At 45.2% G+C, this 72,089-nt stretch overlaps 1 long non-coding RNA gene across 1 annotated transcript; it reads right to left on the bottom strand.

The window, feature by feature from the left end:
* Window positions 1–22,091: 22,091 nt before the first annotated feature.
* Window positions 22,092–64,049, bottom strand: LOC146866157 (uncharacterized). The gene is made up of 3 exons (XR_014970594.1): window positions 63,981–64,049; window positions 22,329–22,355; window positions 22,092–22,221 (listed from the first exon to the last, which is right to left on the bottom strand). It is a non-coding gene; the product is annotated as an uncharacterized LOC146866157 (long non-coding RNA).
* Between the last annotated feature and the right edge of the window lie 8,040 nt (window positions 64,050–72,089).

Below are 72,089 nucleotides of genomic sequence, written 5' to 3'. Positions count from 1 at the left end.
ACCTGGACTAATCTGAAGTGTCGCATTTACATGCGGGAGAGATGGTTAGTAGCTGTTTTGGCAGCGATGACCAGGGCGATGGGTGGTGCAAGCTGCTGTGGGTTCCTGGTCATAGCCCTGGTACTTAAGAGTTTACAAATTAAGCACTGTGGAGGCCTGGGCATGTTCTCCACCTAGGCTGTAATGCAGTTTGGGTGGGGAACATGCAAAGTGCGCATGACTATTTGGCCAGCCCTAGACGGCCAGCCAAACATTCATGCACACTTAGGGAGTGCAACCCGCTCCTACCCTGCTCTGTCAGCAGAGCATCCCCGCTCCACTCGCAAAGCTGCCACAACAAGGAAAAACTAAAATGATAATAACTTAGAATTATTATAATTTTATTTTTCTATTATTTATATGGCTTAAAAGCAGTGGAGCGATGCTCCTCCACTTTAGCGGAGGAGCCGCCACTGGTCCTAAGCGACAAGGGTATGTCTAGACATAGGTCCCTTGCTCACTGTGCCACTGTAATCAAGCTATACCTGGCTGATGAGCCCTTAACAGGGTGAAACCGGTCCTAGATTGCTTGTTTCCCGGTCGGTAAAGACCTGGCAAAGCAGATCGGGTTGGACTGTTCCCATAAGAAGCAGGGTCAAGGCTGATTTGCATATGGCAGGGTCCAAACTGAAGTAGCATGGTGAGCAAAAGGACGATGGATTGGGATGCTAGCCCAAGCAGTTGCCAGTGGACAGACAAATTGCAATCATTCCTCCCATCACCTTTTGTGTGTTTGATGTATTTTTCTATTTTTCATTAGAAATGTCATAGATGTTTGTATGTTTATCTGTCATGTTTACATTTTTACAATGTTATTTGTGTGTGTGTGTGTCTGCAATGTACAGTGTATTTTGACTATTTTTTAAATAATCTTGAGATGTTTGTCATTATTGATATCAATGCCTATACGTGGCCTTGTATGGGATTAGTTCAAGGAAAACCTAGAGTAGATTTGAGCCTGCTTTGACTGTAGTACTACTTGAGTAGCTGTGGGTATAGGTTTTGTGAATTTTGTAGCTATGTTTTTGTATCTAAATGGTTTTTCCTGCGCCTTCCTTGATTTACCTTTATTCCTCCCAGTGCAATAGATATTCCACATTTTCAAGACACTCTAACTTGCCTTATCCACACCTAAGTAATTCACACTTAAGTAGTAGGATATACTCTCAGCAGAGAGGTAGGCCAACTCTAGGCTTGCTATCTTCTCAGAGAAAACTACAGGCCATGTTTTTATGTTTTCAGATTCCAAGAGGGCCACGAACTACTGTTTACTGTACTGTAAAAATGCTGTGTAAAATCCTCTGTAGTTTCTTTTAACACGGAATTCCTACTTCTGCTTTCTTTACTAATCACTTACACATTCTTTAAGCAACTCTAAAAAACTTTTACTTGTTTTCTTTGTGTATTTCAAAAGGGGGGAAATCTAGATTTTGCTTATTTGTTCTATTTTTTAAAAGATCTTGACATAAAAAATACCACCCAGGTTGAAGTACTACCAACATACCTTGGCCAATTGCCTTTATGAGTATGCTAAACAACACTACAAGAGTAGTGATTCTCATACTCGTAAATGCCTTTAAGAATTGGCCTTTTAGTTTTCAGCAAGAAATATAAAAAAATAGCAAATACTTTGTTTTCTGCATATAACGAACGCCAATAGCACTATAATTTAGTTTTTTAATCAGATCGGTTTTATTGAAAATGATATTTAACAAATCATTCATCGTATCAAGTATCAAAGCCTCATATGACACTCAATTTTAAAATGTGCCAGCATATTCATATTGCTTACCATCGATCTTATAATCCTTTTCCCCCTTTACCCCAACATAAATAGCAACCATATGTTCAACATAGAAAAGCTAGTCTCTGTGAGCTGGGATAGATTATTAGTTTATATCCAGACTTTTGATATAGGTCGGGTGGTGTGGTAGGAATGTATTTCAAGGGAAACAAGTTCAGCACGTGCAGACGCATTGGACAAGAGTTCATTGGTAAACCCTGCCATAAATATTCAAGGAGGGTATCCCACACTGATGAAGTTTTTGTGCTAAGTGGTAAAAGTGTTTGAAAGAAGTTCCATTTCTTGTACATTCCTCGGTCTGAAGAAGCAGTGTTGCAGTAAGGGAGGTGCCTTATTTTAGAACTAGACGCCATGGTCCTATTGACAGTTCTTTGCAGTTTCATATCAATATCTTATCTGCTTTACTCTGGTATCATTGGGGCGGGAAGCCCGAGTAGATTCATGTCCATATGCATTGGAAGGGGATATCCTACGGTCTTGTTTAAAGCTGCTAGAATTTTGACCCAAAATGGTTGAATGTGTGAGCAAGCCCACCATATGTGCTTTAAGTCACCAAGTTAGCTGCATCCCCTCCAACATAGACCAGTTGTTTCAGGGTAAAATGACTCACTTTCGGAAAGGTAGAGATACCAGTCATAGATGATCTTATAATTAGCTTCTCCCCCAAGTGTGCATTGTGTGTTTTTAGTGATATCCCTTCAAGGGCGGCTATCGCTTTCCCCATCATAGTGGGCCAATTGGCTTGTAATGGGTGTGGAGATGAGTTGTTGGCATGCAAAAGAATAATGTGTTGTTATTCGACCTTTTGTATCTCCTGCGTTTTTACCGAAGGTTTCAAGAGTGGCTGCCAATTGAATCTCTTGATGCATCCCATCACCCAGTGTCGGAGCTGCATATAGTGATAACATTCTGCTTCGTCTAAATTTAATTTCTGTTTGTAAGATAGGAAAAGTAGTATCTCCTGACTAGAGAAGAGATGTGATATGGGTAGGCAATGCCCCATCTTCCACCTATCAAAAGAGCCTTGGCGTAGTGCTGAAGGTAAAGCTGGATTATGGTGGATAGTTGTGTGTGGTGATGGGAATAAAACTTCTGTAGAGTGTCCTATGCGTTGATCCCCGACCTCGAGCGTCGTGTTTCTAGGCGTGCTCAAGTAAACATTTGGAGACCTATCAGTTTTGGGGTTCCTAGCCAAAACCCAATATTGTCGTGGCTGCAATCGCTCTGTTCATATGGACCCAATGTTTATCAGAGACTCAGAGCCTTGCAGGCCAGGTCCTTGGCAGTTCCCATGAGGAGCAGGGTCAATACTGATTTTTTTATGGCTGGGTTCAAACTGGGGTGGTGTAATGAGCAAAAGAACGATGGGTTTAACCCAGATCTCTTGACTGGGGGTGAATGTTTGATTTAGTCAGCATTCTATCCATCATTTTTTGCTGTAGCACTTTTCGCCCTAAGTGGGATGGGTATGCCCAGACATGGGTCACTTGCTTGCTTTGCTAGTGGATTCAACCTAGTCTGGCTGATGAGTGGTGAAACACCGAAACCGGTCCTAGGATGCTTGTTTCCGGTCCAGTGTAACCCAGTAGTCCTTCTATCATTTGTTGCTGTAGCACATTCTGTGGGAAGCGTTAAATTGATATCTCCATTTTATCAATATTCATTTTGAAAGCAGAAACTTTTTCATACTGTGTGAGATGATTTTGTAAATGAGATAGGGAGGATGTTGGTATAGATAATGAGAGAACATCATCTGAAAATAAGATGATTTTGTAGTCTTGACTTTCAACCTGAATACCGCTTATTGTAATTGCATTTATATAGCGCTTGCTACCCCTGATGAGGGGTTGAAGCGCTTTTTGGCGGGTAGTACGCTACTCCAGAACTCAAATAGGATCAGTGGGGAATTAGTATAGGGAAATATGAAATTAATTTGAGTAGTGTATATGTTAGTCTGTTAGTTGGATTGGAAAGGATAATGGAGGGATAGAGAAAGGAAGGGGGACGGGTCTAGAAAGTTTATTTTTTTGAAGCTCATAGCAGTAGGAGGAGGGTTGGGATCAGTAAAGGGGTGGTGGTGGGGGAAAAGTCAGAGGGAAGGGTTTAGAAAGGCTTGTTTGTCATTTCTGAATATTGAAAGAGGTATAAGATGATGCAAGGAGGGGTAGAGGAGGGAAGAGTCTAGAAAGGGTTTTTTTGTGGATCATAGTAGTAGAATGGACTGTGGGATGAATCAGAGAGTGGAGGTAGAGTATAGACTGAGAGGGGTATAGGGTGAGAAATATGGTAGTGCATTGGAGATAGTACTAGAATGAGGTTTGAGATGAGTCAGAGAGTAGAGGTAGAGGCTATGTTGAGAGAGGTATAGGGTGAGATATAGGGTAGTACTTCGGAAATACTGAATTAGAAGTAAAGTAATAAATATAAAGATACATATGTACATGGAAGGTATATATGTATAAGGAAGGTCATATATGTAGATTTAAATTGTATTTAATAAACTCGGATTTTCAAGTGTTGCTGTACTTTAGGTTATTTTTTTGTTTTTATATACATATTTTTTGTAATTCAATAGTAAAGCAATTGTAGATAAATAGTTATAAAACGATTTACTAATTTATGCAGTCACCTATATACATGTTAGACATAGAATAATATAACCATAAGTAATATGTATATTTTTAAGCAGAACTAACAAATACCTACATAATTATTAACATAATTATTATACACATGTATACAAAGCAATACACATATCTAGATACACATATATAGTCCAAATAAATGCTTATATACACAGGAATATGCTGTATATTTATGTTTGAGTATGGTGTTTATGTGAGGAAGCGCCAACTCTTGAGTAGTCTTCTAAAGGTAAGGCAGTTATCTGTGGAATTTTTTGGTTTGGGGATAAAGAGTTCCATAATTTGGCTGCTTGAACAGAGAAGGATGTGCCTCCTATGGTTTTTTTCTTGTATGGTGGACTTTTGAGTTGAGGTGCCAATCTAGAGCGGAGGTTCCTTTGTTGAATGTATTTGGTGATTTTATTCCTGATGAAGAGCAGTCCTGTTCCATGTATTGCTTTGTGGGTGATACAAAGCAGCTTGAATGTGGATATTCTGGCAACTGGTAACCAATGTAGGGCCTTCAAGGCAGGGAAGATGTGGGCTTGTGGCTTTATATGTAAAAGTAGTCTGACAGAAGATTTCTGAATCCATTGTAGTCTATTCATAGTTGTTTATGATGATCCATGGTAGAGGCTATTGGAGTAATCGAGTTTAGACGGAACAAGAGAGATAGTAGCCTGGACCTTGTGTGGAAATCCCAGGTGGGGGAAGATGTGTTGCAGAGTTTTTCTAGTAACGTAGCTTGATCTTGCTAGTTTGTCTACATGGGCATTAACTGATAGCTTAGAGTCCATGGTAATTCCAAGCTTTCTTCCTTCCTTTGATACTTCTCAGATCGTCATGCCATGCGGCGAGTGGGTCATACTTTTTCCAATCAGCACATGTGAGTATTTCGGTTTGGAAGCATTCAATTTGAGATGGCCACATGTCCTCCACTGATCCACGGCTCTAAGGCAACTGAAAACGTTTGAGTTTCCAATGTCTTTGTGGCTTTCTAGTTTAAGAAGTATTTGTGTGTCACCTGCATAGTTATAACATGTGAGGTGAAATTGATGTTGAAAAGTATGGGTGAGATGATAGAGCCTTGAGGGATCCCTGCTTTTGTGAAGTATGGTTTGGACAAGAAAGGGGGGCTATGGATGACATTAGTTCTGTTTTGAAGGTAGGATGTTATCCAGTCGAGAGCAGTCCCATGAATGCCGGCTTCGTAGAGTCTTTTTTATATTAGAGTGTCATGGTCAGCCATGTCAAAAGCAGCTAAGAGGTCCAAGAGAAGTAGTGCAGCAACCCAGTTCCGGTCAACTGTGTTCTTAAGGTCATCCCAGATGGCAATGAGTGCATATTCTGTGCCTCTTCCTGGACAGAATCCTGTTTGGAAGTCCGAAAGTATGGAATTATCTTCAATGAATTGTGACATCTGGGCGAATGCTGCTCTTTCTATCAGTTTGCCCAGGAAAGATCCATTTGTAATCAGTCTGTAGTTGTCGGGGTTAAGCAGGTCTCGGTTTGTTTTCTTTAGTAATGGGCACATGTAAGACTGTTTTACGTCTTTTGGAAATATTCCCGTAGTTAAGGAATTGTTGATGATTCTTCTTATTGGTGTGGCAGCAGAGGTAGTTAGAAGAATTTTCTTGAAGGTATGTGGTGTAAATGGATCAGAAGAGCTGCCGGCAGGCCTGCTTGCTTTGACCAGGTCCATAAATTCATTGTGTGATATGTTTTAGAAAGGAATGCAGAGACTCGGTTAGCCTACTCTTAGAGGGTTTTTATGGAAAATGATTGGTGCTAGTGGTTTTTCTTTGTTGTAAATAGGAGTCCGACGTGTCTGCTTTGGTCATGTATTGATTAGCTAGATTGCCAGTGAAATCTTGAGTAAGGGGATGAGCTCCTTCTAGACAATTTGGCTTACGAAATTGTGTGAGCATTTTATAGAATTCTTTATTTGCACATTTAGCATTTTGAATTCTGTGTGAATAGTAGTTCTTCTTAGCTTCTTTGATTGATGACTTGTATAATCTGCTAAATTTCTGTAGATAAAGTTTGTCTTGATTGGTGTTTGTTTTGAGCCAGGTACATTGCAGCTTTCTAAGTTCCTGTTTTATCTCCTTCAGCTCTATATTTCTCCAAGGTGCCTGTTTTCTTCTGTTCTGTTGTGTTATTCTTAGCGGTATTTGGATGTCAAATGCTTCCTGTAGCCACTCATATAGTTTTGGAGCTGAATTTATTGTGTCTAGATCTGTACTGGATGTTAGTTGTGTTTCTAAGTGTTGAAAATTGAGTTTGTTCCACAGCCTTGTGTAAAACATGTGTGCTGTGACAATCAGGAGACAGAAGCATACGAAAGAGATTGCTAGTACCAATATCGTAAATAGTAGATACATTTCTACCATAGTGCTAATAAGATGAACGTAAGCAATTCAGATAAAAACAGTAGCACTTGCATATTTCTAAAATGCACGCCCTAAATAATTTGCCTAGCATGTATATGTATATATGTCTGTAGCCAAGAAACCCCCAGGGCAGAACCTGCCCCCTCACCTGATGGTTTAGAGCGAAGGACCCCATCTCTGCATCGAGGATGACAACCCGCAAGGGATGTCAGACCCTGCGTGTCAAAGATTCAGCATGCAGGACCCCGTGTTAGCTTGGAAGGAATTCTCCTCTAATCTCCTCTAATCTAAACTCTGGTCACTCCAGGGTTTTTTCTAGAATCGATATGTTTTTAAAACAATCATGGATGTTTTGAAAACAATCATAAATGTTTTGAAAACAAACACCAATGCTTTTCTAAACAAATGTGATTATGCACAGCAGGCTGTTGGCCAAGGATAAAAAAAAAGTGGTGACCCATATACAGAATAATTCTGCCGTGCCTATGATAGAAAACTAAGAGCCTGGTGTCGAAGAGACAGGATCAATTTACTAGGTAGAAGGTCACGTTATTGTCGTGTGGATGGGACAATGTATGTAAAAATGGGGTATACATGATGGCACTATTCTAAAAGACATGACAGCATTACTAGGTAGAGGTCTCTAAAGATCAGAAAGTTATAGGAGGAAGATGGTGTAGGGTTACATCTGGTGAAGAGGGCCTCACACCCTTGTATGGAGACATTGTCGGCTTTAGTGATATTTAATATTTGTTTGAATACAACAGCTAGGCCACCTCCTCTTTTGCCAAGATGATTTTATGTGATAGATTGATAGCTTATAGGAACAGTTTCATGCAACACTGGAGCTATGTCATCTTCCAACCATGATTCAGTTATGAAGAGTAAGACAGGGTGCTTGTCAGTGAGAAGGTCGTAGATGTGATGCCTGTTTTTTTAGAGTGATCGAGCATTTATTAGTAGGCAATTTAGATAATATGCTATGGTGATGGTGTGATTATGTTTTGTACAAGAGTGAGCAGTGTTTTAGTGGGCTTGTAGTGTCCTTAGTGCTGGCATTAGCTGTTTGAGGAAAGCAGTAGAGTAGTTGTTCTATATTGTATTCCTCGTCCAGCAGGCTAAGAAGGTATTTTGATGGGTCTGCATGTGGTGGTGGAGATGGTGGGTAAGAGTGAGTTGGTGAGCTGTGTTGTTTTTGTAGAGTAGCCATGTTGTGCAGTAGACATGAAGATGCGAAGTTGTGAAGAGTGGCATGTTGCTTATTTTGTTTGCATCTGTTTAGGGTGGAAGGTGTATGAGAGTCATATTATAAGCTTCTAAATTGTCCAATGGATGAGAGGCGGTTAGAAGAGAGTTGATGTGTTGCTGTATGTGTGTTAGGTGTGGGGGAAGAGAGAAAGCTTTGCAGTGAAGTTGGTTTAGGGTGTGTAATATTTGTGTAGTCAGGAAAGTGGGAGTGGGTACATGTTTCTAGTTTGTGATGGAAAGAGTGTATGTGGTGTGTGAAAGGGGATGAACAAAAGTTAGGAGTGTTTGTGTTACATTTGATTGCTAAAAGAGGTAATATGTGTGGTGGAGTGGGGTGTAAGGGCTGTGTGATTGTGATTTTTTGGTACAAAGAGGAGGGGGTGTTGGTGGATGAAAAGATGGAAGGTTTGTTGGTGCCTGATGTTCGCAGCAAATTACTATAGGCTGTGAGCACAGAGCAGGAGGGGAAGAGGGCATCCCTACCTAGTTCCTCTTGGAAGCCGGAAGCATTGCAAAACAATCTTCAGTAAAGGAAATTAGTAAAACGATTTTATAATTGAATAGACTTCAGGGAACACCTAAAAACAAATAAAAGGTGATTTAATAAGGGAAACCTGCAAAATCAGAGTGTCTCAGACAGAAAAACACTGAGCACTTGTTCACACATTAAGATTCTGAAAAGGCATGGACATTTTACTCAAATAGAATTTTATATAAAATTGTCTGTATTCATTACTCCAAACCTGTTCCCCCGTCCCAGTTCACACTATTTGAAGAGGGCCTCCTCGCAGACGCTGTCAGTGCAGTCCTTTTTTTATTTCTAATAAAATAATCCCACCCTCAACCTTCAAAAGGCCGTCCTCTCCAAAAATAAATATTTTTGATAGGTGTCTCATGTAGGACACGGTTGGCAATGCAGGTATATTTATTTAGCTTTCAACTACTCTGGATTTACCTTGATATATGTGCGACAGTGCTTATCTCCATGCTGAGATCTTCTGCAACAACCGCTCCGACGTGCTATAGCCAAATTTCTTTAAAAAGTCCTCATGTCTTTGGCTATAGTGCTTACAAGTCGTATCAGCGCTCATTAATGTATTTAATTATGCCAACGACCTACACCAATGAGTACTGTGTTGTAGATGCTTATTCATAAGACTAGCATATCTTATTCAGCAGAATGGCAATTAGAATGTGTTAGTGAAACTACACCTATTTCACACTCGACAGCCCATCTGGGAACCCTATGATGAAGCATGCCACCAACCAGGTTGGTGAGTGAGGGTTCTTTTAACAACCTTAATGGTCTTTTGCGCTCTAGTATATCATACTAAGTCGGAAGTTTTCTAAGGGTCCGTTCACGTTGTATTCATTTCCAGTGAGGGGAAGAGGACGTACTCCTTTGTCTTCCTTGCTCTCTCTTTTGTTCATAGCATATCAGGCAGCGCACAGCAGTGAAAGCTTTCTTACTCTCTTTTTTCTCTTGTCCCCACAGTGTTACATATTTATAAACATGGAGGATTAACCTTCACTGAAGAAGACGTAAATACCATCTTGTCTGCCCCTCCTCTGATGGCAGATCTAAAAGTTGCACAAATTATAGCGCAAAGCGCTGACTGGGAGAATTTGACCGAAAAGAAAAGAAACCGTATTAGAACTATCTTACACGGGGTGATCCTGACAGAATATCTAAGGAATAACACTGCGCCCAAAGGACTTATTGTCACCAATGCCCCTTGTATTTTTCTAGACGACGCGGCATTCCAAAAGATTGGGCACAAATAGCCTGGCACTGTACCAGGGACTGGATTATTTTAATAATTCAGACAGCCAAACGATTATCGGATGCAAACCTCATTGACATCCAGGCCACTGAAGATCATTTCAAAACCACGCCGCTGTCTTTCAAAAAACGATTAGACTAAGTAAATAAAGAAATGGCCGAATATAAAGAAGACCTAACCCATTCTAAGATCCAAAAATTACAGAAGGATCCTAAAAAATTCACGTACAGAAAGACCTATCCTTATGCAGATGCAGATTAGAAGCCCATGACACGCTGAGGTCAGGCAGGCTCTTCTGACGATGATTCATCAGTAACCAGCGGCTCTAGTGAAGGTAGTTATCACAACAAACAGAGAGCAAGAGGCCACAATACTAACTGGCAACAACGATGGCCCTAGATCCCACAAGGGGGCCCGATGCACTACCCGAACCCTATCCTCCAATGAATCCCCACGTGCTATATGGATGAAATCCGCTGTTCTCTCATCCACAGATCCCATACATGACCCCAAATACCAGGCTTCCTTTTTTAGGAAATGACCGCAGAGGTTGTGGTAGAAGTCGCAGACAGAGCCAGGTCCACTGGGAAGATGATCAGACTCTGGGAGTTCATACCCGCAGCAAGTCCACAGAACAACAAGCGGGCCCCACCACCCACAGAACCTAATCACTAACCTTTTCTTACATACCTTGACCGAGACGGAAGAGAAGGTTTTGAGCAAAGGACTAGGGTTCGTGCCTACCGCAAAACTGGACAAATTCAAGTTACATTGGCTGAATTCTTTCGAAAACTAAAAGCGTACTTTGAAACTATGCCCACAACCGATCCAACAGAAGAACAAGGGGACACCAAATTGAAACTCAAATCCTCTTTCATGCCTCCTCCTCATACCATACCTGTTGAACTTGTGACTTTTGAACAAGCCATCTCCAAGGAAATTGAAGAAACGAACGAGTTTGCAACATACAAAAACACAATCAGTGCAGAATTTGAAGCAATACAGGCACTAAGATGCAACAATACAATCATAATCAAACCGGCAGACAAATGAGGAGGCATAGTTTTACAAAATAAGGAGGACTATCAAACAGAGTGCAAAAAACTTCTTGGTGACACTAAAAACTACCGGAAATTGGACTACGACCCAAGTGAGGAGTTGAGAAACATAATTCAGGCCCTAGTAGAAGATGCCGAATCTAAAGGCAACATCAGTAAACATGAAGCTGCAACAACAAGATCTCTTGAGATGATATCTTGCCACTATAGAAACACCTCACAAACAGAAAGTGCTGTTTGGAAAATGGAAAACACCACAGTTTGTGTTCCAGCTATGGAGAGCCAGAAGGCAACTTCAAAATGCCACCATGTGGAGGTGGATGAACAGGCGGACATGGCTACTCTGTCTAGATCTGATTTGCAGAGTATTATTCAGGAGTCTATTTCATCTGCATGAGCTGAACCTTCAACTAAAAGGCAAGCTTCAGACTTCATTGAAGATGACCAGGAATCTGGTCCAAAAGGGAAATATGTGTTCAGGGCACAAATTTCCAACATATGGTTGCCCATATTAAGAAGTTCTGGATTCTGACTCCTAGCCTCACCCGGAGGAAGGGTTTTTCTCTCAATATGAGGAGCGCAATCCAGACCAAATGCCTTTTCATGATGTATTACGCCAGATGGTTCTCAAGAAATGGAAGGATGTGGACAAGTCAACTGTCCCTCGTTTCCTTAATAAAAGATACTCTCTCGAGAATTTTGCATCAGAATTTCTGAAAATCACAAAGGTCAATTCTTTTTTTGCCAGTATGGCATCATCATCCTCCTTTGCTTCAGAGGAAGCTTTATTGGCCAATCCAGAAGATAAGACAATGGAGAGTACCTTACAAATGGTGTATGCAGTGGCAAACTTTGCAACTAACAGAAGTGCTTATGCAGCATAGGCCTCTAAATCCATGGTTACGGATTTTCAAGCAGTTTTTGACTGTTTAGAGGCTAAGGAAGACCCTACAGACATTTTGGGTAACATTAAACTCTTGGTTAAATTTTTGTCCAATACAACATTTGATAACATATGGGCTGCACCGATGGTGGCTGGTGCATCAATGGCAGCAAGAAGGTTTTGATGACTTTAACTTTAGAAGTCGGAGCTAGTTCAAAGTTAATTCATGAGGAAACACCACTTTTCGTGTCAGAAATTATTTGGGGAACAACTTAATCTTTTTAAAAAGATCAGCAGAAGAAAAGAAAATGGTACAACCATTTGAACCTTTTTCTGCTAGAAAATCGGTTTTTCAGAAGAAGCTAGCACAGGCTGCACAGAACACACAGCCTTTCGAGGCTGGGCCCGAAGTCTGTAGCTGACCCTGGTGAAAAAAACAGGTCACAGGGACAAAAATTTGGACTAAATGAAAGACCTAGTGGGTGACGGCTTTCACAGTTTTACGAAGTTTGGAAAACTCGCATGACCAACAGATGGGTTCTTTCCATCATAAAAGATGGCTATTCTATATAGCTGGAAGATCAGCCACCAAACAAAGGTGTACAAGATCTTGTATTGAAGGGAGCAATAATGGAGGTTCCAGAAAAGGAAAAAAGGTTGAGGTTTCTATTCCATTATGTTCTTGGTCCCAAAACCAGACAGGACATTCAGACCAGTGATAGATCTGAAAAGTTTAAATCGTTTTGTAGTCAAAACAACATTATGGATGTTAACACTGCTGGAAGCAATATTAATGGGAACGCTATATTCGAGTGCTATGGGCCAGGAGGTCTACATGGGACTCGGAGTTCCAGGCTCTATTACAGTCCACCAGCTTAAGTGGAGGGGCTTACCACGGCATTCCTCTGCCAATGAAGCTCTTATAGCGCTATGTCTCTGTAAGAGGGAGGACGGCTCGGCTCAGCGGAAGTCGGAAAACACGGACGGAGCCATGGGGAAAACACCGGATATCGACCGCATTCTAGTCACCCTTGGAACGCGTGACGTCAGGACGCAGCCGCCAATGGAGCACAAGAGGGGCGGAATCAGGAAGGAGGAGGAGAGGAGCAGGACGGAGAGCGAGTGGACCGAAGGTGAACGGACAACGGAACAATGAGTATCCTGAGCGGAGGACAGCGAAGTTGAAGAGAGGAGGACCGGAGGCGCTGCCGGAGAGCAACAGAGGACGGGACGACAGGAGAAGGTCGGAGACCCCAGCGCAGGTGTCCCAGAGCCCGCAGCGACCACAGAAAAGGAGTTTACTGCCTTCAAGCCCGGCGGCTCACGAGCAGGAGAGGACGCCCCGGGTCCGGCTGCCGCGGCCCGGTACACGGGTCGTGGCCTCAGGCAAGTGCCGCTTAGAGGGTCTTTTTGGTGGGGTAGCTGGAATACCTATTAGAAGGCACACACTACCGGAGCCCACTATTCCCTCACAAACCTTTTGAAAGGTTCCCTCCCTGTCATCCGCATTCCCTCCCTCACGTTGTTATGGTGAAGGTGGCACAACTAAAAGAATAGGAAAGGGTAAAGCCTAACCCGAGTGTTTTCTGTTCTTTGTTTTTCTTTCTACCCTGGTGAGGAGAACCCTGGAGACAACCAGACCCCGAGGAGGGAAGACCAGGACAACCAAGAGTAAAGAGTGGTAGCGGGACACATACCCTTTGCAACAAGGAGAGGACACAATCCTAACTTCTTGGAAGCAATTCTTATTTTCCCTTTGAGACCTGTTTTGTAACACCGACTGTTTTCCTCTTACTGTGGCGAATAAACAGTATCCCTCGCATACAAGTATAATCTGACTGCTTTTCCTTCTATATCACTACTCTGCCCTCGAGCATCCTTACAAAGTGGTGTCAGAAGTGGGATCTCTAAATCCCGGTGTGTCGATGACATGTCACAACCCGTGCCTATTAAGGATGTACTTACGCAATTGGCCGAAGGACAAAGACACCTGCAGTTGGTGTTTGAACAACAACTACAGGCTGCTAGACTAGAGAGAGAGGCGTTACAGGGAGCTCTTAAGGATCAGGCAACGGTGGTTGCCTCGAATCAGCAAGTACAGGACACTGCAATCCTACGACTCACGGACGCCTTAGTACATACCCGGGTCCATCCCACTGTACCAACCACGGTCCTGCAGAAGTATAAGGAAGGCGAAGACCCAGACTATTTCTTCCTGAATTTCGAGCGAGTGGCATCCACAGCAGCCTGGCCACCAGAGAGGTGGGGCCAATACATCGCGCCACTTCTCTCCGGAGAGTTACAAGCCGCATACCAAGCCGCAAATCCCGATGGGAATACTACCTATGTAGACGTCAAGAAGGCGATCTTAGAAAGATTAGGATTCGATCAAGAACATTATCGGACTAAGTTTAGGAAAGAGAAATGGAATACTGGGGATAATCCTCGGGCTTTGTATGACCGAATACGGGACTTAGGTAACAGATGGTTGACCCCCCACATATCCACCATGGATGAAGTAGTCGAAAAGGTGTTCCTGGAACAGTTTCTGGATGCCCTACCCCCCACCACGAAGTCGTGGGTGAAACAACACCCACACCTCACTGCAGCCTCAGCAGTGGAAATAGCGTGTGCCTTCCATAGTGCCCCAGATTTCAGAGCTGGCACTACACGCCCACAGTCTCAGTTTCCCATCTCACGACCCCAGTTACATACCTCCATTAGACCTCCCCTAAGACCCGAGCTAAGGTCCTTACCACCCCTGCGCGTTAGTCCAAAACCTCTCCCTAATGCTACAGGTGCCAGCGGACAAGGTCCCCAATGTTTCAGCTGTGGTGAATGGGGCCATATAGCCAGACAATGCTCCCACCGAGTATCACCCGCTGAACCCATGGAAGTAGGGTACACCAGGGGCAGAATTCTATTAACACAGGGAGGCTCTCAACGCTACAGAACGGAAGTTTATTTAAATGGCAAGAAACGAAGGGCCCTGTTAGACACAGGGTGCCACGTCAGTGGTTGACGGATCCCTGATAGGGGAACACGAATTACAAACCACTGAACAAGTGAAGGTGACTTGTGTCCATGGGGATACCAAGTCGTACCCCACGGCGGAAGTCATCCTGGACGTAGATAACGACCCACATCTAAAACGGGTAGGGGTCATCCCCTCTTTGCCAGAACCCGTTATCATAGGGACCGACCACCCAAACTTCGATAACTACATAGAGGGCACTAAGAAAAATACCCACACATGGCTAGATGAAGCCCCTTTTCGCACCGCAGAGATAGAAGCTCTAGAAACTCGAGAAAAGAAAAGCAGAAGGGAAAGGCGTAATGAGAAAAAAGAGTTTTACTGTTCGCAATTATCAAGGAATGCCTTTCCCCTTTCCATTGCAGATACCGATGGGACACCTCCTTATAGTTACCGGGCAGCCCAACGGGATGACCAAACACTCGTGCATGCCTGGGAACAGGTCCAGGAAGAGCCTCCAGATCAGGTAGGACCATATTTTCTTGTAAAGAGGGGTTTGTTATATAGGGCTGAAAAAAGAGACTCAGTAGAGAAGACTCAACTGCTCGTTCCCCTATCCTTCCGGGAACATGTGCTCCAGTTAGCCCATAATAAGATGGGGGGTGGGCATTACGGCAAGGAGAATACACTGAAGTATCTGTTAGAAAAATTCTACTTGCCTGGGGTTTACAGGGACGTTGCCAAACACTGCGCTGCATGTGTGCGATGCCAATACACGAGCTCAGGACCCATCACTAAGGCACCCCTACAACCACTCCCCATCATAGACATTCCCTTTAAGAGAGTGGGAATGGATTTAGTCGGGCCTTTAACACCCTCGTCACGTGGTCACCGGTACATACTAGTTATCATCGATTATGCCAGTCGATACCCCGAGGCCTTCCCTTTGTCGCGTATGACTACTCCCGCTGTGGCACAAGCCATGATAACACTATTTTCCCGAGTCGGTTTTCCCTCTGAGATCTTGACCGACCAGAGCACCCCGTTTGTGTCGCACATGATGAGCCAGATTTGTGATCTCCTCGGGATCAAGAAAATACGCACTTCAGTTTATCATCCACAAACAGACGGCCTTGTGGAGCGGTACAACAAAACCATCAAAAACCTGCTCCGCAAGGTCGTCTCTGATACTGGGAGAGACTGGGACCGTCAGCATCCGCTGGTTCTCTTTGCCTTACGGACACACGAGCAACGATCCACGGGGTTTTCCCCGTTTGAACTACTGTTCGGGAGAAAACCCCGAACCTTATTGGACATGGCCAGTGAACAGTGGGAGGGGGAAGAGGAAGAAGGGAAGCCCCTACTGAAATATGTTACTGACTTAAAGACGTCGTTAAACCACCTATGGGGTCTTGTACATGAAAATCTGCAGGAAGCACAGGGAACACAAAAGAGATATTATGACCGTAACAGTCGACTTAGGGAGTTACAACCAGGGGACAAGGTTCTTCTACTACTCCCGACCACAGAAGACAAGTTATTAATGAAGTGGCAAGGGCCGTATGTGGTAGACAAACGAATCACCCCTGTCACCTATAGTATACTACTGCCACATAGAACAGGGGGTAAACAAATATACCATATAAACCTCCTAAGGAAATGGGAGGAACCCCAGCCCCCTGGAGCACCCAACCCCGCCTTGATGGCCTGCAGCTCCCCGCAGTTAGACATACCACTCCTGTCACTTCAGGACCCCTTGAGTCCCTCTGTTCCCTTCGGAGACATATTAACCACTGAACAAAAAGCGGAGCTAGGCGCTGTGATAAACATCTTCCCAGACTTGATTTCCACAAAACCCGGTTTAACATCCCTAGTCCAACATAAAATAGTACCTCTGAACCCAACAATCATAAAACAAAAGCCGTACCGCATTCCAGAAGCCCGTAGGGAGGCAGTGGAAAAGGAAGTGGAGGACATGCTCCAGGCAGGGATCATAGAACCATCCCGGAGCAATTGGTGCTCTCCAATTGTACTCGTACCAAAGCCAGACGGCAGTCTGCGCTTTTGTATTGATTTCAGACAAGTGAATGCGATCACAAAGTTCGACACATACCCAATGCCCAGAATAAACGAGATGATAGAACGCCTGGGACAAGCTAGATACATGTCAACCCTTGACCTCACGAAAGGGTACTGGCAAATCCCGTTAGAGCATACCTCCAAAGAAATAACTGCGTTTTCCACACCATCAGGACTGTACCACTTCAAGGTACTTCCGTTCGGGTTACATGGGGCCCCCGCCACATTTCAGAGGCTAATGGCAGGGTATTAAAACCACACCAAAAGTATGCAGCCGCATATCTTGATGATATTGTAGTTTTCAGCCACACCTGGGAGGAACACTTAATACACCTCAAAGTCATATTTCTAGCCTTACAGGAAGCCGGCCTTACAATCAATCCAAAGAAATCTCTTTTAAGGACCAATAAAATACAGTATTTGGGATATGCCATACAAGAAGGACACATCAGGCCCCAAGTTGATAAGATCGAAGCCATCCGCACCCTTTCCAGACCTGTAACCAAGAAGGACATTCGTTCCTTCTTGGGGTTTATAGGATATTACAGGCGATTTATTCCACATTTCTCATCTATAGCCAGTCCGCTCACCGAACTACTGTCCAAAACACATCCCACACGCATTCAGACATGGCACGCAGCACAGGAAGCCAGCTTTGAGGCCCTCAAACAAGCTATTTGTACCAACCCCATTTTACGATGCCCCAACTTTACTCGTACCTTTGTCCTTCAAACGGACGCCTCGGACTGTGGGTTGGGGGCGGTCTTATCTCAACCAGACTCAGGTGAAGAACTGCGACCCCTGTTGTGTATCAGCAGAAAACTCTTTCCCCAAGAGAAGAACTGCTCCACACTAGAAAAGGAGTGTTTAGCTATTAAGTGGGCTATTGAATCCTTACAATATTATCTGTTAGGCAGACACTTCCTGGTCCTCACCGATCACGCTCCCTTGACATGGCTCGCACGAAATAAGGACACTAATTCCCGCATACTACGATGGTTTCTCGCTTTGCAACCCTTCTCATTTCAGACCCTCCACATGCCGGGATGAAGCAACTGAGTGCTGACTTTTTATCCAGGCATCCGTGTTGTGAATGGCCCCATCGTCCATTCCTAAGGGGGGACGACTGTAAGAGGGAGGACGGCTCGGCTCAGCGGAAGTCAGAAAACACGGACGGAGCCATGGGGAAAACACCGGATATCGACCGCGTTCTAGTCACCCTTGGAACGCGTGACGTCAGGACGCAGCCGCCAATGGAGCACAAGAGGGGCGGAATCAGGAAGGAGGAGAAGAGGAGCAGGACGGAGAGCGAGTGGACCGAAGGTGAACGGACAATGGAACAACGAGTATCCAGAGCGGAGGACAGCGAAGTTGAAGAGAGGAGGACCGGAGGCGCTGCCGGAGAGCAACAGAGGACGGGACGACAGGAGAAGGTCGGAGACCCCAGCGCAGGTGTCCCAGAGCCCACAGAAAAGGAGTTTACTGCCTTCAAGCCCGGCGGCTCACGAGCAGGAGAGGACGCCCTGGGTCCGGCTGCCGCGGCCCGGTACACGGGTCGTGGCCTCAGGCAAGTGCCACTTAGAGGGTCTTTTTGGTGGGGTAGCTGGAATACCTATTAGAAGGCACACACTACCGGAGCCCACTATTCCCTCACGAACCTTTTGAAAGGTTCCCTCCCTGACATCCCCATTCCCTCCCTCACGTCGTTATGGTGAAGGTGGCACAACTAAAAGAATAGGAAAGGGTAAAGCCTAACCAGAGTGTTTTCTGTTCTTTGTTTTTCTTTCTACCCTGGTGAGGAGAACCCTGGAGACAACCAGACCCCGAGGAGGGAGGACCAGGACAACCAAGAGTAAAGAGTGGTAGCGGGACACATACCCTTTGCAACAAGGAGAGGACACAATCCTAACTTCTTGGAAGCGATTCTTATTTTCCCTTTGAGACCTGTTTTGTAACACCAACTGTTTTCCTCTTACTGTGGCGAATAAACAGTATCCCTCGCATACAAGTATAATCTGACTGCTTTTCCTTCTATATCACTACTCTGCCCTCGAGCATCCTTACAGTCTCATCCCGCGGCGTGGGATACATGCAGGCTGCACCTGCGGAAAGCCCAGGCCAAAGCCGGGCCTGACTTGCACCCGCCATCGCCCGGAGGAAGCTTGGCTGGGCCACCCCTTTTCATTGGATGTAAGGTACTTTTAAACTTTATACACCTTCTTTGTGACATTTTGCTGATATGGGTAAGCGTAAAATCACAGTCGTACCCGCAGGTGTCCAGGGTCTACCCTTGATGGTTTCTCAAAGAGCGTGGTTGGGGCTATTGACAAGGAAATCCAGTGTGCTGAGTGCCACCTATCACTTTCTTCCCCTCCACTGCCTCTCTTAAGTCTTTACTCTCAGTGGAAGAAGTAAATCCAAGCCTCAATGCTCAAACTACACCTCCCGCTGCTGAGAAGGGTCTCAGCCCTCTTGTACCTCCAGACTCACCAACCACTGTACTACCAGTAGAATTGACTACACCTCAACACAATGGCCCCAAAACTAGAGGATATGTGGGGGTAAAAGGAATAAGGCTATCCCTGGGTCTAAGCCTAATAGGCCATGCATTCAAAATCTTGCTACACAGTCTGCCCCACAGCCTGGCAAGGACATAACTGCTGGGGATTCTCTCTCGACCCAACAAAAAATACATCTGCAGCAATTTCAAGATTTTTTTTTAGAACAAGTTTAATTCTATTTTTACCTGCTTAAAGGCAATAGAAGCCAAGTTAAACTGCTTGGATACGCCCCCCACCCATGGTCCAATCATATTTGCACACATTGTTTCTTGTACAGGATCTCCAACTAATACTATTCTTTCCAATATTTCAAACAATACCTCAAGCAGAGGAACTACTGCTATGGGGGGAGGGTCTCTCCCTCATGTTCCTGAGCAAGTCATCCAATCAAATGTCTCTGGGTGAATTACCATTATTGTGGAGCCTGACTAAGCCATAAAGGAAGTTGGAATGTCTAACGGCAAAGGAAAGGACAAATATTCTCCTTTTCCACAACTTGTATTGAAGAACGTCTTGCCACTTGCTACAAGTGCGGAAGATGACTTAAAGAAAACATCAATGCCCTGGCTAAGATCCCAAGTGGGGGGCTCCTGGGTTTACAGTCTGGAGAAAGAGGAAATCTGTGACTGCGTGATTATACATTTAAAAAACTCCTGCACTAGTGAAATCCCTCCTTAGTTCACTTGATTTGCTCTATGAAGGTCACCTCATGAGTCGTATTCAGGCAGATTCGCTTGGTTATTTTTATAGACTCTCCGTGTTATCAGGTGCAAACTTGACAACAAGCAAAGCTCATCGTAATTGAATTTAACGTCTGCTTTTCCAACACACTACTCCTTTGAACCTTTAGCCACCTTGGAAGATTTGGATTGAAGCCATCGTAACATGCTTTTTGTTAAACAGTAAGGGGTCAAAGAGCCAGCGAAGCAATGGAAACAACACTTTGGAACTTTGATAGGAGTAGATGAACAGCTCGGTACCTCAGAAGTAATAGTTTCTCACACTAATAAGGGTTGTGTGGTGGGGAGAAAATCTTTATGTAATAAAACTAGGAGTGAACTCAGAGAATTTATACAGTCCCCTCCTGCCTGCGGACACTGGGAAGCTAAAGTTTCTCTCCCGGATCTTGGCCGGCATAAAGACCAAGCTCAATTGTGAGGACTGAGGGAACTTTATAGACCAATCGATGTATGCTTCTTTCAAGAGACTTGGGCCACAAATGTGGTTCATAGGGTGGGGTTCACTAATTTCAGTATATAAGCATTCCCATCACCAATTGGAGGACCAGTATGTGGGTGTTAACATTTGGATCAAAATCATCTTACATTGTACCCTTAAAAAACATGGCTGTTAATTCCAGGGACTTATTGGTTGTTAAATGTGTAAGCACGAAGAGGAAACAATCTGCCCTTGTAGTTAATATCTACAATACATTTGCCACACAGCAGTAGGACTCCCCAACTCATAACTTTCTAGAAAGGGTAGAGGGTTATGATTTCTTACATCTTGCAGTGGATTTAAACACAACATATGAACCCTCTGAACTGTTGGCAACGTTACAGAGGAGGAGGATGAGGAGTGGGGAATTCCTGGTTTGTGCCATGGTAGCCCATCTAGAAATATGGAAGGTGCTTCTCAGATTGCCTCATTCATATTTAAATACAGTCTACCGGCCTGCAATGGGCGCTTAAACTCAGATAAGAATCTAAAACACACATTTAAAAGGGCAAATTTTCGTTTGAGAATGACAGTTTTGCGATTGAAATGAATAGAGAATTAAGATTTCATTAAAGACACGGAGGCTAACATTATGCATTAACATCTTTTAATGCTACTTCACAGCACCTTTAAAGAACTTCTAACAACAAATACTCTAGAAAACTAAAGTCCATAAATAATCCCAACATAGAACACTCTTCCTCTTTAAATGCAGCAAATAACCTTCTTAAGAATCTTCCTCCATTTCGTTATCCGCTGTTGAACCAATCACCACTGTCCGCTTAATCAAACACAAACCTTTAACAAACCATTAAACTATTAATTATTTAATGCTCAAACCACTTAATACAAAATGTACTTACTGACATCCATATTTTTCTGAATAAAAGTAAATTTTTAACTTTAGTACACCCCGCCCCTTTAAAAAAAATATATATACTTCAAACATCAGGGACGCGGACGGAGGGATAATGTTAGCCTTCGTGTCTTTAATGAAATCTTGATTATTCATTTCAATTGGAGACTTGCCATTTCATTTCAAGACGGGAGGCTAACATTATGCATGTTGAAAGCCCTTTGTCAGGGCTCCTAGGGGCGCTTTGACAATAGCGGGCACAGTGTTGGGCAGAAGTTATGGGTCAGGAGGAAGAATGCGGGCCAGAGGCAATGGCTGGACCAGGCTGAATCAGAAATGGAACCGAAGAAAGGCCGCCGCTTTCTAATCATCGCGGTGGTCTAGTTTATTTATTCCCCACAGGTGTTCAGAGGCAGCCTGAGGCGCGCGCGCTGGAACCAACGCGCACTTCACTGAGGAAGTTACAGAGCACGCAGGTTAATTCTTAGGCTCCTCAGAATTAGTCAGAGTGTTACCTCGTCGGGTTTCGCCCGGTTTCTCGTCCGCTACCTCCGTCGGAAGTAGTCAGTAGCAGTCTAGGTTCGCAGCAAGTTTGAGAAGGAGAAGTTTGCTGAAGTAACAGTTGGTGGCACCTCTTCCCTATTTTTCGGCTTCAGCTGGTGAAAGCAACTCGTCGATGGATACCTAGCGCTGCCAGAACCTGAAGGAAGAAAGAAGACATAAGCTAAGTGACAAAAGAAATGATAGTATTAGTCTGAATAAAATGTAAATAATGTTGTACATAGTTAGAGACTAGACAGTACTTACCAGAAACATAAGATTTACAGCAATACCCTGCAAGGAAGGAAAAGGTCGTTAAAAACTCTCAAAGAGGAATTGCTGGACAGTTAAGAAAAGACATTAAACTACATGTTAGAAAATAGATACTATTAAGAAGAGTCCCTACAGAAATAAAGGCATACACACTCAAGTAAGTGAATTAGATTACCTAAAGAGCAAGAGAGTTCAAGGGGTAAATAGGAAATAAATACATTAAGTGATATCTTGTTGACAGGAATTCCAGAGGTGCCTTTTCAAGAAAATAAAGAAAAGAAAGAGAGATAGTAACAGGAATAATAGAAGAGAGGCACAGTGCTTGGAGCTAAGGGTAGGTAGAGAACAAGGGAGCGGAATAGAATATAGAATTCAGTTAAGTGTAAGAGATTATAACTTAATGCTTGATTTTTAGATTCTCTCAGTTGACACGCAGTCTGCAGATTGAACGAAGAAGTAGACTAAAGAGAGAAGACAAGTTTCAGGACCAGTCTCTTCTTGTTTATTATTTTATCCACTCCCCTTTCCCCCTTGGGGGTAGATTTGTGGGTCTAGAAATTAAACTGGACCGCAGAAATATCCTTGAAGCGGAGTTGGGAATCAGCGTCTCTGTTCCTGTGCAAGATTACCGAAAGAATACTCTTGAACCCTTGACACCCTTCAACACTACATTTAACACATATCTAATAGGTCTGTAATAATGTTTTGTAAAGGTGCCTGCATTCGACCAGTCAGCTGCTTTCAGAATCTCCTCCAAACATTCCCCTGACATATACATCTTGCTTACCATTGCACCTCTTAAAGAATGCAGTTTAAACGTATCTACATCGATACCAGCTTGCCTCATTTCAACTCCTAACCACTTGATAATAGTTGCTGTACTAACTGCTTTGTGTGGTTACATATAAAATCAATAATTGTTCTTCAACATGCATTCTATGCCCTGACATTCTGCTATCATACTTCTTCCAACAATCTACCACCCATAATTTCTGCTGCGCAGGAAAATTTGGATAAAAAATAGTCTCTGATATAGTCTTAATCCTTCTCCATATCTCAAAAAGCACCCCATCTGGTCCATAAATTTTGCTACTTACCTCTAACACTTTCCCATCAAAAACCTTTTGGCAAGAGACCAAACACAAATGTGTGGACGATTTCCCTGACAATTTTGTTTTAATTCAATTACCTATTCATGGGCCGTTCCATAAATAAATATAATACCAAAGTCACATCCCACAAAACATCGTATCATGCTCTGGGAGGTCTCTTCAGTCTCCTACTTTTTAAAATCCTGCAAGCTAAAATGTTCCTTCCAACCGATCTACCTTCAACATGAGCATAACCTGACGAAATTGCTGATCTGTAACAATTAAATGTACTGTATCCCAATCCTTTCTCATACGGTTCTACCAAAAAATGTATTACTTCCACGACAGGAGCCTCCACGTGATCCAAACTCCTCCAGGCACCAACCTGCCCAAAATCTCCATATTCCTCCATAATGTTTCCTCGTTTCTGGTGCGTAAGACTCCTCCAATAATTCTGAAGCCCTGCTCGAAAGTCCGTTGTAACAGCCAGATCCCCTGACACCTTCTAAAACAAGAAGGTTCAACACCCTGTCTTGTACCAAAGGATGTTCCAGACCTTCTCCATTTCTCAGAAGACCTTCTCCTACCGGAATCCAGAAAGGTATCACACACGTCATCTCCATCCAGTCGGAAATTAGACCTGTGAAACCCAAAAAGGGTCATCAAACCTATCTGTCACCTCACTCACCCTGTGTATCATCGTAAAGGGAGGAAACACATAAGCTCTCCACCCCATGCTGAAAGGCATCTACCGCTAACACCTGTGGGTCTGAAAACCAGCTGTAATACGTCTGTAACTGGTAAGTTAACCTGCTCGCAAAAAGATACACCTTCAAAGGACCCAACATTTTGTTTATCCTGCAAAAACTATTTCAGTCTTCTTTCCAGTCTCCGAAACTTCTCAAATGACGTGAATTGCAATGTGCTGCCACATTTAATTCCCCTGGCGAATACTCCGCTCAAACTGAAATGTTGTGCTCCAGGCAAAAATACCAAAACTTTTTTGCCAATTCAAAACATCCACGGGATCTTGTCCCTCCTAACTTGTTGATATAGGCTACAGCTGAAACATTGTCGCAACCTCTCAAGCTCGCATCCGTCTCCAGTACGTAATCCGTACCACACCCAAAAATGGCACGGGCATGCCATGCCTGCATACTGTCCAACCACCGACCTAACTCTTCCTTGCCTCTGCATCTAGGATAATCCTGTCCCCATACCAAAGACCTTCCTTCAAGGCATCGCCCTTTAACCTCTGTAAAGTTCGATAATGTAATGGTCCTGGGAATATTGCCTGTATCAAAGATGACAACAAACCTATCATTCTTGCCAAATCCCTTAAAGAAAGATGCTCCTTTTATAACACATGAATAATCTCTTTCCTTATCATCTTCACCTTTTTCCTCTGGATATTGCAAAACAACCTCCTTTGTATCCACTTGGAAACCTAAAATTTCCAACTTCTGTGTTCATACCAAAACAGACTTCTCGCTGTTCACAATAAATCCCAGTCCTTCCAACATATCCTTCATCTGTAACAGACCCTCCTTCAAACTCTCCATATCTTAAAGTTATTTTGAAGATGTCATCCAAATACACAATCATCTGAATACCCCTTTCTCGTAAACATGCTATCCCTACCCTCATAACTTTCGTGAAACACCAAGGGGCTGTTAAAGGTCCAAACGGCAAACATCGAAATCGGTACAAACATCCTCTCCAAAGCAGTTGTAGAAACCTCTAAATTTCCTTCTGAATTGGAATTGTGAAATACGCATCCCTTAGGTTTAATTTAGCCAGCCAATTGTTCTTCTGCAACATACCCCTCAGACAATGGATTACCTCCATTTTGAAATGCCTGTAAATTAAAAACTTGTTTAACTCCCTGAGGTTTATTACTGGTCTTGAAGCCTTGTCTTTTTTCTTGACCAAGAAGATTGTACTTATAAAGCACTTCTCTTTCTCCTCTATGCTTTCCACAGTACCTTTCGCTAACATTGACTCTATTTCTAAATCCATCACTTTCCTCTATTTCTCTGTCACTATCAACTCCCTTGGCTCTCTTGTTTGTTGGGGCCACTCCACAAACTCTATCACAAACCCGTGAACTGTCTCCAAAACCCAGGGATTCCGAGTTATATTTTCACATTTTGTCCTAAAATTTCTCAGTCGACCCCCTATTCTTTTTTGGAAAGAACCAGAAATAATCCCCGTACTAACCTTTGAATTAAAATGTATTCTGGCCTCTCCCTCTGGAAAGTGTTCCCCTTCCAGCTCTTTTGGATCTACCACAGCTTGGGTAGAAACCTGTAGAGGCCTGATAACCTCTTCCTCCAAACTGATCCTAGTATTGGGGCCTTTGCATTCATCGGCCAGTAGAGGGCCCCCTCCTACTGGCCCTACCAAAAACTCCCATACTGAAAACTCTCCTCATATTAGTTTGAGCCTTATCCAAGGCTACAAATGTAGACACTTATTTGCTCAGGCTTTTCACCAGGCCATCGCTAAAAAGGAAGCCCTTGGCATCTTCACCGGGTTCCCTCTGAGCCATGTCCCCTAGCTTTGGACTTATTTTCATAAGTATAACCATCCTTCTCTCTGTCCGTAACCCAGCGTTTGCATTTCCTAGCAAAACCACTCCTCGTTGGCTCCATCCTCTTAACAATTCCACATCCACTAGAGTCTCATTCACATGAGCCTCATCAACCAAGTCCAAAATGTTGGCTATTGACCCTAAAACGTCTAACAATTTTTCCTGACATATCTTCAACAAGCGCTCTGGACCCTTCCTAGGATCCTGTCCTAATCTAAAAACAAAACTATCAGCTCTGGATCCAAGTTGGGTGTAATCCATATTTTTTCACCAATAATAGGCTAGAACATTCTGCCCTCATTACTCACCTCACATCCTTTTCCAAAGATTTGCGAATCCATTAAACAATAAATCTACCCACATGGTATATGGACCACCAGTCTCCACTTCAAGGATGCCTAATATTAAAAGGTGAAAACATTTCCTACCCCAAAGTATCCCTCATCACCTCAACCTTTTCTTCATTCCCAAATTTTCCAAACTCCTCTTTGAAATCACCTTCCTCTTGCAGATCCGAAATATATTCATCCCACTCCTCACTTTCCTCTGCCAGGGATCTTTTGGGTTGTACATTTTCATCTTCATGTGTGCCGCAAGAGGAACCTCTTCTCTGCGTGCTGCGAAGGACGCCCATTCCTTGTGTACAGCAACTCTTCTCTTGATGTTGTTCAAACCATGCTTCCCATCCTTAGTCCTATAAACTTCCTCTATACCTTTTACCCAACTTCTTTCCTTATTTCCTCTAACTCTGATAGAATGTAAAACTCTTCACCCAACTCCATGTCTCTTCTCTTCCTGTTCCTCAAAACACTGTTTGCTGTCTCCTGCACCTTACTTTGAAACTCCTGCTGAACCAATCTACACACTTCATTAAATAGCCCACCTGAAGTCTTTGCACTGCCACTCTGCTCTGACTCCATATCAGCCATCTTATTCTAAAATACTGTTCAACAATCAAACTATAATAAACCTAAGCTCTAACCCTTATCAAACCAGAGGAGACCCCTCGCTCCTTTTAAAATGGCATTGAAACAAAAGTTGAGGATAACACTTCATGCTTCCGATTCAGCGAGGAAAAGGTCTAGTCTGGGTGCCTTTCCTCTCTGTACAGTGGAAAGGGCTAACTTTGTTGTCTCCAGACTAAAATCAATAGAATAAGCTTTACAAGATTCCCTATGTGTGCCTACACATAGCAAATCATCTGCCTCCAGTGCCGTAGTGGTCTGTCTGGCATAAAGTGTACTAAAATGGTTTAATCAAGAGAGCGGTTGGATATGATGGTCTTCATCTATAATCTGTCTCCGAGTTCCGTGTACCAATGTGAGTAGGTTTCCTCAACTTTTTTAAACTGTGATTTCAATTTGTTTAAAATGCCAAAAATGTTGTGTGGCTGGACCATGTGCCCGCCAACCTCTCCGTAGTTGCTGAGGGCACCGTATCCCTTTGCGGAACGGACGGTTGTTTTCCCTGCAGACGGGCCCGAGCTGAATGCTGCGGCTGTAACTGGCCTCGCCCACTGGAAGACGGCGACACCCGGTGAGTGAGGTCTGGGGTTGGGGTTCGGCTGCCAATCTTGGAAGCGGTGTGGGTGGTCTTGACTCGGGCTTCAAGCGCCCCTCCTCCTCCTTTACAGGGTGGCAGCGCATGGGGCCTATCTGACCATAGAGGCGGTGGTGTCCCTGCATCTGTGGGGCTTGGATGCTCCGGGGGGTGGGGAGGGCCCGATCGGCTGCTTAATTCCGGCAGCGGGCGCCCCGTCTCCTGACTCCGATCTGTAATCCCCCGGCCCCCGCGGTGAGGGTGTCCTGGGCCGGGGTGAGCCCTGCTGACTGGGCGAGGCGGCGGGGGACAGGTCCCTTCATGGCCCTGTGATCCATTAAGAAAACCTGGTCTCGGCCCCTGGTGGGCTGCACTGCTGGAGTTGGCACCCGGAGAGACACGGATCCTATTCCGGCCTGACGGAGGTGAAGCGACTCAATTTCCCTCTCCCTGCTGCAACTTCGGGAGGGCCGTGTGAGCGCCGCCTGTCTGCTCCTGATGCTGGTCCCTCTCCGCTATAGTCCCTGACCTGACTAATCCACCCCTCTTGGATTCCCTACCAGCGGATAGGTCCCTTACCGCTCCTCGCAGTGGGTTACTCCTCATCCTCTATCCGCGTTGTGGCTGATTCGGGGGCCGGGGTGCTCCGGCGCCCTGGGAGGACCTTCTCCTGCTGACCCCGGTGTGTGGAGGGCGGCGAGGCCTGCAACGCGGCCTGCTGAGTAGGCAGTGCTTGGCCTGCATACTTCTTGCGCCTGGGACCTACTCTTCCAGAACCACCTCCTGCCAGGCCTGAAGGTGGCTTCTAGACTTGCCCGGTGGGGCCCTGGAGAGTTCTGTTGGTGCTCCATTTTGGACAAGGGGGCCCTTTCCTTCCAAAGAGAGCTGACTCCAGCAGGCCTTCCAGCCCCCCTGACCTTGCCCCGGGCGCCCTGATGGGAGGGAGCGTGGGGCCGGACAATGTGCTGCCGCATGGGACCGAGGTGTCCCTGGCTCTGTCGCCATCGCCCGGGCCTGTGGGGCCCACTCCCGACTGCGTTGTGAAATAACGGACCGGCTCCCTGGGGACCCATCATCACTAGCTCACTGCGGCCCATCTTGAGATAGGGAGGTGGGGCTATCCCTTTTCGACCGTCGCAACGGACGGAGGTGGGAGAGGGGTCTACGGACTCGTGCTGATTGACCCCATCGGGACCTGGGAGGTTTGGCCTGGACGCACCGGGCCCGAGTATTGACGGCCTGGGTACCAGCTTCCTCCACCTTTGGGACTGTTGACTGCCTCCCTCTCCCGTTCAGTAGCTGGGCCCCCCACCCTAGGGAACGATGGGCAGGGACCGTGGCCCGAAGACAACTGCCCCTCAGACCCAAACGAAAATGGACCAATACACCACCAATGACCGAGACCCTGATGGGGGGCGTCCAACACCCCTCGCCCACACGCGGGGAGATCTCTCCACTATCCTCCAAGCAATTGGCGCTTCACAGGCCTCAGTGGAGAACAAGATTGGCGAGGTGAGGGTGGAAATGGCCCTCGTTCGTCAGGACCTGCGTAACGCCGCGGCCCGGATCTCAGGCGGAATCACGCATCTCCACGGCTGAGGATGAGATAGGCCAACATAGACCCAGGTGGCCCGCCTCCAAGCTCAGACCTTGGAACTCCACCGTCGTTCCGAAGACACCGAAAACAGGTCAATCTGCACCTCATAGGATTTCTCAAGGGGGCCGATTAAGGTCGAATTGGCACATTTGTGAAGACCTGGGTGAGATCTGGATGCCCTAGGAGTCCCTCTCTCCGTGGTTCGCGGTCGAGCGTGCCCATCGCTCCCTGGCTCCATGGCCTACGCCCAGGGTTTCACCCCGGTCCATCATCATGAGGGTCCTCAACTTCCGGGACAGAGACGCTATCCTTAGAGCGGCGAGGACACAGGGTCCAGTCCTTTATCAAAATAATAAGATCATGCTCTTCCCGGACTATACCAAGGAGGTACAGGCCCAGCGACGAACTTATGATGATGTTAAACAGAAGCTCCGTAATCTGGGTCTTCGCTAGGGTCTCCTCTTTCCAGCCCGCCTCAGAGTTGTATTTCAAGACAAGACACTCTTCTTTGATACCCCCCAAGCGGACTGGACTTGGCTTACGGAGGAGCGCCCTCTCCGGACCCGTCCTGCCTCCCCCCCAGTCCGACGGGAGCCCACACAACCTCAACCTCATCTGGTCCTTCCCAAGCCACAGCGATGTCGTACTAAGTCCCGCAGGAAGGGGGATCGGCGCAGTGGGGCCTCCCGATCACCGGAAGCAATGTCCCAATTGCTCATCACCTCTGAAATACCTTGGCCGTCCGGGACCCTCAATCTGACTGGTTCCTTGCTCGATCTAAGCTGGATCCCAGACCCCTCTGAGACACTGTGCCCTGCCATATCGGTCTCTGACTTATCAAGAAGCCCCGCTCTTCGAGGACCAGGGGAGGACGACAGAGTCTGACCTCTGGGGTCCACCGGCTTGGAGTCTGTAATTCTGCTACCTAATTGTTCCTACAGCTATTAACATTACCATATCCGTCTACATGGAGGGGTCCATCTCTGCCACGCTCATGCTCCGCTAACCGTTTTAGCTTAGCACTCAGACTTATTTGTATTTCTGTTTTATTGTTTTCCTTTTCAGGGTGACATTTGCTTCAATTCCAGAAGTGTAGGGTGAGGGGTGTTGGGGGGAAGGGGGTGGGGGGGTGGGAAGACCGTTGTCTACTGACTGTTCATTGTTTTTGGCCGCCTTTGGGTCACTGTTTTCCGTACTTCACGGCAGCTTTCAGCGCACGCACGCCACCAACAGCGGCATTGGACCTATTAGAACTCGCAAGCTCTATCCCCACGCCCAGGCTATGGGGTGTTATCTCGCCTGGGACCCGGGTCTATCTGCACTGATCCACATACACACTACCCTCTCTGATGATGTCCACCCTTAATAGACCGCTCCACATTTTGTCGTGGAACGTCAATGGCCTATTAGACCGTATATAGCGAACCGCAGTTCTTCGCAGTGCCCAACGCCAGGCGCCCAACATCCTCTTTCTACAAGAAACAAACCTTCTGGGAACTCACTGCACCTTCCTCGTCCGTTATGGGTTTGATAGGTTCTGCCATTCTGGTTTCACATGGGGCTTCCCTTTACTTTAATACAGGTCGAGACTGGCGCACAAGGCCACTACATGGCCTTAAACTGCAGGATCGAGGGTCATCTCCCTAATCTCTTGTGTGTATACATGCCTCCTGCCACAATGCCCTGTGCCCTCCGACGTCTCACGCTAGTAGTCTCAACCTTCCCCCAGGGTCTGACGGTCATCGGGGGCGACTTCAACGCTGTTATGCAACCTCCTCGCGACACGACAGGTGCACCCTCTGCGTCCCGCCTTGCCTTTGCTAAGCGCCTGTCTGATTGGTCCTCCACCCTAGGCCTCTGCGATGCTTGGAGGGTGTGGAACCCCTGCCAATAACAGTATACTCATACTTCGGCGGCCCACCGTACTTACTCCCGTATTGACCTGGTCCTGTTGCCAGCCATCGATTGTCAGTTGGTGTCCGGGGTTACTATCCTCCCCTGAGGTATCTCAGATCTCTCCCCTGTCTCCCTCCATCTAGGGAACCCCCTTGGTGGAGTCCGCACGACTTGGCGGATGAACGCCTGGTTTCTGCAAGATGCGGAATTCGTCAAAACCCTCAAGCAGGAACTGCAGCAATACTTGCTGATTAATAAAGGATCAGTTCCCTCGCAGGGTACATTGTTGGAGGCCGGTAAGGCCACTATACGAGGCGTGGCTAGGGACTTGGTCCACGCGAAGCGCCCCGCTCAGGCTGCCCGCCTTGTGCAGCTCGAGGCCCGCGCGGCACAGTTGGAACCAGCCCAAGCTTCTGCCGACTGCGCTGGCTCCACCCAACAGCTCGCTATGCTCCGTGAAGAGATCTGTCAGGTCTCTCTGGGATCCGCTAAAATGCTATGGCGCTCCTCTGTGTTGCGCATATATGGCTGGTGTGACAAAAATGGCAAACTACTCCATAATCTAGTCTCCTACCCCCAAGCCAATCGCATAATTCCTGAGGTCTGCAACGCGGCCGGAGCTCACCATTTCACCTCTAAGACTATCGCCCAAGCCTTTGCGGGCTACTACGCTCATCTTTATGCGGTCCGACCTCCCAAGGCCTCCCTGGCTGCATTGTTGTCAGAGACAATGACCCACCTGCCCTGTCTTCCCCAGGCAGTCTCGGAGACTCTGGAACTCCCCCTTACCCTGGAGGAGATACAAGGGGCTATATCACTCTTGCATTCCGGTAAGACGCCAGGGCCAGATGGCTACCCTCAAGAATACCACGTGACCTACCGCGACTTGCTGGCTCTGCACTTAGTGGATTTATTCCAACAAGTGGTGGACACGGGGTCCTTTCCCCCAGAGACCGACGTGGCCACTATTGTGGTTCTTCCAAAGACACACCCACCTTCCCTTGCCTGTGCGGATTGCCGTCCCATTTCCCTCATCAACACCGAGGTGAAAATCTTTGCCACTGCCTTGGCCCAACGTCTTCGTCCCCTCTTGCACGACTTGGTCCACCCAGACCAATGTGGCTTTATGCCTGCCCGGGGTACCCGGCATTGCATACGCCGTCTCCACCTCACCCTCTCACTCCGCCATCAACTCACTCCGTACTTGGCCTTGCTTTTCATTGATTTAAAAAAAGCCTTTGTTACTGTTGACTGGAGCTATTTGGAGGACGTGCTGGCAGTGATGGGATTCGGGCTTCCATTTCGGCGCCTCATCAATCAATCAATCAATCAATCAGGGTATTTAAAGCGCGCTACTCACCCGTGAGAGTATCAAGGCGCTGGGGGTGGCGGGGGATGCAGTCTGGGTCAGTCGAAGAGCCAGGTCTTGAGGTCCTTCCTGAAAGTGTGCAGGGTCAGAGAGCGTCTGATGTTCACCGGGAGCTCGTTCCAGTTCATGGCCGCGATGTAGGAGAAAGCTCTCCCGCCTGTTCTGGTCCTGCAGGTGCGGGGGACCTCTGCAAGGGCGAGGTCAGCCAATCTGAGGTTCCTCCTGGGTACGTGAAAGGCGACTCTCTCGTTGAGGTATTTGGGTCTGATGTTGTGGAGGGATTTGTAGGCGTGAGTGAGGAGTTTAAAGGTGCCCCTCTTCTCGATGGGGAGCCAGTGGAGGTCTCGTAGGTGTCGGGTCATGTGCTTGTGACGCGGAGTTCCGAGGACGAGTCTCGCCACGTCGTTCTAGATGGTTTGGAGTCTGTGTAGGAGCATTCTGTTGATGCCAGCATCGAGTCTGGTGGTTATGAGTGCGTGGGTGATGGTCTTCCTGCAGTTGGGGGGATCCATTTGAAGGTCTTGCGGAGGATGCAAAGGCAGTTGAAATGGGTGGAGGCGACGGCGTTTATCTGTCGCTTCTTGGAGAGGGCGGAGTCGAGGATGATGACGAGGTTTCGAGCGTGGTCTGTCGGGATGGGAGGGTTTCCAAGGGCAGTGGGCAACCAGGTGCTGTCCCATGCGGAGATGCAGGGGCCGAGGATGAGGACTTCGGTCTTCTCCAAGTTGAGCTTCAAGCAGCTGGCAGTCATCCAGTCTGCCACGTTCTTTATTCCTTCCTGGAAGTTGAGTCTGGTGTCTTCGGGGTTCTTTGTGAGTAACAGGATGAGCTGGGTGTCGTTGGCGTAGGATACGATGCTGAGCCCATGCTGTCTGACGATGGCTGCGAGAGGGGCCATGTAGATGTTGAAGAGTGTGGGGCTGAATGATGATCCTTGAGGTACTCTGCAGATGATCTCGGTGCGGCTGGAGAGGAAGGATTGGATCCATTTGAGGGCGGTGCCCCGTATTCCCGTGTCGTGGAGTCTGGCTGTGAGTGTGCGATGTGAGACGGTGTCGAAGGCCGCGGAAAGGTCCAGTAGGATGAGGGCCGCGGTGTGTCCCTGGTCAAGTAGCACGCGGATGTCGGTTGCGGCGAGGAGGGCGGTCTCCAAGCTGTGGTTGCTGCGGAACCCTGACTGGGAGCCGTCCAGGATGGAGTTCTCTTCTATGAATGTGGTCAGCTTAGTGTTTACGAGTCTCTCGGTGACCTTGGCTGGGAAGGGGAGGAGAGAGATAGGTCGGTAGTTCTTCAAGTCTGTCGGGTCGGCCGTGGGCTTCTTGAGGAGGGGTTTAACCTAAGCCCGCTTCCAGACGTCTGGGATGACGCCGGACGTGAAGTAGGAGTTTATGGTTCGGTGAAGTTCAGGAGCGATGGCGGCGGCTGCCCTGTGGAAGATGTGAGGTGGGCAGGGGTCTGTAGGGGCTCCTGGGTGGGTCTTCTTCATGTTTGTGACGATGAGTTCGGTGGAGGTGGGGTCCCATCTCACTATGGTGGGTAAATCGGCTGTGCCGGGGAGAGTGGTGGTGTCCGGTGGCTGTTCGCTGAAGTTGTCGTAGAGGGTCTTGATCTTCAGATGGAAGAAGGTGCTGAGCTTGTCGCAGAGCTCTTGGGAGGGAATGATGTCTGTGGCCTCACAGGGGGGTCTTGTGAACTACTGTATGATGTTGAACAGCTCTTTGGCGTTTGAGGTATTAGTCAGGACTTTGTCTCTTATGAAGGTCCGTTTGGTGTCTCTAATGTGCTGGTGGTAGCTCTTCAAGGCGTCCCTGTGGTTGTTGCGTGCTTCCGAGGTCTTCAGGTGGCGCCAGATCTTCTCGAGGTGTCTGCAGGAGCGTCTGGCTTCTTGTAGTTCTGTGGTGAACCATGCGGCCTTCAACAGGCATTATTTCGGGGGCTGGCAGAGAGGAGCGAGCTTGATCCAGCGGTGTAACTCTTCGGCTGAGGTGTTGGTGTCGGTGGTGGCCTGGGGGGGGGGGTGGCAAAATGAGGGTGGTGCGGAGGTGCTCCTCTGTGACCTTGCTCCGGTTCCTCCGCGGTGAGCGGGGAGGGGGCTTGGGTGCGGTGGTGGTGTTGAAGGTGAAGTGGATGCAGGGATGGTCAGTCCAGGGGGGCTCGGTGGTGTGGCTGAATTGGATGTTTGTTCCTCCTGTGAAGACTGGGTTGAGGGTGTGTCCTGCTATGTGGGTGGGTGTGTTGACCAGCTGCTTCAGTTCGAGGTTGGCAAGGTTGTCCAGGAGGGCGGCGGAGTCGGGGTTGTCGCTGTTGTCGAGGTGGAATTTCAGGTCCCAGAGTAGAATGCAGTTTGTGGAGGTGATGGAGTGGGGTGCGGCGAGCGAGGCGATGGCGGTTGTGACTTGGGCACGAGGTCCCAGTGGTCTGAATATGAGGGTGCCACGTAGCGTGGCCCTGTCGCTGGTCTGGAGCTGGAAGTGGAGGTGTTCTGTATTGGAGTTGAATTCGCACGTGCTGGACTTGGAGAGTCGAGGGAGGTCTTGTGAGCGATGGCGAGTCCTCCTCCTGGGCGATGGGGGCGGTCCTTTCTCTGGATCTTGTAACCGTCGGGGATGGCGGTGGCGATGTCAGGGCCGGAGGTGGCATTTGTCCAGGTTTCCGTGAGGAAGGTGACGTCGGGTGAGAGGATGTCGATCAGGTTACAGATTTCTACGGCATGTCGATGGAGGGAGCATACGTTGAGGAGAACGCAGGTCCAGTGCTCGGGGGTGCATGACTCAAGCTGGCCTTCGGTGGTAGTGGGGGTGGTGTCGGTGCCGGTGGTGAAGGTTCTGCGGCAGTGTCTGCAGGAGAAGGGTCCGTGTGTGGTGACAGGCGAGTTTCCTGCGCAGCCGGTGTGTCTCCCTGGGTTGAGTGTGTGGAGAGTAGTGGCGCAGGTCCGGGGATCCAGGGGTCCTGGCGCTGGGAGCGGTCGGGCTTGCCTGAGGCACACCTGCGGCGCGCCCCCTGCGCACGTCTGCTGCGCGGCCCCGCAGCGGCCGCCATAAGTAGGGGAGGGGGGACGGACGAGCAGCAAGGAGGCGGGTGCGGGCGGTAGGGGCATCCAAGTTTTATACTCCAACCCTAAAGCAAGGGTCCTAATTAACGGCGTGCTCTCTGAGGCATTCATCATCCAGAGGGGCACTCGCCATGGTTGTCCGCTCTCACCGCTCTTATTTGAACTAGCAATGGAGTCCCTGGTTTCCCTCATACGCGAAGATCCTCACATCCGGGGTTGGGCTTGGGACCCCTATCAGGTAGACAATGTAGCCCTTTAGGCCGATGACGTCCTCCTGTTCCTAGCGGACCCCGAGAACTCCGGCCCATGCCCTTTCTGCCTTTGAACAGGTCTCTGGCCTTCAGCTCAACCTGGCGAAGTCCACTCTGGTTCCCCTCCACCTGTCCCGTGCCTGCTTTGATTGGCAAACAACCATTCCTCTGCGTAGGCAGTCTTTCAAATACCTGGGTGTCTGGGTCACCCTGCTTCCAAACTTGAATGGGCCCTCAAGATTACGCCCCTGGCTGCCATGGCAGACCTCAGGCGATGACAATCCCTTCCTCTTAATCCCCTTGGCAGAAGTGCCCTTTTTAAAATGATGGTTCACCCCCGTTTTTTATATATTTTACAAAAAATAACCTTTCACCTCCTGGGGAGTTGGTTCCGAGAGATTGATGGTTTCCTCACCCGGATTTTATGGAAAGGCGGGAGACCACAAATGTCTCTGGCGCACTGTCGCATACCTCCTTATGACAGGGGCATGGGTGTGACCAATCTTCATCTTTACTATCTGGCCACGAAACTCATCGTAGTTCATGACTAGTTCGCCGGCGGCTGGTCCGATCTGGCGTACCAGGCTGAGCTCCTGTCGATGGATTTTCCACAGCTCCAAGCCTACTTGTATGGGGCCCCCATACCACAAGTCCTCCCCCCATCACCAGGAAAGTCCTACTGGCTTGGCGCACTGCCCTGCGCCACACGAAATGGGATGGGAAACTTACCAAACATACACCTCTGTGGCATGGTACCTGGCTGCGGGAGGCCTCGACCCTTCGGGACTTCCGTCGGTGGGACCACATTGGGATTTCGCTTCTGGGGGATGCCTGGGTTGGGGACCACATCAGAGCTTTCACAGATTTGCAGCAGCGCTACTCCCTCCAGTCCTCCCAATTTTACAAATACCTACAGCTTAGACACGACCTCAATGTGCACATTCCGTCTCCTACCTCCCACCCGGAATGTAGTCCCCTCGAAGCCAAAGTGATGATGGGGAACCTAGGAAGAGGGTGGGTGTCGCGGATTTACCGCTCCCTAGTGAACAATGGCCCCGCAACCCTAGATTCACTGCGTGCCTGCTGGGAGGGTTGGCTGGGCCCCTTAGAGGATGCGGACTGGAGAGACGCTCTCAAGGCCCCCAAGATCTTAACGACCTCCTCCAAACTGCGTCTAGTTCAACTCTATTATTTACACATGGCATATCTAAACCCTGTGCGTCTATATAGAGCCTGACTACGGCCCTCCCCGAACTGTACACGATGCCATCATGCTCCAGCTGACTTTTACCACATGGTCTGGCAATGCCCTGTCCTTGCACCATTCTGGGCAGGTGTGGAACTGGAACTTACACAGACCCTGGGGTGGACTGTTCCCCATGACCCATTATGTCTGATTTTAGGTGTGTTTGATGGCCTGGATGGCTCTCGGGCCGACAAGCGCTTCCTTGGGACTGCAGTGGTGGTTGCGAAACGTGACATCGCGGCACTGTGGTCTCAGGCCAAGTCCCCTACTATACGGAGGTGGAAACGGGGGGTAGACTGGTGCGGAACTCAAGAGGAACCCCTCTTTGAAGCCCGGGGCTGCCCTGAACTATTCGGAAAGATTTGGGGTAAATGGTTTAATCTGTTGTCCTGAGGGGTGTGTGTGTTCATATGTACCAAGATAACCTTGCGCATGACTCTATTTGAATGTTCTACAGGTCTCTGTCATCTTCCTTGTGATTGTATATTATCCAGATACTGTGCCTGATTTTGCTGCCAATGTAATTTTGTGGTTTGTTTTAAAATCAATAAACTTGATTAGCAAAAAAAAAATGCCAAAAATGTTTCATTTGTCTTTATTGTTTTCATGTGCTTTTATGATTTTTACTTAAAACCGAATAAAGACTACAGACTACTAATGGTATCAGAGGGGGGGGTCTGCTGATGACCTTCTATCTTTTAGGACACATACTTTTATGTGCCTATCTATTCACCATGTCAACATCTCCTGAGATCTGCAGTGGAGAATGTGCATTATCAGTTTGTGGCTCTACCCTAGGGGTTAACAATGTCACCAAGAATATTTACTACGGTAAAGGCACCAGTGGTGGCATTTTTGCACTTACAAGATATACAAATCTTGCCATATGTGGATGACTGGTTAATTGTTTCCTCTTGTTTTTCTAATTTAAGTCTCGATGTTCAGAGAGTGGTAGCTTGTCTAACAAACACATGGTTTCTGCTTAGCTACAAGAAACATCACATGGCGACATCTCACCTGAGACTATTCGTTAGAGCACTGTTCAACATAATGAAAGCAAAATTATTTGGGCCGGAATCTAGAATTCATGTTTTATAGGCTGCTGTGAGAAGTCTTCTATCATTTCAGACAGCTTCAATCAAAACATGTTTGAAATTCCAAGGTCTCATGGAAGCCACCACGGCGGTAGGCCCTTGGGCTTACCTTAATTTAAAACCATTGCTCAATCCTCTATTGGCTCATTGGTCTCCAATTTCTTGAATGTACAACAAACAGGTTCCGATTTCTCAGGGTGTCACCCAGAATCTAGTGTGGTGGTTGGATGCAGGCAATTTGCAAAAAGGTATATCCCTGAATCCACAACATCTGTATGTGGTGATCAATGATGCCAGTCATTGGGGTTGAGGGGCGACTCTGGAGGAGAAGAAAGTGAAGAGAATCTCTTTAGGCTTCCAAGTTCAGGGAATTGGCAATAATAAAAAGAGCCCTTCTCCATGTCTCTACACAAATACACAGGAAAGCGGTGATAGTCAGGTCAGACAATTTTGTGGCCAAATGCTATATAAACCATCCGTAACAAAAGTCAAGTCATTAAGGATCCTAACACACAGAATTTGTCTGTGGGCAGAATCTTATCTCTACTCTCTCTCAGTAATGTACACTCCCGGGACTGAGGATATTCAGGAAATTCCCAAAGACGAAATATAGCAAGCACCCTCTGTGAACTTTAGACTGAAACGGGCAGCATCGGCTCAGATTCTTGATCGCTTCAGTCAACCATGGCATGGCTTTCCTCTTGAGCAAATGTTCTTCTCCAGCACTATTGTTCAGACATCAGGGATCTAAAAGGCTGGAAAGTGCATGCCGTGTCATTTTCTTAGTCTGCCATTTCCACCCTTTCTCGTACTACTCAAGGTGTTGCGAAAGGCACAGGAATAGGACGTGCTGGTGGTATTTGTCGTCCCTTTCTGGCCGAGGAGAACTTGGTTCACTCTTCTCTCTCAGATGTCAATGCAACAAGATTTGATTTTCCATTTGTCCCGATCCAATTTCTGAATCCACAACATCTGTTAAAAACTCACAGAGTTCTCATCCTCTTTACTTGGAAGTTGAAAAGAGGGGTTTGCAAGCGTTTGGTTGTTCCTTGGAAGTGGCTTGTTCTATCCAACAGTCACAAAAACCATCCACATTAGCAACATATGAAAAGCACTGAAATAATTTTGAAAGATGGTACAGTGGCAAAGGGTTTAGGGTGGAAACAGTTGATCCTTATCAATTATTGTATTTTCTCCAGGACGGTTTTCATAAAGGTTTATGGGCTGCCATAAAAGGGATGGCAAAACTTTTCTCCCCTTGCCATAAATGAATCTCTTTGTTAAGAGATTGCTGAGAGGTTTGTGGTTAAAAAACCTATAAATTCCACAGGTATTCCACCATAGGATTTACCTACTGTCTTTCAAGGTCTTATAAAAAAAACCTTTTGAACCATTGGAGCCTGCAACACATCAATGGCTCACAATTAAAGTTGTGTTTTTGGTTGCAATTACGTATGCAAAGCGTATTGGTGAGTGGGAGGCCTTGCTTGTATCCATCCTATCCATATTTGAGATTTTATTTCAGACAGGGTAGTGCTTAGGTTGGACCCCAAGTTTCGTCCTAAAATACACACAAAATTTCACTTACACCAGGAAATTATTCTTAAATTTTTTTTGGCAAGACAACTCGTTCTGCCCAAGGGGGGTAGATTTGAAAAGAGCCTTATTGCTATACCTACAAAAGACTAATGATATTTTTGTAAGTCTAATTCCTTGTTTGGTATTTTTGGTTCTGCCATGACGGAATCAAAACCCGCTACTATTACAATTAGTAGGAGGGTGAGGCATGTAAACTGAAGGCATATGCTTGTATCGGTGGAAGACTCCCCAGGTCGGTTCAAGGAAGATCAACCAGGGGTGTCTCTACTTCTTGGACTGAACTGAACGGAGTTCCATTGGAAGAAATATGTAGGTCTGCTAAATAGAACAATGAGTGTATTGAAAGCATCTATGGAGTAATAATGTTTTTTTTTGTTTTTTTCCTCTAATGAATGGATAGGATTTTCCAGTCTTCTTTCATGTCTTGCGTTTTGCATTGAGGAACTGTTCATAAGCATGTGTATATCTTCAAATGATGTGGTCTGGGACGGGCGGGTATTGCGGTAATGAATACATTATTTAACGGTAACCTTCATTACCTGAAACCTTAGTCCTCTCCACCTCAGTCCTACTCACTCCTCATACGAAGGTATTGATTGCTCAACACAGCTTGCTATGAAGCACTGATTGTTGGAGAGGACAGGCCTTGGGTGAGGAGGGGGCAGATTTCTTTTATTAGAAAATAAATAGGACTGTGCTGACATGTCTGCGAGGATGCCCTCCAGAAATAGTGTGGACTGGTACAGGGAGGAGGTAATGTAGATTACCGGTAAGTAATGGATTTTTTTAAAATTCTTTTCTATTAAACAGTTGCTCAGTGTACAACAAACAGACTGGACAGCACATTTGCACAATAAACATGGTAAAGATACTCATGTCATTACAGTAACAATGTCCACAAGGACCATTTGAAAAAATCCCAACACACATGTACACTGACACCACAGTGGGACAAATTCGAATCTGTATCCCGGGATGAACCACCCCACCATCACTCATATGAAGTTGCAACCAACCTTTATCCTCTATGGTACAGCAATTGTCCCAAATTTTCTCGAATTTTCTTGGGCAGGCCCGAATGCGGTACATGACATGTTCCACTCGCCGACACCAGTCCAGATCATGTCCCCAATCCTCCACCCATGGGGTCCACCCATTCCCCAAGCCCACACTATTTTCCACTTAGCAATCCCAGAGAGTTAAGCGCCAGCCACAGCCTCTGAAATTTGGGACACACTTCCTCACTAGTTATGTTCAGGAGCCACCTAGCTTCCATTGGTACTGTGAGTTCTGTGACCCAGACCATAACTTGCACAACCTCCCTCCAGTATTGCAGGTGATGGAGCAGGTAGTGCAAATTTTGTATACCTCCTCTATTCTTGCATGAAAATACTAATAATATAATCTATTAACTATAATATTATTAAACGAGTATTGCATGTATACTAATCAACATTATTAAAACTTAAACTACACATGGGATTTGCTATTTGCATGGCTAAATAACTTTTATAACTAAAATCTGTACGCATATTAATGAATAGTATATGTGGTAATAGAATATTGCATGATATATGTTGCTTTGTGATGTTGCATCATCGAGGAGGATCGAAAAGGTGAATATAATGGCTTTAAATGTCGCTATATGCTAGATAAATACAAACACATAGGGGGATTAGTAAGGGGTTTACATTAGAATCACTATTTTTATGTATTAATTATTCTTTTGTGTTTGTTTCGCTTAAGTTGACATCTGGGCCTAATCCAATATGGCCGCTGACATCGCATGCAGAAGTGGCCACTGTCTCGTGAGGCGCGGAGTGAGCTGTGCAAGTGCGAACAGTATCCTGAACCTCTTAGCGACCTTTGCTCATCATGTTCCCGGTCAAGGATATGAATTTGGTGGTTCGCCAAGATAGGGGCACAATCAACCTTACAGTAAACCGGAACAAGCCGACACTTTGGCTGACAAGTGACCTCACCCCTCGAACTGTACTGAGAATCTGGGACTAAGAATCGGACAATCCCAAACAGCCAATCACGACTGTCCTAAGCCTAAAAATGTATCTTCTTTAACCTGATATTATAATAAATAGGGTAATAGAATAGAGAGGGACACACACACACCTTCGTAAGTTCGTGACGCCTTTCCTGATGGTCCAGATGCTGCCCAGCCGCTTGATGACTGCAAACCTTTCCCAAATCCACGGGCTATGATAGATGCTTGCACGATTTCTGGTCCTTTGATTAAAAATTGGGGACTGTAACGTGCTGAGCAGAGGACTTTGAGCTTTGGCCTGCCTTATTCGGACAATTTACGACAAATTTGGTTATGCAGAGCCAATGAATTAGAGGACTCCAAATAGCCAGACTAGGTAAATATGATGTTCCGCGATTTACTTGAATTGATCTAGAAATTCTAAACTTTGACAAGACAAATACAAATATAAATCATTATGAAAATTTTGATAAACAAATATTGATTAACAAGAAATATGAGTTTCTGGTTTATCTTCAAGGGAAATAAGGATTCTGAGTCTTAAACGTGTTTTAGCTGGTTCTAAATCACCATCAACCAATCCAACTAATTGGTCCGTCGACCAAGTGGGTGGAGTGCCTTGATGTTTAGGATTAGGGATCTATAGGCGACGGATGTTAATGTATATTTTTGTAAAAATAACTTTTCTCTCCCTATAGGTTATAAGGTGTTCCTCCCCCACATGTCTAGCGCTTGAATTACTCATCCCTCCTGTGTGCAGACTCGTGAGAGAGACGTATGAGTGTTGGTGTTATGGGCCCCACCAATGACTGCGTGTGTGAATGAGCTAGTGTGACGTCGGGTCTGCGACGCAGGGAGGATATTTGTAAATTTGCCCCCTTTTCCCGGTCTTGCGCTGGATCGGTTTTACCGGTAGCAGTATGATGGTTTTATTATTTTGGTTTGGTGATTTTTTCTTGTAAATTGCTTATTGCTTATTGATTATTGACTGTGGATAAGTATTGGTTTATGTATTAACACTCTATGTTGAGTTGCGTCGAGTTCTATGTTGTTTGACGGCTTCTGGGATGTAGGAAGTCGGAGGTTTGTAACGGTTCCGTAGTAGAGCAGAGGTAAGCGCTGCTCTCGGGAAAGACGGAATTGTTGTTGCCCTGTAGGTACACGGGGAAAACGTGTGACGATTGGAGTTGTACGACGCATTGTCTGGGTTCGATTTGGTAACATCGTCGTGTGTTGCCATTAGGGACATTTTCTGTATGACAGAAATGTATGGTAGCGAAGGTCAGCTGTGAAATGTTGGTCTTAGGTACCAGGAGTCCAAAAGGCACTCTGATTACGCTTATCACTGGAAAGGTAACAGGTGTTCCCTAAGCTTGTTAGAAGGATAAAGTAGAGGGAAGTGCTACTTTGTTAACGAGTCTCATAATTCTGTAGTAGGGTAGGGGTAAGCGCTGCTCTCGGGAAAGACAGAATTCTGTGTGAATAGACTACATTTTCCGTATGAAAGTGTGTGAATGAAATAGCATTCAGGTTAATTGTGAAACTCTGGTTTTATTTCTCAGGAGCAGAGCGTCTCCAACTAGGTGTCTTAATTCTAGAGAAACAGTTGGCTAATGCTTGTTAGAAGGGTAAGGTAGAGGGATGTGCTACTTTATCAATGGAAGTAATGATTCCGTAGTAGGGCAGAGGTAAGCGCTGCTCTCGGGAAAGACGGAATTCTTGTAAGAAAGGTCATTAACTATTCTTTTGTTAGCGAAACAGATAATGGTGGCGTTTTTATGTCGTTACGAACAGATTTGTAAGTCAGAAAGAACGAAAGAAAGTTTGCAGATAAATTTTGTAAAGGAGGGGTCAGCAGAAGCAGGAGTAGCAAGAAAAGCTGACGTCAGAAAGACCGTGCTGGGATTGGCCAGTCAGTAAAAAACGTAGACGCTCCTGATTGGTGCGTTAGTGTGAGTCGCGCTACGATTGGTTAAAAAACAGAATAGTCATAGGGAAAATCTAGCGATACACGGAAGATAAAATGATGTATTACGATCCTCCAGAAAAAGAGAAAAAGTCCTGGTTTGGAAAGATCAAGAGTTTATTTAAAAAGGACAAACCGATTGTGACTAGAGAGGGACAGTTGCTTCCCCCACCAAAATCACCCACATCCTTTATGGTTGCGAAATACGTATATCATACATGTATTTGGTTGGACAATTGGGCAAAGTATACAAAAGATGATGGAGTCTTAGCATTTCCGGAACATGGTTCATTTAATTTAGCAGTTTTGAGAAATTTGAGAGAAAGAATGATGAATCTAGAACCGAGACCTAGACCAACACAGTTTGAAGCATTGACAGAATGGGAAGATGAGATGCATGACAGAGAACGACAGAGGAGTGGCAGAAGGTACAAATATATGTTTGGAAGATCATATGGACAGGAGAATCATGATGATAGAATGAGTAGATGGCGAAGCGCAAATATGACTGACGGTTTGTTTCCTGTGAGAAATGCTGAAGAAATTAGCAATAGAAAATGTATGGAAAAGAGAAATAATATCAAGTCAAGAGGGTATGGTGTGCATGAATCGGAGGATGATGTTCTTGACGACATGTTTTATAAGAATCCACCCCCATATCAATCAGATTCCACATTATTGACACCAAGTGCCCCAATAAGAGAGACTCCACGAAATATAAAACTTGAATCAGTATCACAAGAAACAGGAAGAAATGATCCTTTTAGAGAAATAGAGACAACACAACATGGTAAAATAGGTAATAAAAATTCAGCTGAACTAGCGAAAAGCACTTTAGAATTAACTGAAAAGATTAGGGATTTGACCAAACATTTGGAAGCTGTAACCGTTCCAGTAACTATAGGACCTGTAATGCCTATTTTTGATAAACAGAAGGATAGTGAACATTGTCTGACGATTCCTTATAACAGTAATAAACAAACCAAGAGGCCAGAAAAAATTGCAGATGAGAACCCATGGAAACAAACAACAGGTATTTCAGAACAAAGTACGCCTAAAAATTTGACAGTAAATCAAAGCTTAGTGGATAGTATAATAATGACGACAGAATCAGTCCCAGGATCACCGAAGAGTTTAGCACAACAAAATACTGAGAAAAATAGTGTAGGGCCTAATTCAGAAGAATTAAGTGAATGGCTGAGGAGTTTACAGCAGAAAAATACAGAATCCCAATCTATAGATGTGGCCAAGCTGAAGATTGTTTTGGAAGAATTAGTAGTAGGGACTATCCCCATGGAGACGTTAAAAGCCTATCAGGATGTAGAATTACTATTTTTATGTAAAAGTATAATCTGGAGAGCAAGGAATCTACACGAAAGACTAGAAGAAGTGGCAAATGAAATGGGTATAGACTTCGAAAGAGTAAAAGCTTTACAAAAACCATACCGAGTAGATTTTTCTGAAAAGGATATTCAAAATCTGAACACCGCAGGAAGAACTCAGATTAAAGACATAATCATTTTGTTAAGGAAATGGGGAGATGTAGATAAATGAGATGATGTCTCAGACAAAACATTTGCAGCCTTCCCCGTAAGAGAAACGGAAAAGGTAGTAACAAAATGTCCCATGAGAGAAATTCCAGGAGGAGGATATGTACATGTCCCGTGGACTAGACAAGATATTTTGTCATTTACCAATGATTTCCATCGACTACGTGAAGAGCCAGTCGAGTGGTATAGGCAGGTAGATAGGTTCGTAACGTTATCAAAAGTTTTATGGATTGGGTATGACGGTGGCATCAGCCTCCCAGACATACGATTGTATTATTGGGCGTCCCATCTGTCTGCCATTAACCACTGTACATATGTTCAGCCATGGGACCCGGGATATAATATGGATAGGTGGCTCCTTCCGGGGGGGACCTTTAGTAGAGCCCTTTATTCTAGGACCCAGCGCTACACTCTTACGGGCCCCACTAACCATTCAGTACACGTGTGGCATGCGGCCACCAATCGCTTAGGCTGGAGAAGGAAGTTGACGCTCGCAATACCGCTATAGGATTCCGAGCAACTGAGTGACTTATGGAAGCGTAAGGGATTTGACAAATGGGATCTCATAGGTATTGTATGCATAGGGGATTTGTGGGATAAATCTGATATTAAGTCTTTTGCATCGCTACAGCAGCAATATAGCCTGGCCAATTCTGAGCGCTTCCGATACATACAGGTTCGACACGCGCTTCGCACACATTTATTGCCCAGCACCATGCTGCCGGAATCCTCCCCACTGGAAGATAGGGTACTAGATGGCCATCTCCCTGACAGCACTATCTCTCTGATATATAAAAAATTGGTAAATAACGTCTCGGATCCCTCCTGGCGCTTCGAGAGAAGTGGACCAGGGATGGCATATAAATGGATGATGAGGAATGGCAGGAGACAGTCTCCTCTCCCAGGGTTGTAGCAATATCACCACGTCTCCGTCTCGTCCAATTAAAACTCCTTCACCGTGTTTATGTAACAGGACCCCCAACTGGTGCGTATGGGAAGGGCGGAAGAGGGAGCCTGCAGGCGCGGTTGTGGTCAGCTGGGGACCTTTTTTCATATACTCTGGGAATGTGCACGGATCCAACCCTACTGGCGTGCCATTCATGACATTATCAATACAGCTCTGTCAGCGCAGCTTCGGGTGGAGGCTCGTAGGTGTCTCCTGAACATTTGGGAGCCGACTGACTTGAATGTTTGCTTGACGCAGTGGGTAACTCTGGGGCTAATGTTTGCCAAGAGGAATATTGCTCAACGGTGGGGGGCATCGGATCCGCCCACGGCACGGGAGTGGGAAAAAGACATGGATTGGGCAATGTTCAGAGAGAAGACTGTATATGTATCACGTGGATGTCCCCAAAAATGGTCGCGTGTGTGGGGCTTGTGGAACTTCTACCGTGGAGATATTTGTCTGCCCCCCTTAACCCCTACATGTGACGATCCCCCCTCGCCGTAGACCTTCCACCATGCACGATTGTAATTCGCGTATTGCCTTCTGTACCGCTGATGCCCATTGGTCTGTTCCTCCTGTATGGTCATGCAACTGCTGATGTTTGTTTTTGTTTGTTAAATAATAAAAAACATATTCAAAAAAAAGTTTTATGGATTGATTTAAATAGTCTATTTGCCATAATAGTACCAGCAGATTTATGGACAGAATGCAAAATTATGATAAACTGGCCTACACAAGAGTACCCCAGAGACCCAAAAATGGGTGCCCCTGATCCTGAAGTTATGAAAAAATATGAACAGGTAATTACCTTTCTGAAAAACAAAGTACCTCCCAAGGAGACTGATTGGGTAAAAATTGACAGAAATCATCAGGAAGATAAGGAATTGGTACATGCTTATTATGAAAGGTTAATTCTCGCCTTTAAGAAGTTTAGTGGTGATGAAAATCTGAGTGAAAAAGATTTAAGTCACTTTGTATACCGATTTGTATATGGGCTGCGTCCAGAAATAAGTGAAATGATTAAACAGCATACAGTGGACTGGCAAAATAAGAAGATAGATGAAGTACTGAGACATGCAAAATATTTTAGTGATGAAATTGATGCCAAACAGCGTAAGTTAAAAGAAAAGGCTATGTGGGCACAGGTAAAAGTGGCAGAAAGACAGGAAGCTCAATTGATTGAACTGGCAAATGGTGCAGGTATGAAACCTAAATTCAATGTTGGAAAAGGAAAGGGACAATTTAATATAGAAGAAGCCAAAAAGAAGTGGCCATGTCATAATTGCGGAAGAACAGGGCACTGGAAATCCGAGTGTAAATTTCCCCTGAGTACCAATGGTGATAATGCATCATTGAATTCGCAGGTGCAGAAAGAGGTGAGCTGTCAACCACAGCGACAGCAGCAGGTTGCTGCCCAACAGAATCAGGCGCCAAAACCGCCTTTTCCACAGAGCGTAAATCCTCAGAAATTCAGTAATGAGACAGGATTCTACAACGAAGAACAGGTAACTAAGCTGCCGCGCGCTAGTGCTGTTTCGCAGTATTGGCTACAACGCGATGAGAGTGAGTCAGAAGAAAGCTATTGACGGTGCCGAGGGGAGGAAGAAGAGTGCGTACTTGGCGCAACTCTAGAAGTAGACCAGACAGGTCCTTTTGTGGATGGAAAGGTAAATGATGAAAATATTACTTTCCTAGTAGATACTGGTGCTACTCGTTCAACTGTCAGGTCAGCTGATGTTAAAAACCTTCCTCTCTCGGATAAAACAATCCAAGTAGTTGGAGTATCCAACAGACAGATTAAAACGTATCTCACTGAACCAGTAAAAGTTAACATAGGGAAATCTTCTGAAAAGCAGCGCTTTGTCGTGTGTGATTCAAGCCCTGTAAATTTGTTAGGAAGAGATTTACTGTGCAAAATTAATTGCACCATATTTGCACTCCCGATGGTATAGCATTTGAGACCCCTGATGAAGATGTACTGTAGAAAATGACTATGGCTAATTTGGAACCTGAGATTACTGAGGCATTTTCTGTATTTAACCCTGAAGAACTACCAAAAGAACTAAAAAAGACAGTAAAAGCAGAAGTCTGGGATTTCACAGGAGCAGATGTGGGATTAATGAAAAATGTAGATCCTGTAAAAGTGACTGTAAAGGAAGGAATGAGTTACACAAATATTCCTCAGTACAAATTGACACCCGAAATAATTGAAGGAGTTACTCCTATAATAGAGAAAATGATTAAACAAGGTATTTTGAGAGAAATAATGAGTAGTCCATGTAATTCACCATTTATCGCTGTGTCATGTTGTCCTATTGTACCAAATCCATCTGTGATTTTGTATCAGATTCCACATGATGCAGAATGGGACACAGTAATTGACCTGTGTCATGCTTTCTTTTCCATCCCATTGCATCAAGTCAGTAAGCAGATTTTTGCGTTCCGGTTTGGCGAACGTATTTTGGCATGGTGCCGAATCCCACAGGGGTATACAGAGAGCCCCTCAATATTTAACCAGATATTGAAAAAGTCCTTAGAATATCTAGAGATGTCCGAGAGCTCAGTACTGGTACAGTACATTGACGACCTGCTTGTGGCGCCAAAAACACGAGAAGCTTGTGTAGTGGATACCATAGCATTGCTAAATCATCTAGCAGATGAAGGACTTGAAGTATCCCCATCGAAATTGCAATTCTGTCAGAAAGAAGTACAATATTTAGGCCACAAAATTGAAAAATGACTGAGAAAAATAACTGCAGAGAGAATCCAGATAATAAAAGGAATGACAGCCCCAATGACACAAAGAGAAGTAAGAATGTTTCTTGGAATGGTTGGATATTGTCGTCAGTGGATAAGTAACTTTCCCCTGATTGCAAAACCTTTGGTACGCCTGACGAGAAGTGATGTAAAAGACCCCATTGAATTAAATAGGGAAGAATTAATAGCCTTTAAACAATTGAGAGACAGTTTGTGTGAAACACCAGCATTTGGCTTTCCTGACTATGAGAAGGAATTCGAACTATACTGCAGCGAAAGGAATGGATGTGCACTTTCTGTATTAATACAGAAACATGGAAAACTGAGAAGACCAATTGCATATTTTTCAGCTATACTCGAGCCTGTAGCTGTAGCATTGCCTGGTTGTAGAAGCCACTTGTAAGAGTCTGGAACAGAGCGAAGGAATTGTGATGGGATATCCTGTGCGAGTGTTTGTACCTCATGATGTGGCAATCCTTTTAACAAGGAGCCGCACTCAGTTCATGACGCATAGTCGGCTGACTAAATATGAGAAAGTCATATTAGGTGCAACAAATGTGAGCCTTGTAAGATGTCTGAATGTGAATCCTTCAACATTATTACCAGATGCTGAGAATGTGGAAGTCAGTGACGATGTGGATCATAACTGTTTGGATGTGCTTGATTTCTGTACCAAAACACGACCTGATATAAAAGATGTACCTTTGACAGAAAGTGACTATGTGATGTTTGTGGATGGGTCATGCTTGAGAACAGACAAAGGAATTCTGAGTGCAGCATAGGCGGTATGCACAGTAGCAGCGGTAATGGAAGCATCTTACCTAAAGGGAGTAAAATCAGCCCAGCTTGCTGGACTTTTTGCGTTAACCAGAGCATGTAAGTTGGGAAAGGATGTAAGAGTGACTGTGATAACCGATAGTCAATATGGCTTCGGTGTAGTGCATGATTTGGGCCAAATCTGGTCACAGAGAGGATTTTTGACTTCACGTGGAAGCCCTATAAGGAATGCTGATGTGGTTGGGAAATTGCTTGAGGCGATACAACTGCCCAAGCAATTGGCTGTTGTGAAGTGTGCTGCGCATTCGAAGACTGGAGATTACATCGCAGCAGGGAACCAGTATGCAAACGATATAGCTCAATATTGTGTGCGAAATCAGAATTCTGTGAATCGGGCAAAAGAAAAGGAAATGAATTCATGTCCCTTGTTGTTTACTAACATTGTGAATACATGGGAAGAAGTGAGGCAGTTACAGGAAGAAGCAGGAGATGAGGAAATGAGACAGTGGGTAAAGGCAGGATGTGCACCAAGGGAAACAGATCATGTGTGGGTTTATCGGGATGGAATACCAGTTATGCCTGATAGCATGGTGTCCACCATGGCACGGATGTATCATGGACAAGCACACGTAGGGAGAGATGCAATGCTTAGATTGTTTAAGCAGACATGGTACAATGCAAAATTCAGACTTGTAGCTGAGAGCCTTTGTCAAAGATGTCTTATATGTCAACAGTTCAATCCTGGAAGGAAAACAGTGGTAAGGCTAGGAACGATAGGTCGAGAAGGAGGGCCTTTCACCAGAATGCAAATCGACTTCATTGAGGTGCCCCCCTGTAACAGGTTGGGGTACGTTTTAGTGATGGTCTGCCTGTTTTCTAGATGGGTAGAAGCATATCCCACAAGAAGAAGTGATGGAATTACAGTAGCAAAACTGCTTTTGAGGGAGTTCATCCCTAGATTTGGGTTTCCAGTCACAATTGAGTCAGATAGAGGAAAACATTTTCATAATGAAATCATGACGCTAATTTGTGAGTCATTGAATGTACAACAAAAACTGCATTGTGCCTATCGCCCAGAGGCTTCTGGTGTGGTGGAACAAGTAAATGGCACTATTAAAAACAGATTAGGAAATATGTGTTTAGCCACAGGATTGAAATGGCCTGATGTCTTGCCTCTGGTACTCATGACTATTAGATCAATTCCAGATAGGAACACAGGTTTGAGTCCCCACGAGATAGTGATGGGAAGAGCAATGAGGCATGTATTCATACCAGTCAACAAGTTGTTGCCTATCTCTGATGACTTGGTGTTGGATTACTGTAAGGGGTTGGCTGACTCCATACATTCTGTGTTTCATCAGGTTGGATCGGATGCCACCACCCTTGAAAAGAAGCCAGCTCATGATCTAAGCCCAGGTGACTGGGTGATAATTAAAGTGCACAGAAGAAGGAACTCTTTGGTCCCACATTGGGGAAAACCACGACAAGTGATTTTAACTACGACAACAGCTGTGAAGTGTGCAGGAGTAAAGAACTGGATCCATGCTAGTCATACCTTGCAAATTCCAAACCCAGTGGAGAACAAGGAAGGAGAGTATTTTGAAGAATCAGAAACTAGCTCTGAATCTGATACTGAGGACACCAGAACAGTACAAAATCTTGAAAGGGGGGAGTCAGAACCAAATTTGACTGTTGCCCCAGAGAACATTCCCTTGAGGAGGAAGTTGCAGATTTCTGACACCAGCTCAGACTCAGAGACTGAACAAATACAGGTACATACAGGAAAAGAGAAAAGCAGTGAAGAGACAATTAAAGAAGTTTTCGATAAAGAAGTTCCTGATGGAAAGTTGAGAGAAATTCCACCTGAAGTAACAAAAGCAGATGGTCAGGTGACAGATACAGAAAGTGAGGGAAAGATTTTTGCGGAACACCCCCGAGGAGTTGTAGGAAATTCAAACACTCAGTTAGAGGAAGGAACAGTTAGTCAGCAGGAAGATTGTGTGGAAGAAACATGAGGAGGGACAGAAGTAGGGAAAATAAAAGAAGTGGTGGAAAGGGAAACAGCCGAAAGTAAAAGTCAAGTTGCAACAGAATCAGAGAGCAGTGATGAAGAAGTACCAGAAGGTCGAGTCCTGAGAAAGAGAGCATGGAGAGCTGAGAAAAATGATAAGGGAAATAAATTGAAAAGATCAGCAAGAGATGAAATTTGGCTAAACAAAATAAAGAGATTGAGATACCGATTGACACGAGTGAATTAATCTAGAGCTGAACAAGTGAATGAAGTATCTAGTCAAGAAAAATTGAAAGACAAGGGAAAAACAGAGGAAAATAAAAGAACAACAAAACCTAACCAGAAGTATAAGTCGCCGGAATGGTCATATGTGGCACTGCCTGAAATAAAAGAAGAGGTGGATAGCCAAGAAAATCCAGAGGTGACTGTACCAGAAGTGGTTGAGGAAGACGAAGAATCGGAAATCCTGAGAGTTATCTTGTCCGACATTGGAGAAGAAACGAATGTTCAGGAAGTTCTGTATCGAGATTGTGAAAGAAAAGTGAAAGACGATCAAATGCCAAACTGAAAAGACCAAAAGTGATACCAATGGAAAGACAATAATTTACTGGAAAAGACATAACTGATAGAACCAAGAAGGTGCTTAGAGCCTTGGGTCAGACAAAACTAGTTGTGAAGTAGAAGAGGCTACGTCAAAAGACACTGATCATTTTTCGAAATGGCAAACACAGAGAGTACAAAAACTAAATGTGTATTTCTTAGAAGATGGTTTAAAATGTGTTCTTGTTGTACAGCAGTGGTTCCCAAACTTTTGACTCCTGAGGACCCCCATTGAGTCACCACTGGAAGCCGGGGACCCCCAAGCAATTTGTAGGATTTAAATTTCAAACATTAAAACAGTAATTCTAAAACAATGAACACACGTGTGCACACAAAACAAATACTCAAATTACTAGGGATTTTAGTGTTTTATATTGAAAGAATTTGCAAAAAATGGGAAAGGTAGTGCTGCATCTCCGTGACTAACTTTTAAATGGTTTGTTTTATTTCGCAGTACAAGGCTCCTGCCACGGCCAGACTGGAAACCCAAATCAGCCCTGGCAAATGTTTTCAGACCAGTCCCCATACAGTGCACACCATCTGACCACTACAAAGGGGGCTTTGGGAGGCTCTCCTCCCAAGAAAAGTTAGGAAACAATGGTGCATTCTACAACAAATTTATCATTATTGTATCAGCTTTTAAAGAATGGTAAATGATGACCTTACTATGCACCAGTATACGACAATCTTTGTTGGGGTTCTTCAATGATTCCCTTATTATCACCCTTCAACAGTGCCTCTCATCTCTCCATAGCCCCTCTGTCACATGTATTTCATTTGTTTTATAGCAGGGTTTCCCAAACTATGGTCCGCGGACCCACAGGGGTCCGTGACACATTCCCAGGGGGTCCCCAGACAGCAATTGTAAAAGCACAACAAAGTTCCTTGTAGAATTAGCAGTTTTCCAGCAACAATAAAAGTGTCAAGATAACCTCAGTGATTAATGTACCTGCTGGAGAAAGATGAGCGTTTTGTTCAGTGGAAGCTTTGACTTATCTAATGTAGCACAGAGGGTTAATATGCCTACTGCAAAGAACGTGTACCATGCATTTAAAAAAAGGGTTTTATGTGCATAGGTTAGTTGGTTATTGCTTTTGTCAGAGACTATTTTGTTACTGTGCAGTAGTTACCTTGTAGTCGCATTTGCCTTATGTAACATTTTCTATACACTGATTTACACGTATGAATCATTGTCTCTATGGGGCAGATTTACAAGGAAAGTGACTGTGTGTGCCGCAAGCCATTTGGCTGCACCGCACTGAGCCACTTTCAAAGCACAGGGATGCGACATATTTACAACAATATGTCGCATCTCTGTGCTTCCCCCTGCGCTGGGGCACAAGCTGCTGCCATGCGCCTGCACAGGCACCATTGCACCATGGTGCAAGGATGCCTGCTTCGTGGGGAGATTTGTTTATGTGCAGGAAGGGAACCCTAAACAATCAGAAATGGCGTTTTTTAACTTCTAAGTGTGCTGCATTAGCACACATAGAACTTGCAAAACGTCATTGTTTTACTGATTGTTTATGTGCAGGAAAGGGACACCTTCCTGTACATAAACAATCACCAGAGGTGATTTCCTCTTTCTATGCATGCTGCAGAACGCAACATGCATAGAAAGAGGAAAAAAACGAGGAGAAATAAATACATTTCTCCTTGTGCGCCTCGCTATGCCTCCGCTGGGGAGGCGTAGCATTCAGACACATTTCCAGATTCACAATTTCTAGTAAATCTGTAAATGTGTCTGGTTTCATGAGTGTTCCGTGGGAACACCCACAGCAACACCCACGGAACGTCCCTTTCACGTAAAGTGCTGTGTGCAAATGAGCCATATTTTCAAGACCAGGAAAAGTCACGGAGGGTGGCTTTTCCGGTCCTTGAAAATATGGGGCACTAAAATACGCCACCGGTGCGTCACTTTTTGTGACACACCCGTGGCACAAGGGGCTTGTAAATCTGCCCCTATATGTGTGAGATGTAAAGTGCTCTGACATCCTATAATGGGGGAAGCACAGAGATGCGACATATTGTTGTAAATATGTCGCATCCCTGTGCTTTGAAAGTGGCTCAGTGCGGTGCAGCCAAATGGCTTGCGGCACACACTGAGTCACTTTCCTTGTAAATCTGCCCCATAGAGACAATGATTCATACGTGTAAATCAGTGTATAGAAAATGTTACATAAGGCAAATGCGACTACAAGGTGTAGGATTCACATGTCATTCATACTGGTAGGCATTTTTAAGGAGTGCTTGGTCTGGAGAAGCACAAACTCAGGATTCAGAACATAACACAGTGGTTAGCATTGACTTTAACAATAAAAATGTATTTCCACCCAAATAAACCTTTTTAGCAGCATCAGGACGAATATGTTTCTAACTTGTATCATGCAGTTTGCAAGCAGCTCTGTGATGACAGTTAATAGGTCACTGTGCTAGATTACGATTGTCACTTATGAACTGCACAGTAACAAAATATTGTCTGACAAAAGCAATAACCAACTAACCTATGCACATGAAACACTTTTTTTAAATGCATGGTACACGTTCTTTGCAGTAGGCATATTAACCCTCTGTGCTACATTAGATAAGTCAAAGCTTCCACTGAACAAAACGCTCATCTCTCTCCAGCAGGTACATTAATCACTGAGGTTATCTTGACACTTTTATTGTTGCTGGAAAACTGCTGATTCTACAAGGAACTTTGTTGTGCTTTTAAAATTGCTGCCTGAGGACCCCCTGGGAATGTGTCACGGACCCCTGTGGGTCCGCGGACCACAGTTTGGGAAACCCTGTTGTACAGGATTACTAATGCTTCTATGGAGTGCGTTGGCTTTAATGATTTCATTTAAAGTTACACTAGAAACAATAGAAGGACATAGTGAGAATAAAACTAATGTAGAAAAGCTTCAGAAAGTATATCCGACTAATATAGATAGAAATTATTTACATAAAGACAGGTCTATAAATGATTTCTCTAAAAATGTATTTTCAAAATTACTGTATGAATATGTAGATACGATGGACGTGAGGGACTGCTACGTCTGCATGCAGTTACCTGCATCTGTGTCTGAGGGAGTGACCTATCATCACCTCCCAGTAACGTATGGAATAACATGTAGTGTAATAGCAAGTTTGTTTTACAAAATAGGGAAATTAGAACATTACTTTTCGGATGTAGATAACATATTTTCACAAGTACCTGTAATTAACAAATTAAATAAAGTAAAACCTGCAAAGGTATTAGGTGAATTCTTCCTAGAAAGTAAAGAGCTAACATTAGAGTCCATATTTAGAAATAATTTAACCTGCAGCTTAAAGAAGGAGGAGAAAGTCTTCTTGGATATGGTTGAAGAAAGGAGATTGAAAATGCAAAAGAAAGTACCTGAGGGAAAAGAGGAAAAGTCTGGGATGTTGAAAAAGAAAAACATTTGAAAGGAGAAGCTAGTCCAACAATGGCTTTAGATTGGCCCCAGAAAGAAAAGTTGTGCATTAGAAGGAATCAAACTGCATATGATAATTATTTTGTAGGTACAAGTGATTGCCATGATACATATCGAATCATGGGTGGATGGGGATTTAAAGGAGGAAATGATCCAGTTTTTCCTGGATTATATTTTATCTGCGGGAACAAAGCATATTATCGAGTACCAGATCACTGGTTTGGCACATGTTATGTAGGCCTGGTTTTCCCAAAGATATTCCATGTGGGAAGAGGAAGAGATGGTGTACATGAGTTAGGTAGACAACTAACACGTAGAAAAAGAGAATCTTGGTCAGAAATTGTGGGAGACATTTTTGGAGCATTGATACCAGCAGTGGGAATATCTCTGAATGCACATAAAATTAGAAAATTATCAACAGTAGTGGACCGCTTGTCAACAAGCACCGCTGGAGGATTTTTATTGGTAAATACTGAGATGGTTGCCATGCGTGCCATGATAATGCAAAATCAACTTGCCCTTGATATAATTTTGCCAAAAGAGGGTAGAGTCTGTGGAATGCTGAAAGTTCAAAATTGTTGTACTTATATTCCTAACGAAAGTCAAGATCTAAAGACATACATTAAAAATATAAATGATTTGCATGAGGAAATTGCACCACTGGAGGTTGAAGGTGTTTGGGAAAAGATTGGAAAGAAATTATCCTCTATTAAAGATTTCTTATTAAAATTAGATAGTACATTTATAGGTAAAATCCTATTTCCATTAACCTGTGTCATTTTTCTAGTATTAATTTTAAGACTAGGATGTTTATGTTGCAAAAGAAAGAAAATACAGAAACATTTAAAAAGAGAAACTTTGAGAAAGAGAGAAAATAAAAGACGAGAAAGAGAATTTGAAGAAGTAGAATTAGAAGAAATGAAAGATAGTATGTATAGAAAAGCAAGAGGAGAAGAAATTGGTGAAACAGAAATGTGAACTAATAACATATGAATTCATTTTCTTTTTATAATAAATGTACAAAATTTTAGGTATTGTAGTGATATATTCACCAAAGGGGGGATTGATGGAGCAGGTAGTGCAAACATTTTTATACCTTCTCTTTTCTTGCATGAAAATACTAATTATATAATCTATTAACTATAATATTATTAAACGAGTATTGCATGTATACTAATCAAGATTATTAAAACTTAAACTACACATGGGATTTGCTATTTGCATGGGTAAATAACTTTTATAACTAAAATCTGTACGCATATTAATGAATAGTATATGTGGTAATAGAATATTGCATGATATATGTTGCTTTGTGATGTTGCATCATCGAGGAGGATCGAAAAGGTGAATATAATGGCTTTAAATGTCGCTATATGCTAGATAAATACAAACACATAGGGGGATTAGTAAGGGGTTTACATTAGAATCACTATTTTTATGTATTAATTATTCTTTTGTGTTTGTTTCGCTTAAGTTGACATCTGGGCCTAATCCAATATGGCCGCTGACATCACATGCAGAAGTGGCCACTGTCTCGTGAGGCGCGGAGTGAGCTGCGCAAGTGCGAACTGTATCCTGAACCTCTTAGCGACCTTTGCTCATCATGTTCCCGGTCAAGGATATGAATTTGGTGGTTCTCCAAGATAGGGGAACAATCAACCTTACAGTAAACCGGAACAAGCCGACACTTTGGCTGACAAGTGACCTCACCCCTCGAACTGTACTGAGAATCTGGGAATAAAAATCGGACGATCCCAACCAGCCAAACACGACTGTCCTAAGCCTAAAAATGTATCTTCTTTAACCTGATATTATTATAAAAAGGGTAGTAGAGTAGAGAGGGACACACACACACACCTTCGTAAGTTGGTGCGCCTTTCATGATGGTCCAGATGCTGCCCAACCGCTTGATGACTGCAAACTTTTCCCAAATCCACGGGCTATGATAGATGCTTGCACGATTTCTGGTCCTTTGATAAAAATTGGGGACTGTAACGTGCTGAGCAGAGGACTTTGAGCTTTGGCCTGCCTTATTCGGACAATTTACGACAAATTTGGTTATGCAGAGCCAATGAATTAGAGGACTCCAAATAGCCAGATTAGGGAAATATGATGTTCTGCGATTTACTTGAATTGATCTAGAAATTCTAAACTTTGACGAGACAAATTCAAATTTAAATCATTATGAAAATTTAGATAAACAAATATTGATTAACAAGAAATATGAGTTTGTGGTTTATCATCAAGGGAAATAAGGATTCTGAGTCTTAAATGTGTTTTAGCTGGTTCTAAATCACCATCAACCAATCCAACTAATTGGTCCGTCGACCAAGTGGGTGGAGTGCCTTGATGTTTAGGATTAGGGATCTATAGGCGACGGATGTTAATGTATATTTTTGTAAAATAACTTTTCTCTCCCTATAGGTTATAAGGTGTTCCCCCCACATGTCTAGCGCTTGAATTACTCTTCCCTCCTGTGTGCAGACTCGTGAGAGAGACGTATGAGTGTTGGTGTTATGGGCCCCACCAATGACTGCCTGTGTGAATGAGCTAGTGTGACGTCGGGTCTGCGACGCAGGGAGGATATTTGTAAATTTGCCCCCTTTTCCCGGTCTTGCGCTAGATCACATGATTTCAGGACATTCCCTCAATATGTGGACTAAAGAACCCACCATGCCACATTCCCTGGCACAGAGAGCCTTGTCGCATCTTCTCAGTCAGTGCAGGAGTGATCTGGAACAATAAGATCTATGCAGTACCAGAAACTGGATTATATGGAATCTGGCCTGTATAGCAAGCTCTCTGGGGCTCCGAATTGCCTCCACCCAGTCGTTAACCTCTCCACACATCTCCCAGATGTTCAACACCCAGTATCGCCAATTTGGAGAACCCCTTCAGGCCCCCAACTTCCCTCAGTATGTCACTGTCCCACAGAAAATCTTATTTGTCAGTCTGTCCTCTCAACCCAGGAATCTAGTGGTGTCTCTCCATGCCCTCACCACCATACGAGTGTGAGTCGGCAATGCTCTCTGTCATCCTCTCCTATAGAGTAGTGATGGGTAAAACCGGCTGCCCATGGCTGCACAATCCATGCGGTATGCCAGTTCTGCGTTGTCCACAAATACCCAGTTGTTGAATATTATCAGTTGGGCAGTTCAGTAGTACTTCCGTATATACCAAACTGCAAGCCCACCCCCGCATATACCCCTCTTTGGAGCTTTTCTAGAACTACCCCATCCCAAAAAGGTTGTCGCAGTTCACAGTCAACTTTCTCAAAGAAATCAGGAGGTATTTTGTATAGGGTGTTCTGGAGAACATAGAGTAGGCAGGGAAGGGACATCATCTTGAAGAGGACAGCCTGGCCCATCAAGGACACCGCCAGTGTACAACATCACTCTTCAGGCGTTCCAATTGAAGGAACACATTTCTCTGCACCCCACGTGACATAGATGTCCAGGTATTGGAAGCCATCATGAACTATCGGGGCAATGCGCCTCAATGATAGGACGGGATGCCTCCTGCAAGGGGAAAGATAAGGGACTTATCCCTGTTGATCTGATAACCAGAATAGTCACTGAAAAGTTGGAAGACATTCAGTATTCTTTCGGCCATGAGGTGGGGTTGTGTGGCCTAGCAGTATATCGTCAGAGTAGAGGAAAATGAGTTCTTACTAATCGCTCTCCTAATAATACCCCGTATAATCTGGTCTTGGCATACCCAAGATGCCACGGGCTCGAGCGCAAGCAGTGGACAACCCTGAATATATTAAGTGGCAAGTGGCCCGATTAATTGCTTTATCTGAAGTAACCCAGGTCAATCATAGGTTTTATGATAAAAATCTGCAGGTAAAACTTGCTTAAAGGATAAAAATGCCTGGTATTTACCAGAATATGCAGATTTTAGTGAGGTAAAATCTAAGGGGCTGATTGTGAGTTTGGCGGTCCGTGGATGGACATGTCGGTGGGGCAGTGCAGCGGCAGTGAGCTCGGCGGTCTGATCGCCCTATCACAAGTTGTTTTTTTGGGCTGTGTGAGGACCGCTACTGCCATGCTGCCACTCTGCTGACACCTCCAGCGGTCTCAGAGCGCAGCAGCCATGGAGTGGTCTAATTAGGCTGTGTGAGGTTTGGACAGCAAGGGAGACCATCCTCCTAATTATGAGTTGCCTCACAGCCAGTGGAAATGTGACAGGCCGAACCAAGGCTTCCAAGGCTATGGAAAGGGAGGGATACAAGAACAAAACTCACCTCCACACATCCTGTGCCGACATGGAGCCCATCCTACTCGTCCTGCCACCGCTCTATGTTCTCAATCACATTCAACACACATATCATCATAGAGGAAATCGGTTGTAAGTCACACAACTACCTGTTGCCATTGACTCCTCTGTATAAGGATGCCTTGCCGAGAACGAGTCAAGGTAGTTAGGTTCCCAATGATTTCATGCGTATACAGGGCACCAGGCTGGTAATGTCTCAAAACTAAAGTTCAAACCAAGGTGTAGGATGTCCTGCCAGACCCAAACATTGGTACTGCACCCAGGGTCGGTTTGGTAAGGCGGGCACCAGGGCAATGGCCTGGTAATGAGTTCAAGCTGTGGGCCACATGTTTGATCAGTGTGCTAGTTGTTTTGGCCTATGTCTGTGCTGGTAAAATACCACTAGCAGCCAAGTGGGGGCCTGAGTGATCTTTCCGGAAGCAGATGGGCCTCTATTACCTCCCTTTTACCAATGGGTGGAGATTTCATTCTCAGTCTCTCGCGGGACAGGCCCCTTAATGTATTCGGATGGAATAGGGGCAGGGAGCCACAGCAGATGTGACGTTGCTTATAATCTGGTGTGGTTCACCAATGCAAACTAATAGGTGCACAAAGAGTCCTGGCAATATTTGCATATTTTTGTTTTCTGAGTGTAGTTAAGAAAACATGCCTCTTTTAGAGGAATCCCCCATTCTTTTCATAATACTTAGCAGTATTTAGCAAAAAAGGCTCAATCCGCAAATGTGGGCAACTTTGTTTTTTATGGTATCATGGCATACGTTTGATCCCAATCCAATCCTGAGTACAACGTACACAAAAAGACAGCATTTTATTTAAAGTGATAGTGGGATCTACCAACATTTCTGTACTACAACATCACCTCCTCCACAACATCACACCTATTAATGTCTGTCACACATAAGCCTTGATCTCTCTCACTTGTTTCGCATGTCACCACTTATCTACACCAGTGTCTAGAATTCCTGTCATGCGAGGGGAGGAAAACGGTAACCAGCGAAAACGGACTACATCTCCCAGGATGCTTAGCGGTTGAGAGGTTATGTAAACAGGAGAGCTGTTACATAACTCAAGGAAAACACGCCCTTATGTAAACAGGAGAGCTGTTACATAACTCAAGGAAAACACGCCCTTATGTAAACAGGAGAGCTGTTACATAACTCAAGGAAAACACGCCCTATAAAGGGAGGAACCGGGAGGTACAACGCTGTCGGATATTGTGTTTACACCGACGTACCTGCTTAGTGAAGAAGCAGTGTTCCGGAGTGGTGCTCCAGTAAGGCAAGAACGGAGGTAGGTCGAGTCGTTACTCCCTGGGCCGTGTCTTGCCCCATCGTCACCTGTGAAGGACCCGGAAGCTCTACCGGATAACCATTGAGCTTCGCTTTTTGACTCGGCTGAGTCAAAGCGCAGTGGCGCTTTTGCTGGTTGGAGTCGTAACTCCCAGCCCGACCAGAGATACAGGGACTGCCAGCTGTAACGCACACCAGGAGGTGTTTGCCGCGTTACAGACTCGGAAGTCCACAGGATCGATCGAGCGGCTGCTCTCGGTTCAGTCTTCTTTGCTTGTGATTGGGGTATCGGTGACGCATCACCAGGAGGTGACTCCGCGTCCCGGTGCAGTCTGAGGAAGAGGTTGAGCGGCTGCTCCCTTCAGGTAGAGACCCCGGCTGGGTGCTTCCCTGACTCCTCGATTCTCCCCAACACTCTTCGTGCCCCTCACAGCCTACCGATTGGCATTGTCGGCCATTTCATTTCTGCCCTCTGTTGGCATACGCCGGGATCGGCGTATATGCAGAGGACGGTTAGGACCATCCGTGCTGTGGGCTGGTAACGTACTTAGCCTGGAGGATTCCAGTGACTATAACCTTTGTTTATTCCTTGTATTATTTTTGCCTTCATTAAAATAACTAAACCTTCACAAGTGGTTGCGTTCTCATTATCGTGTCTGTTAAACGATCCTGAGACGTTCAGGGCGTTACAACCAGTCATGCAGCTCAACATTTCTCAGGTCTTGATAAAGTCACATTGAACTGACTACCACTACCACGAGGCCTTGGCATTCCAACTCCGACCAAGAAGCCTCAGTGAATATGACACAATCATAATGCACACATCCTCGCTCCCATTGTGAGGTCAAAGTAACATCAGTATGGATGTGTTCTCAAAGTCAAACACACCTTTAGCTACAACTCTGTAGTCTACTGTCACATGTATCCCAAATCAAAAGACAATGTCGATCAATTGGATTACATAGAAGCAGTGGTAAAAACATCCTAATGACACAATGGAAACCCTCTCTGCAGGATACCTATGCCTCCATCGGGGAAAGCCTGGGTCAGTGGGCCACACTTCATTTTGCACATGCATGACAAATTCCAAGAGCATTGGACCTGGGAACTGAAGTACATATGGGACAAACAATGGAGTAACCAAGTGGTAGGCATGTGTCGGCAATGGGTAAGTGCAACTTAGCAAAGCAAACATAGCAGCAACAGCATCAGGCACACATCTAGAGGAAGTAGCTGAAATGTATACACTGCAAAATGGACACATGGCCATGTAGAAATACACAGAGGAATGAGAAGTTGACACCCTCCAAGTGTGGATACACAAATATCTAACTTTAACACACCTAGCACATACCCAACCTACATCATAGGTAGAAGGGCAAGCTAAATCTGATTGACAGTGGCGAAGCTGAAATACTTATTTAATGGAAAACCACACAATGCAATGCCACCCCCATTTGCTTTTCATCCCACATATCAATTCAAAGAACATTCCCCCTCGTCCACTGATACTCCAGAACAGGTGCAAATGTCAGATCACACTCACAGCTTTAAATAAACCACCAATCTGGCTCAAAGTTACACAACTGTAGTTGCACGTACTTAATGAAGCCATAAAAGCCAATAGCATGAAATGGAATGGCCGGACTAAGGTGCCATCAATTAGTAAACAGTTTTTATTATAAAGATAATTATGAATGCCAATAGCCAGTCCAAATGTCCAATATGCCCAGCACAATGCAGTAACACTACACTTGCCTAACATGACACTGCCAGGGAAACCTCCCCAGGAAGGGGCATCCAGTGGGCAGGCCAGGCACCTAAAGGATGTGACTCAGAAGGGCTAAAGTCGGTATTGGGATGGGTTGGTTCGACTGTGGGGGGGCAGTGGTTGTGTCAGAGGGATGCCTGAGGGGAACCTGGGGGTTTTCAATGGGAGCGTCTGGAGGTGGGATGACAAGGGGTTGGATTTGGGAGGTGGAGGAGGTGTGTGTCTGTGGAATGGGTGTGCCTGTTGTTGGTGCTCATGTCTGTGGGTCTTATGTCGGATGTGTCTGGGCTGTGTCTGTTGGTGCGTGATCTGTGGGTATGTGTGGGGTGGTGCTGGGGAGGGTGGTAAGTGTCTGTTCGGTCGGTTCCATTTTGCTTTTTTTTCTGCGATTGGGGGTGGGTGTATTGTATGTGGCAGTTGTGGGTGTGTGCTTACATTTGCGTTTGCTTGAGAGAGGTATAGGTAAAGGATTTGTGATGGGGAAAAGGCAGGAGGTGGGCTGGGAGACTAGGCTGCCGTCAGTGAGAAGGCTCGAGCCTGAAATTACCTCTGTAGGGCACACATTATACTGTGAATGACTTCCATAAACACCAGCGTCTGCAACATCAGGCTTGAATGTCCATGGATGATATTCAACAGTGCATCCTGCCAAAAAGAGATCTGTCGCAGGAGGTCAATAGTCTTCTCACTAATGGCAGCTGGGGCCACGGGGAAGGGAATGAGGTGGCTGGACCAAAGGAGATGTCCCGCTCCTTACAGGAGTGGGGCCAGACAACTTGGTGGGGAGAAATAGGGAGGGTGGAGATGGAATGGGGGTGGTGGACAAGAATGGTCTGGACACAGGTCCTAGGGGTCCGCAACCACCAGGGAGCTGCCACTGGAGGCTGACTCAGGAAATTATGTTTAATCTTGATTCTCCAGGGCATGCTCCTCACCCTTTAGGCCTGACCGGAGCCACTGTGGTCACCTGCATTCCCAACGTCGTCGGCACCATCTCCTCTGCTTGTCTCTGTTGATGTTGAAAAGACAGTGGGAAGAGGTGTAAAACATCTGCGTTAACTCACTGGACAAAAATATATCTCAACAATAACATCATCAAACGGGCACAGATCACTCCACCAACAAGGTCACCTATAACGTCCATGGAGAGAAGGTGTCCTAAGTTTACTGGTATCAGACCCCACCTATGACGAGGGACACCCAACTCCACATTGGTCCTGGTGGCAACACCATCCTCAGGTTCCATGTCTACAATTACATAGAATAGTGAAATGCTTAAGAGGTTCAACTAAGCTCCAGTCCATGACAATGAGCTGTCCCCTGTGATAAAAAGTGAAGGCACATGTCACTACCCAAAATGTTTGGAACACACAACAACCATGGTATCACAGTGTTCAAAAACACACATATGCCAACACCAAATCGGCATGTCACTCCCTGAGGCATGTCATCAGTCAGTGAAAGCAACTTCAACAGTGGCCATGCATAGTCCACATGACTCCACATTCCCACATCAATACTAGCGAGGAACGGTTTGTGAGACACAACTGTAAGTGTATATACCATCAAATACATAGCCTCAACATTAGGACATGACTAATGAGATAGACTAATATCTCTACGTATGTCAAACAAACACTCCCATGTGTACACACCCCAGTCTGTGTGTACACATCACCTGCATTCCCAGTATCCATTAACATTTACCTTTACACATTGGCAAACACATACAAATTTGGAGGACCCTCCCCCTTAGCCTATGTACACGCTCACATCATGGGTCATGGCCTTGTGCAGATGATTTAAAAAATATTAATAAGTACACATGCTATCATGTAAGCATAAATAAAGGTGGTACCAATGTTGTTTGTCATCTCACAATGCTATACATACCCCACTTACTAAGGCCAAGTATGGCTCATTCACGGCATCCTCATATTCACAGTGTAGGCCATGTCACATGTAACAGTTACCCAGGACAAGGTACACAGTATTGGAGGTCCATCATTCCAGACACAAAGAAGACACGTGGTCTGTGCGGGTCAGCTGCACACAATACATCAAACATGTTTATGTGAACTGTGAACTGTCACATTACTCAGCCATGTGTCTGGACAACTCAGAAAATTGACGTGACTTTACTTAAGCTCTGGATCAGGACCATATGACATAGGTCTTCCCCAAACATTATGCACCAATGTCATTACCTACACATGCAACAACAACATGCGTCACATATTAACGTTAGGGCAACTGATGCTTGTAACAGGAGGAAAATGTTAATGCACTATGTCAGATTTGGCACAATACCCACCCACTACCTGCTGTTGGGCCCTAAAATGTCCATCAATCTCTGGGTAGGCCACCACCAGGATGCAGGCCATTAGGGGAGTCAGGGTTCACTTTGGTCCTGATCCAGCTTCTCAGGTCCTCCCACCTCTTCCTGCAGTAGACACAGGTGCCGGTTGTAGACTCCCAGGGTCCGCACTTTCCAGGCGATGGCTTACCACAATCTCTGCTTCAGATGGGTGTTGACCTGTATTGAAGCAAGAGATGAAGCAAAGTATTGTAACTGATTGTAGATGGGTGAATGTTGGGCTCACACGTTTTTGAGACATCTAGCACAAACAAGTAACAAATCTTAATAAACTACATTTGTACACCTCGCATGCTTAGCACCACTTATAGGGGTATTCACAAGTTTGTAGTTATCAGCGGACTATCCTCTATCCTGGTAGTGTACTACACTCATGAACACAGACCACAAGCACCATGTAGGGCAGGGCTATCCCAAATGTAGTCTGCTGTGAGCATCAGTGGCACACGCCACACCAGTCTGATCTTCTGAAGGGTAACCCACTTGGGCATGTATGTACACACCCTGTAAGAGCCTGGCCTAATCACAACATGCATAAGCTACATACAGCCTGATGCCAGGGTACATAGTGTCACCAAACACAAAGGTCACAATAAAATGGCTTGCAAGTATCACACTGACATATACCAGTCTGGTATGCTCTGGCCATGTGGAATTCTGAAAGGGATTACATTCCATGTGTCGGATTTGGAGTGTTTGATACATCACAGGACATACCTCCTGCCACAAGTGGCACTCACACGTGGATGACATCAACAAACTTTAAAATACACAGTCGCATATGTTGCCTTGTAACCAGTTGCTGAACCAAAAAAGTCCATTGTCTCAGACATGAGCGACTACCAAGACAGACACATGTGACATGACCATTAGGCCTCTACAATGCATGCCATATGGAGAGTAACAACACACAAGTGGAAATAAATGCCAGGACTCAAATAAAGTCACACACATCCAGTGTGGGTCAACCTAAATAAGTCTCAGGTGAGGGGCTGAGTTCAGAAATCATGCATTAAGTTCGACATGCACAGTCAATGATTAAATAGTAGTGGGGGAAGGGACTTATTTTTGAAACATCCAAGGTTCTGCAGGAATAAATGGAGCTAACCCAGTTACTCACATGTCCAGCCCAAAGTGACTGTCTCTCAGCCTCAGCCGTGGCCAATGGTGGGCACAAATCTGCATCTATCCTTGCCCTCTGCTGCCAATGTAGATTAAAACCACATTTACAACACTTACTCAGCACTTCAAAGAAGATTGTACATCTTTTTGCCAAGCTAAAGGTGACATTACTTTTGTGTGGCACTCTGAGGGGGGCATTGCATAATAGATATCTCTAAAAGCATACTGTGACGACTACAGATATGGCCTGCTTCAGGGCAACCACTGTACACATGTCTGTACCTGGTCATTATAGGACACATACACAGCACAGACTCTGAGCCTAGAAAAATCCACTACCCTCAACCAGGATTTTCTGACACAAGTGTAACATGGCACTAATAACAGAACAGATGCATTGAAATGTGGATGCTACCCAGGAATGCTCTGTGCCTAAACAAATGTCGTACAGATGATGAGAAGTACACAGAGTAAAGTGCCTTACTATCCATTACATTGATGGGTAATGTAGGGACACCAAAATTCAACATGTTTGATATCATATGACACCAAAGCCCCATCATAGCCTGGGAGACAGGAAGCAATGCAGTCCAACAGAGTGAGGAAAGTATATGAGGAAGTCACCTGCTCTTCTGGTGAGACAGACCTGGCCATACAGAGGGAGGACCTTGTCCACTAGCTTCTCTAGTTCCTCTTGATAGAAGGCTGGTGCCCTCACCTCTCATGCGTGGGACATGATAGCTCACAGAGATGACAAACAGCAGCTGAAGGCGAGGAGGTGTCGATCACAGCAGTGTAGTCGGCAAGTGAAGAGTTCAGCCCAACAATATGTACATGTATGCCACATAGGTGCTCTTTGGCCTGCGCGGACAGAGCCATTTGACCACGACCGACAAATAAAAATATTTAATCCAATGGCTGTATGAGCCGTAGTCAACACCGCCTACCACGCAGTCAATTTCTGCGTGCGCTAGCCGAGTATTGCATGTCCTATAAGCAACGTGAGGCAGCCGCCATTTTGGTGGTAGAAAGTGTATTATACCTCATATAATACACAGTGTCACTATCTCTACAAGCATGTAATGACATGACGGCAAGGGGTGCAGAGCAATTCTCTGGAACTACCAGATCACATACTAGATTCTACTGAATTTCTTTTTATCTCCCCACCGTTTCCGCCGTAGGTGTGACCACAACAATGACTTAAAAAAAGAGGTGTAAATTTAAATATATAGGACAGGTGGATGTAGATGACACAATTGGAATACGTACAGTGTGTACCTTGCTGAAATGCACACATGTGAAGGCCAGATGGATCCTTATATGGAAAATCTGCATGACTGTACAGACACTTTAACAGGCTAGACATGCGACTCTGTACATGCTGTTCACAACATGACTGTTAGCACACACTGTGATACATCCCAAAAACGTCATTCAACATGGAAGGTCTGCCATGTGTCACACTTTGTGATCACAATCCTCAAAATAGTGGTAATGTGTACAACTCCTTGTTAAAAAGTTGTATGCCTCTTTGAGCGTGTGGTCGATGTGCTGCCAGCAGGGCTAAGCCATTTGGCACTTTCAACAACTGTCCCAGGGAAAACCCTCAACATTTCATTGCACAGACAGTATGTTTGCTTCATCTGACACACCTGGTGATGCACTGATGGATTTGACTGCTGGAATCAGCAATTAGCTGCACAGTACGTGTCAAGAGTGCAGATTCTCTGCCCAATGAGAGCACAAATCATGGGTCTATTACAACACACTTGCGGTAGTGAGGAGCCTGTCCTAAGACAGTGTAACACTTTGACAATGAGGATAAATGGCAAGTACACTTAGGTCTGTGGCTCCTGTCATATCTAATGTCATAGGTTGTTTTAAGTAAATGTCTTAGCGCCACCAATTGTCCTTGAACACTATATCGGACACTATCTCTTGATTGGCTGATCTTCTTGAAGAGTACACTGTGCACTGCTATGTCACATATACCTCAGCTAAATCTTGGGCCAGAGTGGCTATGAATCTCTAGCAGGATTAGCTTTCTGCATGTTTACCATCGTGAACCCACATGAACATCATATTTGCAAATTGTTAATAGGGGGTGTAAATGTAATGGTCATGCAATACAGGACAACAACGTTGTGTTGCTCACTTAACGGGTTTTTGATATTCTTTTACTCCCAGCCAAGAGGTTGGTGCGGACTGAGATGTGCGGAGAGATCTGGGGGGACCATACACATACCTGCATTCAACTACTGCTTCACCTTACATGTTACCTCTACTAGAAATGCATTGCTACATGATCTTTCCTTGGCAGATTGAAGAATATCTCCATGTGAAGCCCACATTACTCCACATCACACTCTGCATGTAGTTGTTTGTGCATGGGACAAGGGTCGGATGTAGTGCGACTCTAACATCATTATGGATAGTGTTTGCAGCTAATGTACAGAGCACCATCATCCGTCACAGCTCTGACCTAAATAGTGAGAATACATCCTAACAAATGTGTCTGTCCTTTCACTCTGTAACTCATAGGCATATTGTCTAACATGGACATGTTGAGGTTGAGACATCAGTATCCTTCATATATCATGCCAAACTTACCTGCTCCACGGGTGAGCCATAGAACTGGCCATGAAAGGGAAGGACATCTCCAACCTGCGTCTCCAGCTCTGCTGGTGTGAAGGCAGGGGCCTTCTCACCTGATTTGCCTGGCATGGTTGCTCCCAGAGGTGGCACACAGAAGCTGACCGCAAGGAGGTGTTAATGGCAGCAGTGTTAGTAGGCAAGTGAGTTATTTTTCAAAGCGCGACGTACATGTACGTTGCTTATCCGGTCATGTGCATAGATGCAGACAGCCATTGTCCAGCCATGGTCACTTTCCCTAATGTTAGCCTATGGCAGAGACCGCTGTGCAAGTAACCGCCAGACACGAGGTCATCAACCACCGCCAACAGAAGCCTCTATTTGTCCTATTTTATTAAAATCTTTTTATTAGATTTTCGTATGTTACATAACATGCGAACAAAGATTTAAGCATAGGTGATCACGGTTACAATCGGTGCATAGCATATTGTTAGCATGACCAGTGCATGGGTCACTCTATTCATTCTGCAGCTAAGAGAGCAATCAAATTATCTAAGCTAGTTAGTCACCCGTAACATTCCGGCTAACGCATTCTAGTCTTGCCACCACTACGTGCACTAGGAGAATATTGCATGCTAGGTACATACTTGGCATGTGTTGGTTTGTGGTTTTACCGCATATTACGATTTCTAACAATAGCAAGGGGCACTCCGTAGATATGCCATTCATGTCCAGTTGTGCCCAGCAGAGTGTTTAGCTTCCCTTAACATGTTGCATATCTGTTTAGTACAGTTTGCCTGTCTCGCTCGGCACCACGCGCTTTGCCTTGAGTGTGTGTTTATGGCATCATCACTGATTTTGCTACAGTGCAATATGTTACACGATCATGTTGTGCGCGCGCTAGGTAAGCTGTGTCTCTTAACTGTGGAGGAGGGTGAATAATTGTAACTGTGACAAAATAATACATAACGGGAATGGGGATTGAACTGCGGGGCAGGTGCCCAGGATCACCGGATGACAATTGCGTTGGCGGTGGTGCCCACTGTTGTTTTTCTGACAGTGGTCACTGCATGGGTTCAGGATACAGTCAGTGCTGTACCTATTTAGTGCGTTAACGTCTGGTGTTCTATCATTGTCTACCCCCGTGCGCTCTCTTCTATGATGAGTGTTCTAAAGGTACACCCTGTGTTAGGGTTTGCGAGGAGGGGTTACTCTCTTGTGTGCAGGTCAATGATTTTAAAATTGTGTCCCAGCTGGCCCCGAGGGAGAACTTCCGGATCCCAAGTGTGTCTTCCCGCCTGAGTGCTGTGCTCTCCGCCCTGGCCCAGTTAAGCATGGAGTGTCTTCACATTATTATGTGTGGTGGACTAGGGTCCTTCCATCATTTCGTGATTAATCTTTTCACCACTGCCATTCCCAAATCTAAAACCCTTGCCGTGGCTTTGTTGTTGCGGGTTCTGCAGTGTAAGTGTAGCAGATATACGTGCCATTCGAAGGGGAGCGTGCGGCCTGTGCTTTGCGTTAGTGCGTCCGCCACTGCTGACCAGTACTCTGTCAATGCCAGGCACCCCCACAGCATGTGCCATATATCTGCGTCTAGCTGTCTACATCTGGGACGCTTAGCGTCTTGGCGACTAAAGTATTAGTTGATCTTTTCGGGCGTAAAATATGCATGGTGGGTAATGTAGAATTGTATTTGACGCAGGCACGTGTTCCTGGGGACGTGTTGGGCTTGCCAGCACCAATTCCCACTCTTTATCTGTAAGCTGGCGTCCCATGTCTGCCTCCCAGTGCTGGCGGAGGACCCACAGACTTGGTGTCGAAGTGAGGCTGAAAACCATTTGGTGAGGTTCCACCCCACCCCATGACATGTAGATATAGTATGGTAAGGTGTGTCTCTGGTTCGGTGCTCTATTTGTCCTATTAGCAAGATCAAGCATCCACCATGGTCACGGGTGTGTTTACTGTGCTGCAAACGGAATGTTCAGGTTAGCAGAGACTGTAGTTGGGACACCGAAGTGTACCACCACAATTGTGGAGACCTTGACAAGTGAAAAACTCAATTCCCACATCATGTCCTGTACAACACTTCATCTGTGTAGGGCATTAGTGTGCACAAATGTAGAATGTACGCTGCGCTATGGCAACATGTTATCAGATTATACAGGTCATGGACGCCTCACTACAGTGCTGTTTCTCTAATTTGATTTGATTGTGTGCATGGTAATGTGACAGCCCTGTTTATGCCTGCTTGTGGATGACTGGTGGACAAGTCAGATAGTACAGTCATGAAGTCACGTATAGTGCTTCAGGATGCATAAATGTATATACACATGACTTTGGCCACATATGTCACATAAATGTAAGTTTGCAAACGGAGATCAATATTCCTGCTACATTTATTTCTCACATAGGTACCCTGGGAGAGGAAGGAAATACCATCCTCCACTGTTCTGCCTATTCCTGGAACTACATACCGTGCATGAGTAGCACATTATCTGGAAGTTCAGATTAAATCCTCAAACAATCCTGGATCACAGTCATCAATTGGAGCCTGACCTCCTACCTCAACTCGATAACCCTAACTCAATCCCACCACTAGTTAAACTCATGTCTGTTTTGCATTTTCTGGCCATAGGCTCCTTTCGATTCACTGTTGCTCTTTCAGGTGGAATGTCCCAACCGATGTTCAGTGATGTCCTCACAGAGGGGCTTACAGCAATGTCAAGATTTAGCCACTGTGAAGGTGGATTTCTATGGTTTTGGTCACATCCCACATGTATTTGGATCGATTGATGGCACCCATATTGGCCTAGTACCACCACACGACAGAGAGCAAGTGTATTAGAACAGGAAGCACTTCCATCTTATCAACGTGCAAGTTTCTGTTTAGCAGATTTGTACATCTCCAAAGTCTGTGCCTGTTTCCCAGAATATGCACATGATGGCT

Source organism: Triturus cristatus, chromosome 2_1 (genome assembly GCF_964204655.1).
Source record: "Triturus cristatus chromosome 2_1, aTriCri1.1, whole genome shotgun sequence".
NCBI classification, from domain to species: Eukaryota; Metazoa; Chordata; class Amphibia; order Caudata; family Salamandridae; genus Triturus; species Triturus cristatus.
Note: the sequence above shows the minus strand (reverse complement) of the source record. Positions and strands in the feature narration are given on the sequence as shown.